The 70,860-nt window shown below is 43.5% G+C and overlaps 4 protein-coding genes across 10 annotated transcripts; 1 reads left to right on the forward strand and 3 right to left on the reverse strand.

The window, feature by feature from the left end:
• Nucleotides 1–8,599: 8,599 nt before the first annotated feature.
• On the forward strand, nt 8,600–24,943 carry LOC311108245 (zinc finger CCCH domain-containing protein 14-like). 5 transcript variants are annotated; one of them, XM_084150865.1, is made up of 18 exons: nt 8,600–8,772; nt 9,516–9,558; nt 9,692–9,806; nt 9,991–10,031; nt 10,390–10,537; nt 10,760–11,114; nt 11,262–11,452; nt 11,846–11,946; nt 12,343–12,498; nt 14,381–14,452; nt 15,909–16,033; nt 16,360–16,544; nt 18,773–18,996; nt 19,781–19,901; nt 21,043–21,188; nt 21,642–21,721; nt 21,920–22,026; nt 24,729–24,943. In XM_084150865.1, the coding sequence occupies exons 1-18, from the start codon at nt 8,737–8,739 to the stop codon at nt 24,730–24,732; spliced, it is 2,250 nt and encodes a 749-aa protein (XP_084006991.1). In that variant the 5' UTR covers nt 8,600–8,736; the 3' UTR covers nt 24,733–24,943. The 5 variants fall into 5 exon arrangements, with proteins under 5 accessions (XP_084006991.1, XP_084006992.1, XP_084006988.1 ...); XM_084150862.1 differs by having other exon boundaries at nt 8,642–8,772; nt 24,733–24,943; XM_084150864.1 differs by having other exon boundaries at nt 8,642–8,772; nt 10,760–11,108; nt 24,733–24,943.
• Nucleotides 24,944–32,761: 7,818 nt separating this feature from the next.
• LOC311108246 (translation initiation factor eIF2B subunit beta) lies at nt 32,762–44,630 on the reverse strand. Of its 2 annotated transcripts, none has more exons than XM_084150867.1 (8): nt 44,231–44,630; nt 43,771–43,891; nt 43,410–43,561; nt 42,829–42,992; nt 37,247–37,342; nt 35,380–35,517; nt 35,136–35,202; nt 32,762–32,948 (listed from the first exon to the last, which is right to left on the reverse strand). In XM_084150867.1, the coding sequence occupies exons 1-8, from the start codon at nt 44,400–44,402 to the stop codon at nt 32,791–32,793; spliced, it is 1,068 nt and encodes a 355-aa protein (XP_084006993.1). In that variant the 5' UTR covers nt 44,403–44,630; the 3' UTR covers nt 32,762–32,790. The 2 variants fall into 2 exon arrangements, with proteins under 2 accessions (XP_084006993.1, XP_084006994.1); XM_084150868.1 differs by lacking the exon at nt 32,762–32,948 and adding an exon at nt 32,980–33,099 and having other exon boundaries at nt 44,231–44,497.
• A 2,035-nt stretch (nt 44,631–46,665) lies between these two features.
• LOC311108274 (transmembrane emp24 domain-containing protein 10) lies at nt 46,666–56,151 on the reverse strand. 2 transcript variants are annotated; one of them, XR_014610499.1, is made up of 6 exons: nt 55,905–56,133; nt 55,013–55,133; nt 52,000–52,073; nt 48,903–49,029; nt 47,731–48,696; nt 46,666–47,602 (listed from the first exon to the last, which is right to left on the reverse strand). XR_014610499.1 is itself a non-coding variant. In XM_084150896.1 (5 exons), the coding sequence occupies exons 1-5, from the start codon at nt 56,079–56,081 to the stop codon at nt 48,575–48,577; spliced, it is 621 nt and encodes a 206-aa protein (XP_084007022.1). In that variant the 5' UTR covers nt 56,082–56,151; the 3' UTR covers nt 46,666–48,574. The 2 variants fall into 2 exon arrangements, 1 of the variants encoding a protein (XP_084007022.1); XM_084150896.1 differs by having other exon boundaries at nt 46,666–48,696; nt 55,905–56,151.
• A 9,348-nt stretch (nt 56,152–65,499) lies between these two features.
• LOC311108700 (protein c-Fos-like) lies at nt 65,500–68,769 on the reverse strand. Its single transcript, XM_084151420.1, has 3 exons — nt 68,192–68,769; nt 67,223–67,438; nt 65,500–67,048 (listed from the first exon to the last, which is right to left on the reverse strand). Exons 1-3 carry the CDS (start codon nt 68,324–68,326, stop codon nt 66,281–66,283), a joined length of 1,119 nt encoding a protein of 372 aa, XP_084007546.1. The 5' UTR covers nt 68,327–68,769; the 3' UTR covers nt 65,500–66,280.
• Nucleotides 68,770–70,860: the final 2,091 nt, after the last annotated feature.

Consider the following 70,860-nt stretch of genomic DNA (forward strand, 5'->3'; position numbering starts at 1 on the left):
ACTCAGCTATTTGTACTGTGAGGAACTCAAACTGAATTCGTGTGTTGATGCTGATATGTAATGAAAATGTAATTTTTTAGGTTTTTTCCTGTTGAAATGTGACTGTCTAGAGAGCAGTCTAGTTACAGGGGTTCACAAGAGACGGACCGACTTTTATTTCCTGTTGAAATGTGGCTTTCTAGTGAGAAGCCTATTACAGTTTTTGGCCCACAAGCGATGGACCATTTTATTTGATCCACAAGAGAAGGATCTGATATGTAATGAAAATGTAATTGTTGAAATGATAACCTGAATGTTGTGTAAGATTGGCCGTTTCATGAGACTAACTAGTTGATAACTTTTAAGAGGACCACGGAGTCCTATTTTGCTTGTTATGTAGCCGCTGAGCTAAAAGCTGACTTGAACTTTTCCCCTCTTGTGGAAGTTGGTATTTCCTTAGCCCCTAAAATTGGATTGGTAATTATTTTAGGAGCGCTCGAGTTTGCTAATATATTCTTCCAAAAGGGCGATTCTGATACCTTTTGGGAAAATATATAATAACTCGAATAACTGAAAAACAATAATAACTTTTGCAAAATAATTCCCAAAATTAAATTGATAATTATTCTAGGAGCGCTCGAGTTTGCTAATATATTCTTCCAAAAGGGCGATTCTGATACCTTTTGGGAAAATATATAATAACTCGAATAACTGAAAAACAATAATAACTTTTGCTAAATAATTCCCAAAATTAAATTGATAATTATTTTAGGAGCGCTTGGGTTTGTTAGTGTATTCTTCCAAAAGGGCGATTCTGATACCTTTTGGGAAAGTATATAATAGCTCGAGTACCTGAAAGACAATAATAACTTTTGCAAAATAATTCCTGGGATTAAATTGATGATTGTTTTGGGAGCGCTCGGGTTTGTTAATGTATTGTTCCAAAAGGGCGGTTCTGATACCCTTTGGGAAAGTATATAATAATTCGAATAATTGAAAAGCAATAATACCTTTTGCAAAATAATTCCTAAGAAAAAAGTATTGAACATTCTTTGTGTACGAGGGTGGGACATCAGAGATAAGTCTGAGTCAGCGCCAAGAATACATTGCTGGTTTCGGCCAGTGACGGGCTAAGTGCACCAAGATAGTCAAAAAAAAAAAAAACAAGTTTAATGAATATCTAGATCAAAAATACAGGATAGAGCGGGAGTGGTGCTGTGTTTTATACTAAGGAATCTCCTATGCTAAATAAAGATAAACGTATCCAGAATGTGTCGAACTACGGATTGACGCATTGGTGGATAAGATTTGACCCACAACTAGATTCCTAAAGGGACCCAGTTTGAACTGAGACCTTTTGCATAAATCCTATTAGGGGAGGTCCTACCCTATAGGTTGCGAGGAGGTAGAAGTTTAACTGTGGCAGAGTTCTAGACATTGGGTGGGGGAGAATCACCGAAAATTGACCAGAGGTATTAAATTCCCGGGGATGCCAGTTATCTCTGTGATTTCACACTTAAAACGTTCCATATAAATGGTTGTGTGAAAGGTACAATTAAGCTGAGATTAAGTCTTTCCTAGTGATTGAGTTGTCTAAAGAAAATCCTTTGATAGGGATCCAGTTGCTTCTGTGACTTCACATAAGTACAAGGTTGTGTGAAGGGTGGCAGTTGAACTGAGACTATGTTTTAGGACGCTCTGGTAACCTAAATTTTTTAAGGTATTGTATTCTAATTGGCAGTGGAAGTTATAGTGAGACTTATGAGACCGAACACCAATCTGTGGAATTGAGTGAATTTGACCTAGGGTTTCAGGAACCGGGGGGGGAACTGTGTGGCTAGGAGAGATAGAAATGTGTATTACTTAATGACAAACGCTCCATGTACCAATAGGGTCGGATGTGCAAATGTCAATTGTTTAATGGATATTGTTTAATGATGAACATTCCTAGTAAAAATAAAATTAAAATTAAATATATAGGATTTCGATAGTCTTAAAGTGTATAAGCCTCATCCAAAAGCTCGAATATTCGTTCGGTGAAGGATGTAGTTAAAGTGAACAGTGGTAAATGAGTGAGACTTATGAAACTGAATAAGGTTTGTGCAGGGACAAAATTGACATGGGTTGAAGCCCTGCCACTGGTTTTGATGGCTATGAGAGCATCACCAGGGGCAGGGACCCATCTCTCTCCTCATGAGATAATGTAAGGGAGAGAAATGCAAGGTCCACCAAGGGAGGGAGGTCTTATGCCCGCCCTTGATGTACAACAGATAGGAATGATTGAATATGTGATGAAATTGACGGAATTTTCTGCAGCACTCTCTTCTCAGGTGTAGAAGGCCCAGGAGGGGGAGCTGACGGGTAACACGCCACCACTGAAGGTAAAAAATGGGAGACTGGGTGAGGGTGAAAGTCCACAAAAGAAAGTGGCTGGAACCCAGGTGGACTGGACCGTACGAAGTGAAGGAGGTTACTTCACACTCAGTCCAGGTCAGAGGTAAATCAGGAGCACCCTGGCACCATCTAACACACTGCACACCAGCCCCCACTCCTTCCAGACCAATGTCTGAAGTAAGAGCTGATTTGAGCAGCGAGAACCAATCCTGACAACACAATGAAGAAACCCTTATGGGAACAACAATCTCACTCAGGGTGAAGAAGAACTTTTTCCCCCTGGGAGAGATTGGGAGTGTCTGAATGTTTGTATGTATGTTTTCTGATAGGAATTGGACTCCTGCTGGGCACTCCTTATGAGGTGTTGTTCTTTTACATTACATTTGAGTCATTTAGCAGACGCTCTTATCCAGAGCGACTTACAGGAACAATTGGGGTTGGGTGCCTTGCTCAAGGGCACATCGGCAGGTTTTTCACCTAGTCGGCTCGGGGATTGGAACCGGCGACCTTTCGGTTGCTGGCACAATGCTCTTAACCACTAGGCTACCTGCCGCCCCGTGTTGTGTGAAGCTATTTAGAATTACTTGTTAAATTGACTTATAATATAGAAGAGGTGGCTAAGGGATTTTTAACAGTACCAACCATGGGGGGGGGGAAATCCTCACAAGAGGTCCCAGAATTTACTGGGGACAAGAAATGCTTGATATAATTAAAATGGAATCCAGGGATAGCTTTAAATCTCCATTATATAACCAGGTGGAGGGAGAGGTATGGTTTTGAGGGACGTCTGGACGGAGATAAACTCGAATCCATGCTTAAACAGATACATACGGTGTGTAAAGGAGAAATAAGCAGTGAGAGAGAGAGAGAGAGAGTTGAGGGGGCCAGTACCCACTGACAGCCTTACCTAATCTATTGGCGGGGAATGAAAGGGGCCCAAGCAACCTTAGATGTATACAGTAATAATAATAATATGCCATTTAGCAGACAGGCCATGAACTCATCAGGACGTGGCCAGAGCGGTAGAAGGAATGACCCACCCCGAAACAGGAATAGTAAGGTTTGGGCTGCCGTTAGAGGGCAGTGGGTTTCAGGGGATGTCCAGAGGACACTTTTGCAATGGGCCGATTACGGAGTCTTGTGTAATAGCCTCAGAGAGACATGCAATCCATCATGAGAGAAAGTCAGACAGGAGAGAGGAGTCCATCCCCCAGCTTTGAGTGTGAGAAAGAGGAAGATAAGGCGTGACTAGTCCTTGAGGGAGAGATAGTGGACTCTGGTGGGGGGAAGACTAAGGAACCCTTTGATCCAAATTGTGACTTAGCACTTCAACAGGAACAGAGAAACCTAATTTGGCATTGACAGTAATGGGTATGAAAATTAATTGGATGATGGGGTTTTGTGTTGAATTAGAGACAGTGAGACTATTAGTCAACACCTGGGAGTGGAAATCAGGAGTCCTCATGACCTGGCTGTTTGGTTGTTGTTTTTTAATTGGGGTTTTCAAGTAGAAAACAACACACCTAGTATGATGTTAATAAAGTCTTGTTGTTTCAATTTTGGAGGGTTTCAGCAGGTCAAGGGTGATAGGTCTTAGAGGAGCACACAGTGAATTTTATGGAGTTTTTTAGCTTTTTGGCTGAGTTTGGGGTTCTTATGAGAATGAATGTCATGAGGACTTAATGAACACTTGGGATAACTAACATTTATGAAATATTTAGAATAATGGTAATTGTTTAGTATACTATGGGATTAAACAGTTCGTTAAATGATTTCAATGGCCTCTGAACTCTGTTTTAACATTCTGGTGTTAATTAATCATCCACACTAGTACATTCTAAAGACATGAGAGGAAGATTTTAGCATAGTTTATTTTACTAAAGTTGAGGGTAATTTATAGTACTGTGAAAATTGTGAAGAAGATTATAATTTGGTAATAATATATTTGATTTGAACCATAAATAACAGAAGAGAGAGTGGAGGAATGGCAATTGGATAATGAAATACCGATATTAACTAAAGTGATTGTTTAGGTAGGTGGTAATATTGACACATGGCCAAATCATGTGTCAAAGAGGGGGATGGGTATTAAATATTAAATATATACGAAGGAGAGGACAAAATACTTTAAAAAAAAAAAAAAAAAAAAAACATGTATGATAGTTTATTAACCACACCTGTATGTCAGAGGTTTTGTGCCCCACAGGTGAACTAAAGGAGAAGGTGACCCACTCTATCTAACCAGGAGACCGAATCAGGCCTGGCGGGAAGGGCCCTACCAAGCACTGCCTTTGCCAGCAGAAAAGCTGAGAGATCCATCTGGGTGCATGTCACACACTGTACAAAACCAGCTACACCTGACGAACAAACACAGAGTTAGGAGAAAGATCCGATAACCACAAGGGTCCGGGGGTTGGCTCCTTAACGAAGATTCCCTTACCCTGTCTGATCATCCCTGTGTGAGTTCGATAGAAGGTAAAGCAATGGGTTGGCCTCTGGCATCTGACATGTTCTCAGGGCAAGGGTGGGGATTCACAGGTCTCCCGACGGTAGGTAGCTGTCTGATTGTGGGGGCCATATTCCTAACATACTCAAGCCCTTCTGATCAGCCGAAAGTAGTAGTTAACCTAAAACAAGTTGATAGAATGATACCTGAGCACAGTCTATGAAGGCATAGGAGACAGCTAGACGTAGGGAAAGGGGAAGATTAGGGACTTTAGGGGAGGACATCACTATATGTATGTCACCATGTACATCCTGGGACTATGTAGCTGCTCATATCGAGAGCGTGGGGGATATGTAAATCTCCATACACAGTTTGGGGACAGGTGTAGTGTTGTGAGGGTAGGGAATTACCAGAAATGGCAGTGCGACCCATAGAAGGGTAGGTACTGTCTGAAAGTCTGAAGTACGCAAAAACAGGTTTATCCCCATGCAAACCACCTGGGAATGTGGTGAAAGAGTCTTGTAGTAACTTGAACTATCAGTATCCCCGATAACAAACTCATTCCGACCTAGGTTGCCTACGTTTGAAGTCTCAGGGGATTCTAATCGTTTTTCTAGGACTAGTAAGATAGGATACAGAGTAGGGCATCTTAGCTCTGCTCCTACACAGAGAATATCACAACTGAAAGAGAACATGACTAATCTCTCCTATTTGTTGCAGACAGAGGATTGCAGGACCCAAAACCAGGCCTGTGCTGACATCTGATGGTTGTGTGGTGATAACTGATTGTGAACTCAACTACATACGTAAACAATCAAACGTGTCAGAGACTGGTGAGTTGTCAAATAGAAAGTAGGACCTCCTCCCGGGATCCTTTGATGAAAGGATCCTGTGATGGGATAGGAGTACCTCGAGAGGTTACAGAACAATTCAAAGCTAGGAATCAGACCACAGTTGAGTTTGAATCAAGTATTTTTTGTTGGTCAACAATTAATAGAAACTTCGATTGGATAAATTATATTTACTATAACCAGCAAAGATTTATAAACCACACTTGTGATGCAATAAAGGGATTAGATGAGCAGACAGCGGCAACTATCTTAATGACAAAGCAGAATAGAATAGCGTTGGATATGCTTTTGGCTGAGCAGGACAGGGTTTGTGTTCTGTTTGGATATATGTGTTGTACTTTCATCTCCAACAATATAGCACCGGACGGGCCTGTGACCAAAGCGCTTGAGTGACCATCACCACGCTGGCGAACGAACTGGTTGAGAACTCTGGTATTGATAGCTCCATAAACGGTTGGTTTGATAACATATTTGGTAAATGGAAAACTATTGTTGTGACTATTCTGGGTGAAGTCATGGCCTCTATGGGTATACTTGTTCTTTGTGGATGTTGCCTTATTTCCTGGCTGAGTGACTGGTTTGGTGAGTACTCTTCTATGGTGGTTACTGGATTTCAGACCCTAGTAATTGTGTTTTTGCTGTTAATGTGTTGTGCTGCTTGCATCGTCCCCCGTCTCAGGAGGTCAGTGGTAGGAGTGGTGCAGGCGTCAGGTATGATGCTGTTGTTACCGGCCCAGGATGATGCAGGTGACTCTGCTACTGACTCTGAGACCAAGCTGGATGATCCATGTTTTGCCTAGTAAAATACATACACGCATTTATTTTCAGTTCTTGCTCATTTATTACCTTGTGTTTTTACTAACCACTGTGATTGTTTATTCCTCCTGAGGTGAAGGTAAAGGATTCCTGGGTGGCTGGTAGCCAACTCAGTACATGTTAGGTGTAGGGGAGGAATAGAGGGTTAAAATCATTATTTTTATTTTCTATTAACATTAAATGTTGTGATTTAATTTCCATATCCTGTTATTCTTAAGGGTGATTATACTCAGTTTAGAGTGACACCATAAAATTGTTGGGTTTTATTTTTTGGATCTGTATGTGATGAATAGCTTGGAAGGAATGCATTAATGAGGAGTACTGTACTGATATGGATTGTTTCACATAACAGGCCGATAAGAACACTCTCTCCTTGTTGTCTGTGAAACTGTCCTTGAACATGGGTACATGGAGTACAGTTTTTGGGGGCTAGTCCTTTTGGGTGCTGACTGTTGTACTATTAGTAAAAACGTTGATAGAATTAACTACATACATTAATGTTAAAAATAAGGCAATTGGACCGAGCAAGGTTTTGAGGCGGTGCATGGGCAATTGGCTGCCACCAGCTTGATGGCCTTCCAAAATCGTATTGCAGTAGATATGCTGCTCTCAGAGAAAGGAGGTGTATGCGCCATGTTTGGCGAACAGTGCTGCACTTTCATACCCAATAACACAGCCCCTGATGGCAGCCTGACTATCGCCTTGGAAGGCTTGAGGTCTCTTAATGGTAAGATGAAATCCCATTCCGGTGTAGACACCTCCATGTGGGATTCCTGGATGGACGCTTTTGGTAGATATAAAGCCCTGGTGTCCTCCATTTTGGTTTCAATCTCGGTGTTTGCGGCCATTTTGGTTTTGTGTGGGTGCTGTTGCATTCCATGCATACGGACGCTGACAACCAGGATTATAACCACCGCTATTGATCCACATCCTGCAGATAACGGTCAGATGTTTCCTTTGCTTGCTATTGACGATGCTGACCAAGGATATCTGGATGATGAATAGCATTTAAGCTTTTTGTCACGTCTCTTGTGAGACGTGAAGAGGGGGAATGTAAAACTTTATCTTCTGATAAAGTTTTCCCTATTTTGCCAAATTGCAGCATTTAAGCTTTATGTCACGTCTCTTGTGAGACGTGAAGAGGGGGAATTAAAACTTTATCTTCTGATAAAGTTTTCCCTATTTTGCCAATTACACTGTTAGCTTGTGTCACGTCTTAAGTTTTCCTTCTCTACTGTTACTTGGTCACGTCTCTGGGGAGACGTGAAGAGAGGGATTTGTCGTGGTAAATATATTATGTTAAAGCTTGGTCTGACTAAAAATCTTGTGCATAACCCATCTTGTGTTGGGGGCCTTGGGACTTAATACAATGCACAAAGACTGTATCCTGTCTGCCTTATCAGCAGGTGGCCATGAGCAAAACCCAGGCCATAAGTCTCTCAAGTCCTCCCAAAACTCACGAGATATCTCCTGAGGACACACACACACATACACACACACACATACACACACACATACACACACACTTACACACATACACACACACGCACACACACACATACACACACATACACACACACATACACACACACTTACACACATACACACACTCACACACATACACACACATACACACACATACACACACATACACACACATCATCATTGTTAAGCACACACACACAAAAAACCCCTTCTCTTAGGCCGGAGACGGAGAACCTGACTCAGAGCCAATGAAATGGAGATGACCTCGACCAACTCATCGGGACCAATGGGGAGATCGGAACTACTAGAATCAACCTACTTTATTTTATTGTATAAAATGTCAGCACACAATGGTTAGGGGCGCGCTCTCAGATATCTCCCTAAGAGGTTGACGAGACGCGTCCGTGCACGCTATTTTCAGATATCTTTACCTCTGAATAAACTGCCTTATATTATACAATCATCCACCTTGTCCGAAAGTCTCTACTTGGTCTCCGTTCTCCAGTAAACTTGTTTTATCAACAGCTACGAAACATGTCACTTCCGGTAGGGACGTCCCAAGGATCCCAGAATAGCACATATTAAGTCAGAACCCTGGCAACCCGAGTCTCCACTATCCCATACTGCATTGCGTCTGTGTTTGCGAGCATTAGCATTTTACATTCAGGGGCGCTAGTGTTTTTGTAGGCAGGGCATTTTCTTTTAGTGAATAACCTGCTTTTTATTAATAACGATTCGTGGTTTTTAAGTACATCACACGCAAACATGGAGATTGGCACAGAAATAAGCAAGAAAATACGGGTGAGGTCATGTCGATACTATTTATCTTGGCAACGTAGTTAGCTAGCTACCGGTACCACCACATGAGAAACACTATTTTCATCCCCACTTCGATACGCAAGTGACTTTTTCGTAGCATGTTAGGAGACTGAGGTTAAGGTTGGGAAAGGAGTTAGGGTTAGCGAAAATGCTCTCCAACCATCGAAGTCGCGTGAAAAGTGTGTTCCGCGTCACTTTGCAACGAAAACTAGCGTTTCTATTTGACAGATTCGGGTAGGTACCGCCCCGTTTGCTGCAAGGTGTCCAATAGAAACGCTCGTTTTCGTTGCAAAACATAACGTATCCAACTGTTTGGAGTAACGGGGTGTAATCAGTAGTCCAAAAAGTTGCAAAACGCAACTAAAACGAGAGTTTATATTGGACAATTTCAGGTAGGTCCATCCCAGTTTGCTTCCGTTTAAGAAACGTTTTGCAACAGAATCGGCAGAATGAATAAACCATAAGTAACGCTAGCTAGATAACCCATGAGACAATTTGTGTAAATGTCGAAAATACAATGACATCAAATTACTTTATGCTTGCATTTTGTCTTGATAATAATTGCGCTGAACGTTATCCAGATAAATATATCTTCGTTGGCTAGCCAGGCAAGGGAATACGAGAGAGCCATTGCAAACTGGTACATGTAACGTTACAGTAGCTAGGTTGTATATTTGACCAAGGCTGGCAATTCAGTGTATATATATATATACTTTTTTTTAAAGGCTGCTATCAAGGGGAAACTTCAAGAACTCGGTGCCTATGTCGGTAAGTATGAATATCATCTGCTTTTGATCTCATGTGCATCTGCTGCAATCTGACTGTTTACCTTCTAAAATGAGTTGAAGAATCCCTTGCTTCAGATGTGATTTGTTTTACTATTGTCACTGTCTCTCTCCAGATGAAGAACTACCAGACTATATCATGGTTATGGTGGCCAACAAGAAGACTTCACAGCAGATGTCTGACGACCTGGCCCTCTTCCTTGGAAACAACACCATCACGTTTACTTTCTGGTATGTAGCTAGGCCCGGTCCCAGATCTGGTTGTACTATCTTGCCAAATTCTAAGGTAATTGAATCGCTGTTTGGCAAGACGGCACGAACAGATCTGGGTCCGGGTTACAGCTAGTTCGGTGTGTATGATCTATTTCCATGGGTGTAAACACTTCTCCTAAACCTGGCGTGTTGTCATTAACAGGTTACATGGAGTCCTGGAGAAACTGAGGTCTGTGGCAGTAGGTAAGTTCACAGGTTACATGGAGGCCTGGAGAAACTGAGGTCTGTGGCAGTAGGTAAATTCCGGTAACACCAAAGGAGTCTGTGCCTTCACTGAAAGTAATACTGTAGCGAATGGTGGGAGAGGGTATCGTCCTTTCAGAGATTAGAAGAACCCGAGTTGGGTTTGTAACAGACTTCAAGGCCAGGGTCGTTACAATACTATAATATTATGTCATATTTTTTTGTGTGTGTGTTGAGTGTCTACTCTCTTCTGTTCTTGAATAGAGAGAGCACTTGTTTTAAAATGCATTGTATCTGTTGAAATGTTTTATCTGTCCTTGTGTAACTAAATTGACAATCTCTCTCTGTGTATATCTAGAACCAGCGTCCCTGAGGTCTCCGCTCTACTCGGACACCTCAGCAGGGAAGAGCGAGAGGAAGGGCGGGGGCTCACAGGGGCTTGCGGTGTCCAGTTTGCTCTCTGATAGGACGGAGGCCCGCGTGTCCAGCTCCGCCCATGAGCACAGGTAAGTGTTGCTGTTGTATTGATTTTGAAACGTGATTAAATGTTGAAAAGAGCACTGTTCTAGTTGGCTTCGATAATGTGGAAGATCCTTAACACTAACTCAAGACCTCTGAAGACATGCATGTTGTTCAATGATATGGCGCTTCAGCATTTTATCAGAAACAAATAGGGTGAAACAGCCCAGCTTTGACTCACACACTGACAGTACTGTCATTCTGTCCAGAAGGGTCTCCTCAGACAAGACCTCCTCGTCCCGCCTCACCTCCACGGTCAAGCCCCTGGTGGACTCCTCCGAGGCCGTCATCGACATCAAGCCTGAGCTGGACGATGACCTCATCGGCGAGGACCCCGTGGACATGGGCGTCCTGCCTGGTCGCCTGCGTGGATCTACCTCCGGAGGAGGAGGGGGGCGGGCGTCGGCCCAGATCTACCGGCCGCCCCAGGGCAGGCTCTCCTCCGGGACAGGCAGGTCGGCAGACGCCTACAGGTCCTCAGAGGGGTCCTCGGAGTCTCACAGCAGGCAGCAGCACGGCAGCCAATACCTGGACAGTAGGAGCAGCAGAGACAGCAGGGTACAGGTAACCTTCAACACACTGTGTGTGGATGTGGCCCATGTTAGTTAGTATGGTGAATAACCGGAGGACAGAAAATGCTCTTACACCTCCATGTCAGTATTGGGTTTCCCTTCTGTCACTAACTGTCTTGTCTGGTGCTGTTGTCTCCAGCAACATGAGGGGGTATCGAGGAAGCGTAGGGCCCCAGTGGTGAGCTCCGTGGTGCGGGTGAACCAGACGGCTGACGAGGGTCCAGACAGTGATGAGCTGGAGGAGGAGGAGGAGGATGACGAGGAGGATGAAGGATACGGAGTCAAGAGCATGTCCAGTAGAGTGTCCCTGCCTTCCAAACCAGAACGCAAGTAAGAGAACTCACACACACACACCATCACTGTCTCTCTTTTACGCTCTCCTGTTCATTAAGGTTCATCTGGTCTGTGTTTCTTTTGCTTCTTGTTTTGCTAAGTAGCAGCTCTTAGTCCTAGTTAGCGTGAAAACCTTAGGACAGTTAGTTAGCGTGAAAACCTTAGGACAGTTAGTTAGCGTGAAAACCTTAGGACAGTTAGTTAGCGTGAAAACCTTAGGAAGGACAGGTATTTAGCGTGGGAACCGTTAGTTAGTTAACTGTCCGTCCTAAACTGTCTGTATCCGGTTTTAAACATCCCTCTCTTGTCTTACACATAAATTGTACACTTCATTGTTGGTGTCCCCAGTGTGTTGTCTGTGTGTTGACCCATGTCTCTGTGGGTTTCTAGACCCTCCCTTCCCCCGGCCAAACAGGCCAACAAGAACCTGCTGATGAGGGCTATTGCTGAGGCCCAGATCTCCATCAACAAGACTACAGCCTACCCAGCTGGTATGTCTCACTCTGCCTTCACTGTCTGTCTATCTGCCTGAATGAAGATGATTACCTTATTATAGTCATCCCTAAAGGTTCAGAAAATATGGTTCCTTTGCCCCTTCCTGTTGCAATGATGCCTTCGCTGTCTCACTGTCAATCTGCCTGAATGAAGAATACATCTAACTATTAGCCACGAAGCCTACCCATAATGCATTGCCCTGTTTATTATCCTGACACCTGGGTCGTATTCACTAGGCACCAAATGGATAAAACGGACTGAAATGTTGAGGGACTAACCACTACCTGAAGGTGTTAAATAAGAAACCCTTGTTTTAGTTTTTCGTTGCGAAATGCTTTACTACGTTGTGTACTAATGAGTACGACCCTGTTGCCTTCATGTCTTCCCCCCAGTACCACAGAGACAGACTGTTCCCGTGGCTCCCAGGACCCGTTCAGCCAGCGATGAGATGAACGCAGCCATCCAGCTGGTTCAGGAGCACCTCCACGGCCTGGCCCCCAGGGGGCAGACTTACCCCCTCTCAGAGTCTCAGCCCCACAGGCAGCTAGGTACAGTGCATTGGGAAAGTCTTCAGACCCCTTGACTTTTTCCGCATTTTGTTACATTACAGCTTTATTCAAAAAATTGATTAAATAGTTTTTTTCCCTCATCAATCTACACACAATACCCCATAATGACAAAGCAAAAACTGGTTTTCAGATGTTTTTATAATGTTTATTTTGCAGATGTATTAAAAATACAAAACAGAAAGAATACATTTACATACGAATTCAGACCCTTTACTCAGTACTTTGTTGAAGCACCTTTGGCAGAGATTACAGCCTCAAGTCTTCTTGGGTATGACGCTACAAGCTTGGCACACATGTATTTGGGGAGTTTCTGCCATTCTTCTCTGCAGATCCTCTCAAGCTCTGTCAGGTTGGATGGGGAGCGTCGCTGCACAGCTATTTTCAGGTCTCTCCAGAGATGTTAGATCGGGTTCAAGTCCAGGCTCTGGCTGGGCCACTCAAGGACATTCAGAGACTTGTCCCGAAGCCACTCCTGCGTTGTCTTGGATGTGTGCTTAGGGCCGTTGTCCTGTTGGAAGGTTAACCTTAGCCCCAGTCTGAGGTCCTGAGCGCTCTGGAGCAGGTTTTCATCAAGGACCTCTCTGTACTTTGCTCCGTTCTTCTTTCCCTCAATCCTGACTCGTCTCCCAGTCTCTGCCGCTGAAAAACATCCCCACAGCATGATGCTGCCACCACCATTTTTCACCGTAGGGATGGTGCCAGGTTTCATCCAGACGTGACGCTTCGCATTCAGGCCAAAGAGTTCAATCTTGGTTTCATGGTCTGAGAGTCCTTTCGGTGCCTTTTGGCAAACTCAAAGCGGGCTGTCATGTGCCGTTTATTGAGGAGTGGCTTCCGTCTGGCCACTCTACCATAAAGGCCTGATTGGTGGAGTGCTGCAGAGATGGTTGTCCTTCTGGAAGGTTCTCCCATCTCCACAGAGGACCTCTGGAGCTCTGTCAGAGTGACCATCGGGTTCTTGGACACCTCCCTGACCAAGGCCCTTCTCCCCCGATTGCTCAGTTTGGCCGGGCGGCCAGCTCTAGGAAGAGTCTTGGTGGTTCCAAACTTCTTCCATTTAAGAATGATGGAGGCCACTGTGTTCTTGGGGACCTTCAATGCTGCAGACATTTTTTAATACCATTCCCCAGATCTGTGCCTCGACACAATCCTGTCTCGGAGCTCTACGGACAATTCCTTCGACCTCATGGCTTGGGTTTTGCTCTGACATGCACTGTCAACTGTGGGACCTTTATATAGACAGGTGTGTGCCTTTCCAAATCATGTCCAATCAATTGAATTTACCACAGGTGGACTCCAATCAAGTTGTAGAAACATCTTAAGGATGATCAATGGAAACAGGATGCACCTGAGCTCAATTTCGAGTCTCATAGTAAAGGGTCAGAATACCTATGTAAATAAGGTATTTCTGTTTTATATTTTAAATACATAATAAAAACCTGTTTTTTGCTTTGTTATTATGGGGTATTGTGTGTAGATTAGCATTTTTTAAAACCATTTTAGAATAAGGCTGTAACGTAACAAAATGTGGAAATCGGGAAGGGGTCTGAATACTTTCCGAATGCACTGTATATCAAGACACCAAGGCCCAATCCCAAACCCAACCCCTAATCCCTCCGCCCTATGCACTTGTGGAGATCTGGGAGGCTTTTATTAGTATAGGCAATCTGGGGAAACCTCCACCTAGCACTACTATTATTATTATCCATATTCATACATATACAATCCACTCAGATCTCCATCAGTGCATCAGGCATAGGGGTCGAATTGTGATTGGGCCCATGACTTACCATCTCATTAGCGGAGCCTGATAGTTGGTGTTTGTCCTGATGTAACTGTTCTGTCTGGTGTCGTCCTCTAGTCCAGTCCCTGGCCTCTCGGCTGCAGTTAGACGTGCCAGAGGACATGAGAGCGCAGCACAGTGGCTATTTATGTGAGTGTCCTATTTTAACCCACATTTATTTTCCAACCATAATTTTTTTTTCATTCCGTTCCACTGTTCCGACCTGCGAAATAAAGTTCTGAACCGGTTCGAAAACCCCAGAAAGTAACTATTTATATCATTCCTTTCTGTTCCGTTTTAAACCTTTTTGAAATTGATTTTTTTTTTTTTCTACATTTATCTCGACATTAAATGACTTCACCAATCAGAGATGCTTGCTGTGGAGCGGGTCAGCTATAGCTCAGTGAGTTGTTTACATGCGTGATGGAGGACAAGTGTAGGGAGCCAGATGCAGAGAGCGTGAGAGAGGGTGGAGGAGGCTTGCCTTGAAGCGCTGGGCATCTTGTGATGACATGCATTATCTGAATTAGGCCCACAGAATTATACCTACGGAGGAACGGCTTCTATGAAGGACCTTTGAATGTCTTTGAACTGCAGAGAGTTGGTTTAACGTTGGATCAGAGCAAACGTTAGCTTGCTAGCAAGCTTCTGTGAGCAGAGCAGCACCAGAATTAAAAACACGTCTTACCTTTTTTGTAGTTAATAAATCCAATGTGAAACGTGATAACTGTAGTTTCCTCAACTAGCATTGAAAAAGTTAATCCATTCTTCTCTAATATAAATGTCTGAATCACTCTTGTAACGTCGGTAGTACAGTAGCCTGTGGGCAGGTAGCCTACACATGCGTACACAGACACTGGCAAAGATTTTCAGATGGCATGCAGACACTGGAATACGTTTCTTTGCATAGGCGCTTTTTGTGGGACTGAAAAAAAATGCCCCGGGAACGTTATTAACCGGTTCCCATGCTTTTTTTAAATAACAGTTCTGTTCCGGAACAGTATAGATCACTTTTAGTTTTCGGTTCTGGTTTCTGTTCCTTGAAAAATGTTTTATTTTCTGGTTTTCTGTTCTGTTCCCTGAACCGGTTCCAATCCCTGGTTTTGACCACAATATCCTAACCTTACCTTGGGATTGTAAGTTAAACATCAGGGTCCATATTAAGAGTAGGACTGGGGTGGCAGGTAGCTTAGTGGTTAAGAGCGTTGTTCCGGTAACCGAAAGGTCGCTGGTTCTAATCCCTGAGCCGACTAGGTGAAAAATCAGTCTGTGCCCTTGAGCAAGGCACTTAACCCTAATTGCTCCTGTAAGTCGCTCTGGATAAGAGCGTCTGCTAAAATGACTAAAATGTAAATGATCTAGGATCAGGTCCATGTAATCGTATTCATTGTGAATAGACAAGAACAGCTCAAGGACAGAACTATTTGTCTAACACACCGGGGAGTAGGACTGCTTTGTTTAACTCTTAACTCAGGACACCCCCTTTGACACCCGCTCCTTTAGACTGACTCCTATATAGTACGCAATGCAGCTTATAGCATCAGGTGGAACGTGTGTAGCTAACTGTAACTGACAACATGACTAACTCTGTCTTTCCTCCCAACAGTGCCGGAGGTGGCAGAAGGGAGCGGTCTGAAGCCTTTTGACACCCGCTCCTTCATCGTGAGGAGGTCTGAGCTGGGGGAGGAGGTGGTTCCTGTCAGGAGCAGACTGGGACAACTGGAGCAGGAGGTGAGGAGGAGGAAGATTATGATGATTATTATTTTGTCATTTTACAGCGTGTCAGCATAAAAATACATGTAGACAGATAATATATGATTAAAGTTAAAAACAATTCAACCACTCATGAAGATGCACTGTTACCCACTATTGTAAACTCAAACACACAATGTTCTTAATGTTACTTGCCTTTTAAGGTAACATCAGTTTACAGCATGTTTTTTTTTAACACAACCAACTAGAACTTTTGTTTACATTATAAGCTCATACAACTGCATTTAAAGTCATCAAGGACGACACTAAAGTTTACCAACGTGTTTCCAATGTGGTCCCGTTAGGTACCTATGAGGACTAGGCTGGGGTTAGAGGAGGTGGCACCTCCTATGAGGGGTGGACTGGAGGAGGTGGCATCTCCTATGAGGAGTAGACGGGAGGAAACTATAGTGCCTATGAGGAGCAGGCTGGGAGCCATGGTCAAGGAGGAGATCCTACCAGCTACTCCACGCATGGTGCAGCAGGCCAGGTATATCATACTGACTACCCTCTTCATGACTCTTACCGACAACCTTCTTCATGACTCTCACCGACTACCCTCTTCATGACTCTCACCGACTACCCTCTTCATGACTCTCACCGACTACCCTCTTCATGACTCTCACCGACTACCCTCTTCATGACTCTCACCGACTACCCTCTCACCGACTACCCTCTCACCGACTACCCTCTTCATGACTCTCACCGACTACCCTCTTCATGACTCTCACCGACTACCCTCTTCATGACTCTCACCGACTACCCTCTTCATGACTCTCACCGACTACCCTCTTCATGACTCTCACCGACTACCCTCTCACCGACTACCCTCTCACCGACTACCCTCTTCATGACTCTCACCGACTACCCTCTTCATGACTCTCACCGACTACCCTCTTCATGACTCTCACCGACTACCCTCTTCATGACTCTCACCGACTACCCTCTTCATGACTCTCACCGACTACCCTCTTCATGACTCTCACCGACTACCCTCTCACCGACTACCCTCTTCATGACTCTCACCGACTACCCTCTTCATGACTCTCACCGACTACCCTCTTCATGACTCTCACCGACTACCCTCTTCATGACTCTCACCGACTACCCTCTCACCGACTACCCTCTTACTGACTACCCTCTTCATGACTCTTACTGCTGGCTTAGATATTTTCGTGACACGTTGTTGCAGCAGCTGGGTTCCAGCATGGCTGACTGAAAACAAGCTGGCCCCATAATATATCTGATGGCCCCATAATATATCTGCTGGCCCCATAATATATCTGATGGCCCCATAATATATCTGATGGCCCCATAATATATCTGCTGGCCCCATAATATATCTGCTGGCCCCATAATATATCTGCTGGCCCCATAATATATCTGATGGCCCCATAATATATCTGATGGCCCCATAATATATCTGCTGGCCCCATAATATATCTGCTGGCCCCATAATATATCTGCTGGCCCCATAATATATCTGCTGGCCCCATAATATATCTGCTGGCCCCATAATATATCTGATGGCCCCATAATATATCTGCTGGCCCCATAATATATCTGCTGGCCCCATAATATATCTGCTGGCCCCATAATATATCTGCTGGCCCCATAATATATCTGCTGGCCCCATAATATATCTGCTGGCCCCATAATATATCTGCTGGCCCCATAATATATCTGCTGGCCCCATAATATATCTGCTGGCCCCATAATATATCTGATGGCCCCATAATATATCTGCTGGCCCCATAATATATCTGCTGGCCCCATAATATATCTGCTGGCCCCATAATATATCTGCTGGCCCCATAATATATCTGCTGGCCCCATAATATATCTGCTGGCCCCATAATATATCTGCTGGCCCCATAATATATCTGCTGGCCCCATAATATATCTGCTGGCCCCATAATATATCTGCTGGCCCCATAATATATCTGCTGGCCCCATAATATATCTGCTGGCCCCATAATATATCTGCTGGCCCCATAATATATCTGCTGGCCCCATAATATATCTGCTGGCCCCATAATATATCTGCTGGCCCCATAATATATCTGCTGGCCCCATAATATATCTGCTGGCCCCATAATATATCTGATGGCCCCATAATATATCTGATGGCCCCATAATATATCTGATGGCCCCATAATATATCTGATGGCCCCATAATATATCTGATGGCCCCATAATATATCTGCTGGCCCCATAATATATCTGCTGGCCCCATAATATATCTGCTGGCCCCATAATATATCTGATGGCCCCATAATATATCTGCTGGCCCCATAATATATCTGCTGGCCCCATAATATATCTGATGGCCCCATAATATATCTGCTGGCCCCATAATATATCTGCTGGCCCCATAATATATCTGCTGGCCCCATAATATATCTGCTGGCCCCATAATATATCTGATGGCCCCATAATATATCTGATGCCAGTCTGATTTAAGAGGGCCGAGGGGCATCGGCTAGTTAGCTAACCATGCACCTAAACTAGGCTGGAAATAAACAAAACCGTCATAATGCTTTTGTGTGTATGTCTCCCTCCCTCCCCCCTCCCTCTCCCTCCCCCCTCCCTCTCCCTCCCTCTCCCCTCTCCCTCCCTCCCCCTCCCTTTCCTCCCTCTCCCCTCTCTCCCTCCCTCTCCCCTCTTTTCCTCCCCCCTCTCCTTTCCTCCCCCCTCTCCCCTCTTCCTCCTCCCTAGCCGTGAGAAGTCTGAAGCCGCGAGGTCAGCCAGTCCTAAGTTCATTGTGACCCTGGATGGGGTTCCTAGCCCCCTGGGTAACCTAGGAGACTGTGACATGGAGGCAGATGACAGTTGTCCTAAACCAGCCAAGACCCCCATGCCTGACCCCTCCATCCACCTCAGAACAAAACCCAAACTCAGCATCTACCACAGACTGCAGGGGGAGCCACAATACTCAGACGGTAATATTTATTATTTTACCAGGTTAGCCTCATTTGAGATGAACTATCTCTTTTTTTACGAGAGACCTGGCCAAAATCGCAGCACAGACACATTTGCAATATCAAATACACAGCACTACAGTTTTAAAAATACATACATTTAGACATTGAACAACCTTTTGTAACTGAGATAGCTGTCAGTTACACCAGAGCTCCCTTAGGGTTGGTTTCCACTGCTTCGTGCCCAGTGTTTCTAGTCTGTTTTCTCCCTGACTGGAGATGTTCACCAGCCACCACTGTCAGTGTCAGCGACCAAACTACCGGAAATCACTATTTTCCGATGGAAAGCGGTTCTGCCAAGGTGAGGAGGCTTTTGGGCATTTTGCAGTAGTAATGCAACCAGAGTTGAGCAAGGTTGACCTTCATGGAAATCATCAGTGAAGTCGCGATCAGGGAGGGAGGATGTTGGAAGACAGATTTGACACAAACAATGACATTCTAGACGATTCTGTGCTTACAACTTTGTGGCAACAGTTTGGGGAAGGCCCTTTCCTGTTTCAGCATGACAATGCCCCTGTGCACAAAGCGAGGTCCATACAGAAATGGTTTGTCGAGATCGGTGTGGAAGAACCAACATCTAGTGGAAAGCCTTCCCAGAAGAGTGGAGGCAGTTATAGCAGCAAAGGGGGGACCAACTCCATATTAATGTCCCATGATTTTCAAATGAGATGTTCGACGAGCAGGTGTCCACATACTTTTGGTCAGGTAATGTATCTCATCCTATCATGTCATCCCTCTGTTTCAGAAGAAGGGATGGAGGAGGCGGGTCCTGTGAAGAGACAGAAGGTTCTGGAGCGGTGCAAGTTCTGGCCTGTCTGTAAGAGTGGAGACAACTGTGTCTTCCATCACCCCACTACACAGTGCAAGTAGGTACCACCACCCCACAGTAGGTTCCACCACCCCACAGTAGGTTCCACCACCCCACAGTAGGTTCCACCACCCCACAGTAGGTTCCACCACCCCACAGTAGGTTCCACCACCCCACAGTAGGTTCCACCACCCCACAGTAGGTACCACCACCCCACAGTAGGTACCACCACCCCACAGTAGGTACCACCACCCCACAGTAGGTTCCACCACCCCACAGTAGGTTCCACCACCCCACAGTAGGTTCCACCACCCCACAGTAGGTTCCACCACCCCACAGTAGGTTCCACCACCCCACAGTAGGTTCCACCACCCCACAGTAGGTTCCACCACCCCACAGTAGGTTCCACCACCCCACAGTAGGTTCCACCACCCCACAGGGTGGTACCCCACAGTAGGTTCCACCACCCCACAGTAGGTTCCACCACCCCACAGTAGGTACCACCACCCCACAGTAGGTTCCACCACCCCACAGTAGGTACCACCACCCCACAGTAGGTACCACCACCCCACAGTAGGTTCCACCACCCCACAGTAGGTTCCACCACCCCACAGTAGGTTCCACCACCCCACAGTAGGTTCCACCACCCCACAGTAGGTTCCACCACCCCACAGGGTGGTACCCCACAGTAGGTTCCACCACCCCACAGTAGGTTCCACCACCCCACAGTAGGTTCCACCACCCCACAGTAGGTTCCACCACCCCACAGTAGGTACCACCACCCCACAGTAGGTTCCACCACCCCACAGTAGGTTCCACCACCCCACAGGGTGGTACCCCACAGTAGGTTCCACCACCCCACAGTAGGTTCCACCACCCCACAGTAGGTTCCACCACCCCACAGTAGGTTCCACCACCCCACAGTAGGTTCCACCACCCCACAGGGTGGTACCCCACAGTAGGTTCCACCACCCCACAGTAGGTTCCACCACCCCACAGTAGGTTCCACCACCCCACAGTAAGTGTTTTTGACTGATGCCCTCAATGGAGTGATACAGGTTATGCAAAATGTAATGTAGGAATATTAACAGCTGTAAAGTATTGTGCTGAAAAGTGGTTTTAGACTCTTTTAGCTGCAGAGTCGCTGATACCTTGTATATTGACTTAACTCATGTTTCCTTCCCCATCTCTGTGGCCAGGGCCTTTCCCAGCTGTAAGTTTGGGGACAAATGCCTGTTCGTCCATCCGAACTGTAAATATGACGGCAAGTGTTCCAAACCAGACTGCCCCTTTACCCACGTCAGCCGCAGAGGCCCCGCCCCCTACACCGCTCCAGCCAGACCTGGTATATGTACACACCTTTTATGGTCTTTTAACAGAAGCTTTTATCCAAAGCAACGTACAGTTCATAGTAAGACATGTTTCTTATAGTATGGCTGTTGAGATACGGCCTTCATTGGGCCAACATTGTCCTTCACTGGGCCAACAGTGTCCTTCACTGGGCCAACAGTGACCTTCACTGGGCCAACAGTGACCTTCACTGGGCCAACAGGGACCTTCACTGGGCCAACAGGGACCATCACTGGGCCAACAGGGACCATCACTGGGCCAACAGGGACCATCACTGGGCCAACAGGGACCATCACTGGGCCAACAGGGACCATCACTGGGCCAACAGGGACCATCACTGGGCCAACAGGGACCATCACTGGGCCAAATTGCATGTGGCTTTTGAAGTTTGTAGGAAGTTTGAATTTTTCTAAAAGCGGTGTTGTTTCTTGGTTTTGTCGTCCTGCAGTGCCTCCACCTCAGTCCAGAAGTGTGTGTCGTTTCTTCCCGGAGTGTAAGAAGACAGACTGCCTCTTCTACCACCCCAAGGTCAGATACCGATACCGATAACGGTTGAGTGGTTGATGGTGTGTCTGTGTCCACCCCGAGGTCAGATCCCGATAACGGTTGAGTGGTTGATGGTGTGTCTGTGAGCCTATTCTGTTAGTCAAAATGTATGTGGTAGCAATGAAGACATTGCTGATCATGATGAAGACTGTGACGTAGTCTGTCTCCTGTCTCTGTCAGCCTTGTCGGTTTGGAGCCCAGTGTAAACGTGCTGGCTGCACCTTCTACCACCCCACTGCCTCGGTCCCTCCCAGACACGCCCTCAAGTGGACTAAGGCCCAGAGCAGGTAACCACACATTATACATACCTAGTATTATCTACCCAGAGCAGGTAACCACACATTATACATACCTAGTATTATCTACCCAGGGCAGGTAACCACACATTATACATACCTAGTATTATCTACCCAGGGCAGGTAACCAGGTAACCACACATTATACATACCTAGTATTATCTACCCAGGGCAGGTAACCACACATTATACATACCTAGTATTATTTACCCAGGGCAGGTAACCAGGTAACCACACATTATACATACCTAGTATTATCTACCCAGGGCAGGTAACCAGGTAACCACACATTATACATACCTAGTATTATCTACCCAGGGCAGGTAACCACACATTATACATACCTAGTATTATTTACCCAGGGCAGGTAACCAGGTAACCACACATTATACATACCTAGTATTATCTACCCAGGGCAGGTAACCACACATTATACATACCTAGTATTATCTACCCAGGGCAGGTAACCATACATTATACATACCTAGTATTATCTACCCAGAGCAGGTAACCACACATTATACATACCTAGTATTATCTACCCAGAGCAGGTAACCACACATTATACATACCTAGTATTATCTACCCAGGGCAGGTAACCAGGTAACCAGGTAACCAGGTGCACAATAAAACACTGCCTGCAGAAAGTATTCAAACCCCTTTCACTTTTTCCACATTTTGTTAAAATACTGTTATTAAGTGGGATTGAAATTGAACTTTTTGGGGGGAGAAACAAATGTAACATTTTGGAAATACAACATATATATATTATTTTTTTTAAATACATTTACATCATTTAGCAGACGCTCTTATCCAGAGCGACTTACAAATTGGTGCATTCAACTTATGATAGCAAGTGGGATTACTTTATACTATTCCAGGTATTCCTTAAAGAGGTGGGGTTTCAAGTGTCTCCGGAAGTAAATAAAACACAAATATATCTTGATTAGATAAGTATTCTACACCCTGAGTCAATACATGTTAGAATCACTTTTGGCAGCCATTACAGCTGTAAGTCTTTCTGGGTAAGTCTCTAAGAGCTTTGCATGCCTGGATTGTACAATATTTATTCTTTTTTAAATTCTTCAAGCTCCGTCAAGTTGGTTGTTGCTCATTTCTAGACAGCCCTTTTCAAGTCTTGCCATAAGATCTTCAAGATGATTTAAGTAAAAATTGTAACTAGGCCACTCAGGGACATTCAATGTTGTCTTGGTAACCAACTCCAGTGTAGATTTGGCCTTGTGTTTTAGGTTATTGTCTTGCTGAAGGTGAATTCCTCTCCCAGTCTGTTGGAAAGCAGACTGAACCAGGTTTTCCTCTAGGATTTTGCCAGTGCTTAGATCTATTGTTTCTTTTTATCATAAAAACCTCCCCAGTCCTTGCTGATGACAAGCATACCCATAACACGATGCAGCCACCAACATGCTTGAAAATATCAAGTGTTACTCAGTGACGTGTTGTGTTGGATTTGCCACAAATATAACGCTTTTTATTCAGGACATAAAGTGAATTTCTTTGCCACATTTTTTTAGTTTTACTTTAGTGCCTTATTGCAAACAGGATGCATGTTTTGGAATATTTTTTATTCTGTACAGGCTTCCTTCTTTTCACTCTGTCATTTAGGTTAGTATTGTGGAGTAACTACAATGTTGTTGATCCATCCTCAGTTTTCTCCTATCACAGCCATTCAACTCTGTAAGTCACCATTGGCCTCATGGTGAAATCACTGAGCGGTTTCCTTCCTCTCTGGCAACTGAGTTAGGAAGGATGCCTGTATCTTTGTAGTGACTGGGTGTATTGATACACCATCTAAAGTGTAATTAATAACTTCACCATGCTCAAAGGGAAATTCAATGTCTGCTTTTTATTTCTACCAATAGGTGCCCTTCTTTGCGAGGCGTTGGAAACCCTCCCTGGTCTTTGTGGTTAAATCAGTGTTTTAAGTCCACTGCTCGACTGAGGGAACTTACAGATAATTGTATGTGTGGGGTACAGAGTTGGGGTATTCAAACAAAAATCATGTTAAACACTTATTGCACACAGTGAGTCCATGAAACGTATTATGATACTTGTTAAGCAAATTTTTCTTCTGAACTGTAGGCTTTCCATAACAACAGGGTTGAATATTTATTGATTCAAAACATTTCAGTTTTAACATTTTTATTAATCTGTAAAAAAAATAAATAGACCAGTGACGTCTCAATTTAATAAATGTTTAAATCAGGTTCTAATACAACATTTAGAAAAAATCAAGGGGTGTGAATACTTTCTGAAAGTCCTGTACCTAGTATTATCTAACTCTAAATAGTTTTTAACACCCATTAAAATTATATTATAATTTCAATGTCCGGGTTTGTCTCACATTTACATTTTAGTCATTTAGCAGACGCTCTTATCCAGAGTGAGTGAGTGCATACATATATTATATATTATTTTTTCATCATGCCCCCCCCCCCCCCCCCCCCCCCCCCCCCCCCGTGGGAATCGAACCCACAACCCTGGCGTTGCAAACGCCATGCTCTACCAACTGAGCTACACGGTGTCTTAAAAGTTAAAGCACTGATTTTGTTATTTTGTCTTTCAAGTCAACATTTCTTACTGACACTTTTGTTCCAAGTCTAAGTGACTTTCATGAGACTGATCACCAAACTGTGTTGTGTTTTAGTCGTAATGCAGTGCTTTGTTTTTCCTAGCTAGACTACAAGAGACGAGCAACCGAGACTGACTGAGTCAATATGATGTGAAGCTATTGAAGATGGGATTTGTTTTTATTCTCTCGCGGTTTAATTCTCGACAATCTGGTCCATCCTTCATATACTTTTATTTCATTTTATTTGTGAAACTTGACAGATTTTTGTTGTTGTTTTTTTGATATTGCTGAAAGTGAATTAAAATACTCTGTCAAGTTGTTGGTCTGTGTATTTTCAATCTAGTCCCAAGGCTCAGTTGAGAGGGAGCCGACTGGGCACAAGATGGGTTTTTTCATTACACTGCTAGACTGACTGAGTGCCACCCCTAAAAAAATCTGTCTGGACCTGCCGTTTCCACACTGAACATCAATCAATCAATTAAATTACTTTTATAAAGACCTTTTTACATCAGCAGTTGTCACAAAAAAAAGTGCTTAACAGATACCCAGCCTAAAACCCCAAAGAGCAAGCAATACAGAGACAGAAGCACAGTGGCCAGAAAAAAACCTCCCTAAAAGGCAGGAACCTAGGAAGAAACCTAGAGAGGAACCAGGCTCCAAGGAGTGGCTAGTCCTCTCCTGGCTGTTCTGGGAAGACCAGAGAAACCAGGCTCTGAGGGGTGGCCAGTCCTCTCCTGGCTGTTCTGGGTAGACCAGAGAAACCAGACTCTGAGGGGTGGCCAGTCCTCTCCTGGCTGTTCTGGGTAGACCAGAGAAACCAGGCTCTGAGGGGTGGCCAGTCCTCTCCTGGCTGTTCTGGGAAGACCAGAGAAACCAGGCTCTGAGGGGTGGCCAGTCCTCTCCTGGCTGTTCTGGGTAGACCAGAGAAACCAGACTCCAAGGAGTGGCCAGTCCTCTCCTGGCTGTTCTGGGAAGACCAGAGAAACCAGGCTCTGAGGAGTGGCCAGTACTCTCCTGGCTGTTCTGGGTAGACCAGAGAAACCAGGCTCTGAGGGGTGGCCAGTCCTCTCCTGGCTGTTCTGGGAAGACCAGAGAAACCAGGCTCTGAGGGGTGGCCAGTCCTCTCCTGGCTGTTCTGGGTAGACCAGAGAAACCAGACTCCAAGGAGTGGCCAGTCCTCTCCTGGCTGTTCTGGGAAGACCAGAGAAACCAGGCTCTGAGGAGTGGCCAGTACTCTCCTGGCTGTTCTGGGTAGACCAGAGAAACCAGGCTCTGAGGGGTGGCCAGTCCTCTCCTGGCTGTTCTGGGAAGACCAGAGAAACCAGGCTCTGAGGGGTGGCCAGTCCTCTCCTGGCTGTTCTGGGAAGACCAGAGTAACCAGACTCTGAGGGGTGGCCAGTCCTCTCCTGTCTGTTCTGGGAAGACCAGAGAAACCAGGCTCTGAGGGGTGGCCAGTCCTCTCCTGGCTGTTCTGGGTAGACCAGAGTAACCAGGCTCTGAGGGGTGGCCAGTCCTCTCCTAGCTGTTCTGGGAAGACCAGAGAAACCAGGCTCTGAGGAGTGGCCAGTCCTCTCCTGGCTGTTCTGGGTAGACCAGAGAAACCAGACTCTGAGGAGTGGCCAGTCCTCTCCTGGCTGTTCTGGTTAGACCAGAGAAACCAGGCTCTGAGGGGTGGCCAGTCCTCTCCTGGCTGTTCTGGTTAGACCAGAGAAACCAGGTTCTGAGGGGTGGCCAGTCCTCTCCTGGCTGTTCTGGGTAGACCAGAGTAACCAGGCTCTGAGGGGTGGCCAGTCCTCTCCTAGCTGTTCTGGGTAGACCAGAGAAACCAGACTCTGAGGGGTGGCCAGTCCTCTCCTAGCTGTTCTGGGAAGACCAGAGTAACCAGGCTCTGAGGGGTGGCCAGTCCTCTCCTAGCTGTTCTGGGTAGACCAGAGAAACCAGACTCTGAGGAGTGGCCAGTCCTCTCCTGGCTGTTCTGGGTAGACCAGAGAAACCAGGCTCTGATGAGTGGCCAGTCCTCTCCTGGCTGTTCTGGGAAGACCAGAGTAACCAGACTCTGAGGGGTGGCCAGTCCTCTCCTAGCTGTTCTGGGAAGACCAGAGAAACCAGGCTCTGAGGGGTGGCCAGTCCTCTCCTGTCTGTTCTGGGAAGACCAGAGAAACCAGGCTCTGAGGGGTGGCCAGTCCTCTCCTGGCTGTTCTGGGTAGACCAGAGAAACCAGGCTCTGAGGGGTGGCCAGTCCTCTCCTAGCTGTTCTGGGTAGACCAGAGAAACCAGGCTCTGAGGGGTGGCCAGTCCTCTCCTGGCTGTTCTGGGAAGACCAGAGAAACCAGGCTCTGAGGGGTGGCCAGTCCTCTCCTGGCTGTTCTGGGTAGACCAGAGAAACCAGGTTCTGAGGGGTGGCCAGTCCTCTCCTGGCTGTTCTGGTTAGACCAGAGAAACCAGACTCTGAGGGGTGGCCAGTCCTCTCCTGGCTGTTCTGGGAAGACCAGAGAAACCAGGTTCTGAGGGGTGGCCAGTCCTCTCCTGGCTGTTCTGGGAAGACCAGAGAAACCAGGCTCTGAGGGGTGGCCAGTCCTCTCCTGGCTGTTCTGGGTAGACCAGAGAAACCAGGCTCTGAGGGGTGGCCAGTCCTCTCCTGGCTGTTCTGGGAAGACCAGAGAAACCAGGCTCTGAGGAGTGGCCAGTCCTCTCCTGGCTGTTCTGGTTAGAGATGTTGAGCTAACAACTGACTACCTCACAGCTATTGTACAACAGTGAATAATATGAGAAACATTACATTTTCACAATCACCTTGTCAGAAACCAGTTCACACAAGTAAAAGGTACATCATTTATCTTTGTTTCACTCAATAAAACTTTGCCAGAAGACGTTTGGTGTCAGAACGTCTCCACCCAGGGCATAGAATAGCTCCATAGTTTACTGAGACGGAAAAGTGTGTGAAGCTTTTTCATTGTCGTACAATACATCACATTTACCTGGCATTTTTGTCATTTAGAAGACGCTCTTATCCAGAATGACTTATTACAGTTAGTGCATTCACTTTAAAGGGTAAGTTTCAAAAATGCATTCAGGTGAGAAGGTGGGGGTGGGGGAATTTATCATAAATATTCATTTTGGGGGTGGGTAGATGTACTCAATGATGTATATAAATACTGGATTGATGATGCTATGTATTGGCCAATGAGAGGCTTTGAAGCCACCGGTAGGCCATATTGGCACTCCCTAGTAAGAGTACCCTATTTGAATAAATGGAATTCTACAGTATTTCAATTAAATGTTTAAAGGACAAAATTACATGTAATTTATTTTTTATTATAGTGGGGAGAGTAACATTAGTAATAAAAAAAAAAGTATACTTTAAGGAATTTTCTTAAATATTTTTATTTATTTGTATGTTTATCTCACATAATTTAAAAGTCTGCAATAATGTGTCTGTAATAGAATAGATGTGCCAAAAATGAATGTAGACATTAATAAATGCATTTCTATAGCTTCCAAAATATTTTGTGTAACGATGGAGGCACAGTGGCTTCAAAACAGCACCAAGATGGAGGCTCAGTGGCTTCAAAACAGCACCAAGATGGAGGCACAGTGGCTTCAAAACAGCACCAAGATGGAGGCACGGTGGCTTCAAAACAGCACCAAGATGGAGGCACAGTGGCTTCAAAACAGCACCAAGATGGAGGCACAGTGGCTTCAAAACAGCACCAAGATGGAGGCACGGTGGCTTCAAAACAGCACCCCGAGTAGTCATCAAGTCTATATACAAATCCTATATAAATCAAAGCATACTTACCAGAAGTCCACTGGCACTCTGATAATAATTGTGCATCTGGAGCCAATATGGCTCTGGACCGGTGGAGGCTCCTCAGTGAATTTCATAAAAATAGTGAAACATTCAAAAAGTTCCATATATGTTATTTCATCGTTTTGATGTCTTCACTATTCTACAATGTAGAAAATAGTAAAAGAAAGAAAGAAAATCCCAGGAATGAGTAGGTGTGTTCAAACTTTTGACTGGTACTGTATATATATATGTGTGTGTGTGGCCTTGACTAGAATACAGTATATACATATGAAGTGTCCTGTGCTCAACCTAAAACACTTTTAGCATTTACACAGAGAAAGTGTCAAAATAAATTCACCAACACCACACGACACCATTCGTGCAGACTAATGAAAATATGTATTTATTTTCATGTACTCAAGTCAGTCAATACAGAACATTTCAACAAAACATTCATAACAAAACATTTTCCAGTTTTCATACAGTATTACTGAACGTACCATTGTACTGTAACATAAATTACATATCCAGTTCAGTACCGAATAAAAAAGAGAAATAACCTAAACATCTCTCCGCCTAGCTGGATCTGGCCACAGGGCCTCGTCAACATCACAGGCTATATTTTCATTTGCAAGGCAACGTGGGAAGAATCTTTTGGAGTGACGAATCCACCCTTGTATGGATGCTGCTTCAATTTGATCACATGCTTCCACCATAGCTTGAATGAGGGCCATCTGGACATAGGGCCCGGAGATCATAAACCTTCCACCGCCATGCTGAGAAGAACTCCTCGATGGGGTTTAGGAAGGGGGAGTATGGTGGAAGGTATTGAACTGTAAATTGTGGGTGTTGATGAAACCAGTTTTGGACCAGAGCAGAACGACGGAAAGCTACATTGTCCCAGACGACAACGTGTTGCATCTGGTCCCTTTGGTTTGCTGCTGTGATAACATTGTGTAATCTGTCTAAAAATGTAAGAATGAGGTCAGTGTTGTAAGGACCCAAGTTGGCATGGCGGTGGAGGACCCCCATTCTGTGTAATGGCAGCACAAAGGGTAATGTTACCCCCACGTTGCCCTGGTACATTGACAATAGCCCTGTGGCCAATGATGTTTCTTCCCCTTCTTCTCACTGTTGTCAGGTTAAATCCAGCCTCATCAATGTATATAAACTCATGTGGGACTTCCTCCGCATCCATTTGCAAAACTCTCTGAAATACAGCAAAAGATCGCATTGTGTAGATCAATGTACTGCAGGTCTGCTATACAGTACACAATACTACAGTCAGTGAACAAAACGTACCACCACATATTCACGCCTCAGGTCTTTCACCCTGTCTGAATTTCTTTCAAATGGCACTTTATACAGTTGTTTCATCAGAACTTGATGTTTTTTAAGGATACGGGCTATTGTTGACAGAGAGACCTGTTGGACATTATTGAACATTCGGTGATCATTGACAATATGGGCTTGAATTTCTCTAAGTCTGATTGCATTATTGGCCAAAACAAGGTTTATGATCTCTCTCTCTCTTGCTCCTGTGTGAATATGGGGCCCATCCCTCCTTGGTGTTCTCGACGTTCAATCATTTGTTGGCCAAACAAAATACATGTAGCTTACTGTAAAATGATACAGGAATAGATACCAAAAACTGTTGATATAGTACATGCAGTAAGCTATGGATTTTCTGTTGACAGAAGATACGTTTCTCACCTGTGCTCTTGACGAAATGTCCGAACTAGTCCAGCCTCCCTCAGTGTTAGTCCGTGGTTTATTACATGGTCCACAATTGTAGCACGAATTTCGTTACACAGATTTGGTTGTCTTCTTCTTTGTGCATGTCCTACCCCTCCTCCAGGTCTTCCTCTCCCTCTTCCTCTTCCTCTGACACCGTCCATTTTTTTTGAAGACAGGTGAACTTACCTGTTGCCTTTTTATAGTGCTTTAAACCTGATTGGTGTGTCTACAATTAAGCACCAGTGTGTGTGCACACCTGGTGGCTGTGTTTAACCAATTGGTTCATGGGTGTGTTCATTTGAAAGCCTTTGCTTTGAAATTGCAAGGAAATGACATCTTGATACATTTCTGTGTCAAATGCATACAAGCGTGTTTAGTGTTTTGCAAATCACTGTGTGTAATGTTTTGCAAAAAGTGTGAAGCTGACAATGTGCTTACAGTTGTGCAAATCTAGGCCGGTGTTTTGCTCCTTGAGTGTAAGGTTTTGCTAATTGTGTGAAAGTTTTAATTTTAGCGTGTAAGTAATTGAAACAAACTGTAAAGTGACCAGTGTTCCATGACTATGTACATAGGGTAGCAGTCTCTAAGGTGCAGGGTGGAGTAACCGGGTGGTAGCCGGCTAGTGACAGTGACTAAGGTTCAGGGCAGGGTACTGGGTGGAGGCTGGCTGGAGGCCGGCTAGTGGTGACTGTTTAACAGTCTGATGGCCTTGCGATAGAAGCTGTTTTTCAGTCTCTGGGTCCCAGCTTTGATGCACCTGTAATGACCTCACCTTCTGGATGGTAGCGGGGTGAACAGGCAGTGGCTCAGGTGGCTGAGATCCTTGATGATTTTCTTGGCCTTCCTGTGATACCGGATGCTGTAGATGTCCTGGAGGGCGGGCAGGTTGCTCCCGGTGATGCTTTGGGCAGACCGCGCAACACTCTGGAGCGCCATACAGCCCAACAGGATGCTTTCGATGGTGCATCTGTAGAAGTTTGTGAGGGTCTTAGGGGCGAGGGCGAATTTCTTCAGCCTCTTGAGGTAGAAGAGGCACTGTTACGCCTTCTTCACCACACTGTCTGTATAGGGTATATGTTGTGAAATTGTTAGATATTACTTGTTAGATATTACTGCACTGTCGGAGCTAGAAGCACAAGCATTTCGCTACACCCGCAATAACATCTGCTAAACACGTGTATGTAGCAAATAGAATTTGATTTGATTTGTATCACAGTCTTATTAAGTGTATGTTCACCAATAAATTAGTTATCTGTGCTATTAGGAAAAGACAAATGCGAGCGTTAGTTTCGTTAACTGGGCACGATTTCAGAAAGGAAGTGCTACCATAGACATAGAAAATGTAAACCAGTGCTAGAGCCAGAGCCAAGCGGAATTTGAACACCACTGCAATTCCATATGGTAACACAAGAGGTCACTATAGACCACAGTAAATGCGGTGTGACGTCACGAATTTAACTTCAAATGCCCTAAAAATCCTCTCATCTCTCGCCGGGTGCAGTGGCGTGCGCCTGTAATCCAAGTTGCTGGGAGGCTTAGGCTGGCGGATCGTTTGAGCTCAGGAGTTCTGAGCTCCAGTGGACTATGCCGATCGGGTGTCCGCACTAAGTTCGGTATCGATATGGTGCTCCTGGGGGAGCCCGGGACCACCAGGTCGTCTAAGGAGGGGTGCACCGGCCCAGGTCGGAAACGGAGCAGGCCAAAGCCCCCGTGCCGCTCAGTAGTGGGATCGCGCCTGTGAATAGACGCTGTAGTGCAGCCTGAGCAATACAGCGGGACCCAGTCTTTTTCAGCAAAACGTTTTTGCTTTAGACATTGTATATCATAAGGAAAGTACTCCAGAAAGATACTCAATTAGTTTGTAACGATAATGTTCGCCCGTTTCTCTCTGATTTAGCCACGATGTTGTGAAAAACAGTTTTGGAGATGGGAGTCCCTCGACCGCCTCCTGTTGGTGCTCCGGCGTAAATACAACTGTTTTTCTGAACACTTCCTCGAGAGCTCCAGTAGTGGACGCTGTTGTAGTAAGCAATATCACGGTAAAGCAATAGCAATGTAAAAATAAAATGGGACTATCGTTTCAATGGCGAAGGTGTATAAAGATGGAGGAATTCAGATATGACGTCATTGTTTTACCACTACCCCACAGAGTTATTAAACTACAGCAGGCCACATGGTTCAATGTGACAATAAATCAGCACAATCTACCTCGTCACAAATCGGCACAATCTACCTCGTTGCCGCCACCTTGAAGCTAGAATTGGGATCGATCATGTGTCCTGTGCTACTGACGATACTAATGGAGAGCACTGAGGCAAGTACCTGGGGGCCGCCATCTTTATGCATGCCCGCTTCCAGCATCTTCTGCACATCTATCAATCCAGTGTTAATCCTAAATTGTAATTATTTTGCACTATGGCCTATTTATTGCCTTACCTCCATAACTTACTACATTTGCACACACTGTATATAGATTTTCTATTGTGTTATTGACTGTACGTTTTGTTTTACCCCATATGTAACTCTGTGTTGTTGTTGTTTTTAATCGCACTGCTTTGCTTTATCTTGGCCAGGTCGCAGTTGTAAATGAGAAACCAAAACACACTACATGCCATAAACCTGTTTTATTAGCATTTCATTACAGGGCGTGGTCCTCAGGATGATAGAGTTCACTTATCAGCCGGTAGATGTAAGAGGGAGCGTTGCCTCCGATGTTAGAGATAAACAGAGTGATGAGTTCAGGAGGCACGTAGTCGAACACTGGGCAGTGCACGTTCACCTTGGACAGAATCTCTCCTATAAACAGATAAGAGTAAAGTCATGTGCAGTTTTTATTTTGAATACATTTTGTATAAAGCAATAAGACATTTTCCCCCTCAGAGACAAAGTGTATCCTATCCAGGGACATTAAACTGTATCCCGTCCAACACCTTGGACAGAATCTCTCCTACGGAGACAAGTAGGGACCTCTCAGATAGAGAAGGAACATCAGATGAGAGGAAGTAATCAGTGCACCTGTACACAGCCATTCTGAAATTAGCCCACCCAACTACCTCATCCCCATATTGTTATTTATTTTGCTAATTTGCACCCCAGTATCTCTATTTGCACATCATCTTTTGCACATCTATCATTCCAGTGTTAATTACGAAATTGTAATTATTTTTCACTATGGCCTATTTATTGCCTTACCTCCATAACTTACTACATTCGCACACACTGTATATAGATTTTCTGTTGCATGTTTGACTATGTTTTGTTTACCCCATATGTAACTCTGTGTTGTTGTTTTTAAATTGCACTGCTTTGCTTTATCTTGGCCAGGTCGCAATGTAAATGAGAACTTGTTCTCAACTGACTTACCTGGTTAAATAAATAAAAAATAGTATTCAGACCCCTTCCCTTTTCCCACATTTTGTTATGTTACAGCCTTATTCTAAAATGGATTAAATTATACATTTTCCTCAGTCTACACACAATACTCAATAATGACAAATCGAAAACAGGTTTATAGATTTTTGCAAATGTATTATAAATAAAAAACAGAAATACCTTACTTACATAAGTATTCAGACTCTTTACTATGAGACTCGAAATTGAGCTCAGGTGCATCCTGTTTCCATTGAGATTGAGATTGAGATATTTCTACAACTTGATTGGAGTCCACCTGTGGTAAATTCCATTGATTGGACATGATTTGGAAAGGCACACACCTGTCTTTATAAGGTTGACAGTGCTTGTCAGAGCAAAAACCAAGCCATGAGGTCGAAGGAATTGTCCGTAGAGCTCCGAGACAGGATTGTGTCGAGACACAGATCTGGGGAAGGGTACCAAAAAATGTCTGCAGCATTGAAGGTCACAGTGGCCTCCATCATTCTTAAATGGAAGAAGTTTGGAACCACCAAGACTCTTCCTAGAGCTGTCCGCCTGGCCAAACTGAGCAATCGGGGGAGAAGGGCCTTGGTCAGGGAAGTGACCAAGAACCCGATGGTCGCTCTGACAGAGCTCCAAAGTTCCTCTGTGGAGATGGGAGAACCTTCCAGAAGGACAACCATCTCTGCAGCACTCCACCAATCAGTCCTTTATGGTAGTGGCCAGACGGAAGCCACTCCTCAGTAAAAGGCACATGACAGCCCGCTTGGAGTTTGCCAAAAGGCACCTAAAGGACTCTCAGACCATGAGAAACAAGATTCTCTGGTCTGATGAAACCAAGATTGAACTCTTTGGCCTGAATGCCAAGCTTCACGTCTGGAGGAAACCTGGCACCATCCCTACGGTGAAGCATGGTGGTGGCAGCATCATGATGTGGGGATGTTTTTCAGCGACAGGGACTGGGAGACTAGTCAGGATCGAGGGAAAGATGAACGGAGCAAAGTACAAAGAGATCCTTGATGAAAACCTACTCCAGAGCGCTCAGGACCTCAGACTGGGGCGAAGGTTCACCTTCCAACAGGACAACGACCCTAATCACACAGCCAAGACAACGCAGGAGTGGCTTCGGGACAAGTCTCTGAATGTCCTTGAGTTGCCCAGCCAGAGCCCGGACTTGAACCAGATCGAACATCTCTGGAGAGACCTGAAAATAGCTGTGCAGCGACGCTCCCCATCCAACCTGACAGAGCTTGAGAGGATCTGCAGAGAAGAATGGGAGAAACTCCCCAAATACAGGTGTGCCAAGCTTGTAGCGTCATACCCAAGAATACTAGAGGCTGTAATCGCTGCCAAAGGTGCTTCAACAAAGTACTGAGTAAAGGGTCTGAATTCTTATGTAAATGTGATATTACCATTAGTATGTTGTTGTTTTTTTACATTTGCAAAAACCTGTTTTTGCTTTGTCATTATGGGGTATTGTGTGTAGATTGATGAGGGGACAAAACTATTGAATCAACTTTAGAATAAGGCTGTAACGTAACAAAATGTGGAAAAGGGGGTCTGAATACATTCCGAATGCACTGTAGGTGAGAAAAATATTTGCATGTTTACCTTCTGTGAACGGAAGCACCTCATGTGGGGAGACAAACTTATGGAACGTGTCTTCTTCATTGGGAAACTGAGAACACAAAATCCAACCAGTCAAGTCACACAATGACGAATATACCAGAAGACAACGTCATAGTCTGCCAGTGTTTGGCCTCGCCTATCACCTATCAGTGAAGCAGGGCTCACTGATACAAACTTCTATCCAGAAAGTCATTATTCTGTTCCTAATGAGTGTTGTCGTGGATACCTGAGGGGAGAGCTTGAACATGGGAGCACAGACGATAAGTGGAGTAGAGTGGTGCTTGGCTGCCAGAGCTACGGTGTGGGTTCCATTGACCGCCCGGAGCCCGCCATTGGCCAGAACGGTCTGTGTTCCGATGATGACCTGGTGAGAGGACAACCAATAGGAGGAGCAGAATCAAACTAGTTTAGTTGCATTGACAATAGACAAGCTTCCTCTAGTGAAGAAAGACTTCTTAAATTCCTTATTGTTAAGTAAAGACTTCTTAAATTCCTTATTGTTAAGTAAAGACTTCTTAAATTCCTTATTGTTAAGTAAAGACTTCTTAAATTCCTTATTGTTAAGTAAAGACTTCTTAAATTCCTTATTGTTAAGTAAAGACTTCTTAAATTCCTTATTGTTAAGTAAAGACTTCTTAAATTCCTTATTGTTAAGTAAAGACTTCTTAAATTCCTTATTGTTAAGTAAAGACTTCTTAAATTCCTTATTGTTAAGACTTCTTAAATTCCTTATTGTTAAGACTTCTTAAATTCCTTATTGTTAAGTAAAGACTTCTTAAATTCCTTATTGTTAAGTAAAGACTTCTTAAATTCCTTATTGTTAAGTAAAGACTTCTTAAATTCCTTATTGTTAAGTAAAGACTTCTTAAATTCCTTATTGTTAAGTAAAGACTTCTTAAATTCCTTATTGTTAAGTAAAGACTTCTTAAATTCCTTATTGTTAAGTACAGACTTCTTAAATTCCTTATTGTTAAGTAAAGACTTCTTAAATTCCTTATTGTTAAGTAAAGACTTCTTAAATTCCTTATTGTTAAGTAAAGACTTCTTAAATTCCTTATTGTTAAGTAAAGACTTCTTAAATTCCTTATTGTTAAGTAAAGACTTCTTAAATTCCTTATTGTTAAGTAAAGACTTCTTAAATTCCTTATTGTTAAGTACAGACTTCTTAAATTCCTTATTGTTAAGTAAAGACTTCTTAAATTCCTTATTGTTAAGTAAAGACTTCTTAAATTCCTTATTGTTAAGTAAAGACTTCTTAAATTCCTTATTGTTAAGTAAAGACTTCTTAAATTCCTTATTGTTAAGTAAAGACTTCTTAAATTCCTTATTGTTAAGTAAAGACTTCTTAAATTCCTTATTGTTAAGTAAAGACTTCTTAAATTCCTTATTGTTAAGACTTCTTAAATTCCTTATTGTTAAGACTTCTTAAATTCCTTATTGTTAAGTAAAGACTTCTTAAATTCCTTATTGTTAAGTAAAGACTTCTTAAATTCCTTATTGTTAAGTAAAGACTTCTTAAATTCCTTATTGTTAAGTAAAGACTTCTTAAATTCCTTATTGTTAAGTAAAGACTTCTTAAATTCCTTATTGTTAAGTACAGACTTCTTAAATTCCTTATTGTTAAGTAAAGACTTCTTAAATTCCTTATTGTTAAGTAAAGACTTCTTAAATTCCTTATTGTTAAGTAAAGACTTCTTAAATTCCTTATTGTTAAGTAAAGACTTCTTAAATTCCTTATTGTTAAGTAAAGACTTCTTAAATTCCTTATTGTTAAGTAAAGACTTCTTAAATTCCTTATTGTTAAGTACAGACTTCTTAAATTCCTTATTGTTAAGTAAAGACTTCTTAAATTCCTTATTGTTAAGTAAAGACTTCTTAAATTCCTTATTGTTAAGTAAAGACTTCTTAAATTCCTTATTGTTAAGTAAATCAGAGAGCGGTTCTGATTAAACAAGACCGGAAATAAGCATTTGACGTTGTGCTTTTAAACGCTTGAATTAAAAACATCTCTATATTACTACCTCTTTTTATGTTCTGTCTGTTAAAGGAAATCACAAAATAAAGCACCATAACAGTAAATGTGTAAAACTCACCTTATTGACCCTGGACATCACTGCAAATATGGCGGCGTCGGCTATTACAGTGGTCTCGATGCCGGTTTTGGAGAGATTAGTAGCCATTTCATGACCCTTGGGAATGAGGCAAACAAAGGATCATTACTACAGTGTGTTGCCTAAATGTAATGTTCATTATTCAATAACACATGTACAAACATTTTAAGAGACAGTCGATTCATTAAATATGATTTATCTATTTCAGCATCTTCAGAGAATTAATGCAAGGTTAGGGACCGTCTGTAAAGGTGCCATCTTTATCAGCATCATAAACGCTGATACCATTTCAACCATATCAAATATGCATCCAAGCCGAACTGAAATCATATCAGAAACATGTTGGGTCATTTTCAGCTATTAATTCCCTTAAAACCACTCAAACTGATGTCATTTGGAAATTTTGCACGAAAATTCTTTCCTGGTTTTTTTATTCACATATTGCATTTTCTCCCGGTCCCTAAACGTATTTGCCGTGAGAGAGAAGCAGAGCTGAAAAAGAAAACTTTACCCTTTGCCACTAGATTGAAGCATTCATTCTATTGATGTAGGACATATTACTTGTTGCACTAGAAGACAAAAAAAATGACAGGAGAGAATCTGCATGTATCTAATTATAAACAAGTCGGGCAGGTGCGGATGATCAAACAGCTTACCCGCGCATCACTACCACGAGACCCAACCTGTTGCTGGCAGCAGTGCGATAAGGGGACGGAGTGAGAAAACCACAGTGCTTATTACAGAAATTATTGCAGTTGATATGCAGCCATTGTCAATGGTAGAAGATGTCTGCTTCAATGCCCTGATGGCATATCTAGAAGCAGACTACTAGATGCCATGTCAAAAAACCGTGAGGCCTTAGATGGAAGAATTGTACACCGATTGCTCTGCAAGTACAAAGTTCAAGCTCTCAAACACCAAACGTGGCGTTAACAACAGGTTGTTGGACGTTCATGAACACGCTGTCGTAAATCACTGCAATGAGCCATCACATGGATGAGGAGTGGGACAGGAAGTCCCATGTACTGAGAACATGGAGGACAGGAAGTCCCCTTTACTGAGCACTGAGAACATGGAGGAGAGGAAGTCCCCTTTACTGAGAACATGGAGGAGAGGAAGTCCCCTTTACTGAGAACATGGAGGAGAGGAAGTCCCATGTACTGAGCACTGAGAACATGGAGGAGAGGAAGTCCCATGTACTGAGCACTGAGAACATGGAGGAGAGGAAGTCCCATGTACTGAGCACTGAGAACATGGAGGAGAGGAAGTCCCCTTTACTGAGAACATGGAGGAGAGGAAGTCCCCGTTACTGACAACATGGAGGAGAGGAAGTCCCCGTTACTGAGAACATGGAGGAGAGGAAGTCCCCTTTACTGAGAACATGGAGGAGAGGAAGTCCCCTTTACTGAGAACATGGAGGAGAGGAAGTCCCCTTTACTGAGAACATGGAGGAGAGGAAGTCCCCTTTACTGAGAACATGGAGGAGAGGAAGTCCCCTTTACTGAGAACATGGAGGAGAGGAAGTCCCCTTTACTGAGAACATGGAGGAGAGGAAGTCCCCTTTACTGAGAACATGGAGGAGAGGAAGTCCCCTTTACTGAGAACATGGAGGAGAGGAAGTCCCCTTTACTGAGAACATGGAGGAGAGGAAGTCCCCTTTACTGAGCACATGGAGGAGAGGCACAACAGAGAACCTAAAACGGCATTAACTACCATCGTTGCTGAGTGGGTGGGGGACGTCTGGTAGGTAGCCAGGACAGCAGTTAGGTGAGCTCTGTCTGGTAGGTAGCCAGGACAGCAGTAAGGTGAGCTCTGTCTGGTAGGTAGCCATGACAGCAGTAAGGTGAGCTCTGTCTGGTAGGTAGCCAGGACAGCAGTAAGGTGAGCTCTGTCTGGTAGGTAGCCAGGACAGCAGTAAGGTGAGCTCTGTCTGGTAGGTAGCCAGGACAGCAGTAAGGTGAGCGCCGTCTGGTAGGTAGCCAGGACAGCAGTAAGGTGAGCGCCGTCTGGTAGGTAGCCAGGACAGCAGTAAGGTGAGCGCCGTCTGGTAGGTAGCCAGGACAGCAGTAAGGTGAGCGCCGTCTGGTAGGTAGCCAGGACAGCAGTAAGGTGAGCGCCGTCTGGTAGGTAGCCAGGACAGCAGTAAGGTGAGCTCTGTCTGGTAGGTAGCCAGGACAGCAGTAAGGTGAGCGCCGTCTGGTAGGTAGCCAGGACAGCAGTAAGGTGAGCTCTGTCTGGTAGGTAGCCAGGACAGCAGTAAGGTGAGCGCCGTCTGGTAGGTAGCCAGGACAGCAGTAAGGTGAGCTCTGTCTGGTAGGTAGCCAGGACAGCAGTAAGGTGAGCTCTGTCTGGTAGGTAGCCAGGACAGCAGTAAGGTGAGCTCTGTCTGGTAGGTAGCCAGGACAGCAGTAAGGTGAGCTATGTCTGGTAGGTAGCCAGGACAGCAGTTAGGTGAGCTCTGTCTGGTAGGTAGCCAGGACAGCAGTAAGGTGAGCGCCGTCTGGTAGGTAGCCAGGACAGAGGTAGATTGAACAGCATTGCCCCCTAGCGGTCATACGCAGGACCATATCTGTATTGTGAATTCATGTCATTTTATGTTTTTTTTTTCTTCTTATCATTTAACACTAGAACCACTAAAGCAGTCATTTTGACTGTTCATGAATTTTATTTTTTGTATTACTCTTGACATGTAAAAAAAAAAGGTCATACCTCCCTCCGTCCTTGACTTCTCCTAAATAAATATATTTAACACACTGACGTTAGAATCTTAATATCACAAACAGAACTGGAGTTAGAACCAGTTTCATGAGGGCATGTCATTTTTCTGAATGGGTTTTCCCCAGTTGCCCCTCCTTCTCCCAACAGTAGGGCCTGCTACACTCCTTCTCCCAACAGTAGGGCCTGCTACACTCCTTCTCCCAACAGTAGGGCCTGCTACACTCCTACTCCCAACAGTAGGGCCTGCTACACTCCTACTCCCAACAGTAGGGCCTGCTACACTCCTTCTCCCAACAGTAGGGCCTGCTACACTCCTACTCCCAACAGTAGGGCCTGCTCCCCTCCTTCTCCCAACAGTAGGGCCTGCTCCCCTCCTTCTCCCAACAGTAGGGCCTGCTCCCCTCCTTCTCCCAACAGTAGGGCCTGCTCCCCTCCTTCTCCCAACAGTAGGGCCTGCTACACTCCTACTCCCAACAGAAGGGCCTGCTACACTCCTACTCCCGATAGTTGAAGAGGGCGGCAGGTAGCTTAGTGGTTAAGAGTGTTGTGCCAGTAACCGAAAGGTCGCTGGTTCTAATCCCCGAGCCAACTAGGTGAAAAAATATGTTGATGTGCCCTTGAGCAAGGCACTTAACCCTAATTGCTCCTGTAAGTCGCTCTGGATAAGAGCGTCGTGTAAATGTAAAGGTGCCCCGATAATTACCTTCGAAACTGAACCTAAACCACACCCAAATAAAATGTCACAGATATAACAACAGACGGTAGAAATGAAGTAAAGCATGATGGGTAGAAATGAAGTAAAGCATGATGGGACGATGGGTGAGTTGATGAGCGACGGGGAAGCAAATGATGCATAATTATGTAAATCACCCCTTGTGAATGAAGAACAGGGGCGGGCCATTGTATTGGTATATTATAAATCTTACAGTGTGCATGTACCCTGTATCGGAGTACACAGTGAAAGAACGCGTAATTTACAAATGGCAAGAAGACCAAGAACGAATGGCGATCCTACAAGATCTGAATGAAAAACGACTCCGATGGTGGGGAAGAAATGAGTCATGACATCTCCGATGATTCTGATTCTCAGCCTCAGCCTGAACCTACACCGTCGAGGCCTACGCGCAAAAAAAAAGCCAGAACGGTGTGCACTGAGCAGGTGCCCGCGCCGCCACCAAATGAAAGCCGATGACAATACTACGGGCCGATCATCAGCACAAAATGTCATCACTGAGAGAGCAGGCCCTACATCTCAAGCAACAGCAGCAACGCACTCACCAGCTTTGGTTGCTTTATGTGACATGGACATGCTACAGCACATCAGGGACTGGACTGGGGCTGGGGGGTACAGGGAGCAAGGAGACACTGCCTGGGGTCAGGGACTGCACTGGGGCTGGGGGGTACAGGGAGCAAGGAGACACTGCCTGGGGTCTGTCTGTTGATGAGCTGGAAGGAAACACTGCCTGGGGTCCGTCTGTTGATGAGCTGGAAGGAAACACTGCCTGGGGTCCGTCTGTTGATGAAGGAAACACTGCCTGGGGTCCGTCTGTTGATGAAGGAAACACTGCCTGGGGTCCGTCTGTTGACGAGCTGGAAGCGTTCATTTCAATCCTGCATGTCCGTGGAGCATTCGGTGGATAGAGCGTGTGTATGGAGACCTTCTGGTCACACATGTATGGGATACCTTTCTTTGGAGAAACCATGTCACGGGATCGCTTCAGAGAGATCATGTGTTACCTCCGCTTTGATGACAAAGAAATATGGAAACAGACACATTCACCATGGTGTCCAACGCTTGGAACAAGTATAGACAATAATTGACTGCTGTCATTATCAACACTTAAATATATTAATTATGCCATTATTGCTTTTGTGCTGATTTTCACTATTTATCAAGCACACTTGGCGCTTATAATGACCTTTAGGCTACTGATGTTTTCCTTTGTGGTATTTTATCGTTATAAAAAGAAGCTGTTCCAACACATACAGTTTGCTTTCTGTTTCATAGTTACATTTTTAAATTTTAGTCATTTTAGCAGACGCTCTTATCCAGAGCGACTTACAGGAGCAATTAGGGTTAAGTGCCTTGCTCAAGGGCACATCGACAGATTTTTCACCTAGTCGGCTCTGGGGATTTGAACCAGCGACCTTTCGGTTACTGGCACAACGCCCTTAACCACTAAGCTACCTGCCGCTTATAATGACGTTTAGGCTACTGATGTTTTCCTTTGTGGTTGGGGGTATTTTGACGTTATAAAAAGAAGCCGTCACCGTGTTCCAACTCATACAGTTTGCTTTCTGTTTCATAGTTGTGACAAAAGGCACTCCACTAATAACGTTGAGTGAACACTTGAATTGTTTTGTTTTTCCATATAGCCCACATTAACATAAACTAATGAAATTGCTACTGTATTATAAAAAATAAATAAATAAATAAATAAATAAATGTATTCCAATGTTACCTAACACCTTCATAAACACAACCAAATGATTATTTTTTGCAATTGTATATATGAAATGTATTAATACACTGTTAGAATGTTGCAGTCAGAATGACTTCTCGTTAGCGTGAAGAGGGATCCCTCGAGGCCCAGCGGTTCTAGTGTTCAACATTTAAACCATTTTTAAAAATGGCAGTTTAAACTTTAAGAACCTTTTACATTTGTCACATCCCTAGCTCCCATGTGTGTTCCTTCTATGAATATGCAGTAGTGGGATGATGGAGGGATGGAGGGATGGTGGGATGGAGGGATGGAGGGATGGTGGGATGAAGGGATGGAGGGATGGTGGGATGAAGGGATGGAGGGAGCGAATGAGGGATGAAAGGATGGAGGAACGGTGGATACCTGGCAGAAGGGAGCACACTCGGCCACGATGACGTGGAACTTGCGTTTCCTCGCTGCGTCTTTGAGGAAGGCCTCGACGGTGCGTGAGCGGCCGACAGTCATGATGACCTCGTTGGAGTGGATGTGCTCCAGGGCCTGCATGGCGATGTTGTCTGTGGTGCCCTCTGGGAGAAAGAAGAAGAAGACAGTTAGCTCAGTGCTGCTTGACCATGGTTATACCCATGGGGATGTGTATAGTGTAAAAACCAACAGAGAAGATTGGTTTAAACTAAAGGAGACTTAGTTTGAATCATTTTAAATTTCAGCCACAACCAACTATTGAACTATGGCCTCAATAGGTCTATGAAGGAGATGGGGAAAGAGAGAGACTGTTGGTGGAGTATCTGTGTGCTCTAAGACAGTGTTTCCCAACAATACACAAGTTTGTTGTAGCCCGGACAAACATAACCGATTCAACTCATTGAGGGCTTGATGATTAGTGTGTGCTTGTCCGGGGCTACATACAAAAAAAATAAGTGTACTTTGGGGGGTACTGGAGGACCAGAGTTGGGGAAACACTGCTATAAGTGAATGTGTCTTACCTAGCTCTGTGAGGAGTTCATTGATAGCCTCTATGACGTTAGCTTTGAGAGGAGCAAAATGTTGTCTGAAGTTCTCCTCGCTCAGCCCCCCTGAGGTCAGCAACTTGTGAAGGGACTCCTGCTGGTCTGCCTCCTCACTGCTACCACGAGACCTGGGGACACAAACACACTTACCATGACAGGAGAGAAAACAACTGGGGGAAAAAGCTCCTGACATTTCCAACTGTTGCATCATTTGGCACCTTGCCCTTGGCAACTAGTCTTGCGAGGTCCACAGAACACAACAAGCAAGGTTAGCAACAAGTAGCAGACGCTCAAACAACTTTAGTAATTTGTGGATGTTGCTTGTTCATAAACTCACCTGGCATACTCCTCCCTGATGATCTTGAGTACGCGCAGTACCATGTTGCCCACGGTGGTCTCGGACGGCTGTGCGGCCGTCATTCTCCTCCCCTCCTTGCGAATGATTTCCATTAGGTCGCCTATCATCAAATACAGGAGGATATCTTTGTCATACATCATTCCTAGTAGTGAATTATATTCAGACATCGCTTAGTCACACCAATTGATCCGTTTCAAAATTACAGATGAGACGACATCAGCCTATCGTGGCAGTTCACATTTTGACAGCTAGCTACTCTAACAGGTGTCAATAGAAAACTACAGTAGACGTTAAATCGATTTGAAAAAAACCGTGGCAGAGACTACCTAACGTTAGCTAGGAGGCAAACTAGCTAACTAACTAACTAACTACCCGGTAGCTGAGCTTTCGAATAAGCTAGACTTCTGCTATTAACTATAAACGTTAGCTAGCTAGCTACCTGCGTTGCTCCATCGTGCCTGGGATGTTATTTTCCGGAGAAGAGCTGTGGTTTCTCTAGCGGTTTCTCCCGACCCTCGGATCGGTCCTGTCCCACAACCTCCCCGCTTCAAATCAGCCAGAAAAGCCTCAATTCGCTCTGTCAAATCTGCTTCCTTGTCAGCCCCGGGCATACTTGTTTTCTGAATTCACCAGCTAGCTAGGCGCTGTATCAAAACAATTTGGTGTTTTCACCATAGAAAATGATAAAGGCCTCTAGTGGCCAAAAGGCAACTTTAGCATGGGCAGCGCCATTAAGGGTTTCCGCCATTTTAAAGTAGTCAACTGTGTGGGGATTCCGATGGGTTGTAGCCTCAATGGCGCTGACAATGCTGTTACAGACGCTATAATGACACGTATGTAAAGAGGAGTCCTCTATCTATCTCTATGGTTGTAACATATTTGCATAGGGAAGTGACGTAAACCAGAACTAGATTGCGCGTGGAGGAGGGTGCTTCCGGGATATTATACTAATCCGACGCTGATTGGACCAAGTGATTAGAACCACATCTTGCAATATTTTCAGATTTCATAAAAATAGATTTCCCCATCAGCTGTTGCATAAAATAGACATTGTGCCATTACAAGCGTTTCGCTACACCCGCTATAACATCTGCTAAACACGTGTATGTGACAAATAAACATTTGATTTGATTTTGATTTAATTTCTAAAAGATGTCATGACCTACAGTAAATCAAAACAACTGTTCCCAAGGATATTATTCACATATGATAGACAGTAGGTGCCAGTATGTCCCTTAGTGATCATACACATCTACAAGCAACACGTTTGTAAATCCATCCAATATTTTATTGAATAAAAGCCCAACACAAACTTTTACAAATTGATATCAACATAGAAATCATTGATTGAAAACATTGCAAATGTTCACTGTTAAAAAATGTATGTATCCCACATAGTTTTCGTAAAAAATCGCTTTGGTGCTATTTTCACAAGTATGTGGTGAATTTTCTAATCTCTTAATACAAACTCAAACTGGTAACGCTTGTAATGCAGCCAGTCTTACATTCAAACCCTTTCAATGTGAATTGATTTGGTTTGTAGACATCGTTCACCACACAACCATTAATCCAAAATATAAATTTACTGTGAAATATGAGAATATTGGTTTAATCACCAAAACACAACATAATGACATCTTCTCAATTTAATGATTTTAACCAGTTAATCCAAACGCATAAAAACGTAAAGATACGTTTCAGTTTGCTCTTTGAATGTAGTATGCTACAGTACTGTAAATTACAGTACATTACACTGTTTCACATTCGGCAATACACTTGCACTACCCCATTAAAATGTACTGAACATAAAATGTCCATAACTTCTATCCCATTTGTGATCGTTGAAGACATGTAATCAAACGAAGGAAATGAAAGAAACATAATGTTTAAGACACTAGTTTGCATCAAACCTGTCTGGACCATTCGGCCATAGGTTCTCATTGACATCACAGTAAATATCCTAATTGTTCATGCACGTGGCCTGATATGGGTCTGGATTGAAATCATTGCATGCCTCATCCATGGCCTGACGGAGGGTGGTACGCTCATGGGGGATGGCGATCATACATCTTCCACCTGTATCGTAATGGTGTATTGTGTTTTACAGTATTGTATTTATGTGTTGTAGTGGTCCTGTACGTGTCTCAGTTCAGAAGAGCATGGCACTAGCTACACCAGTGTTGTGGGTTCGATTCCCACTGGGGTCACATACCAAAAAAATGTGGACTGTTGTCACTTTGGATAAAAATGTCTGCTACGTAAATGGCATTTGTTACAGAACTGTATTACCCAATGCAATTTTAGTGAAGCATTTATTTATTGTTTTGGACTTTCTGGATTATTTGCGTATTGGTATTGTATTACTGCACTGTAGGAGCTAGAAACTCAAGCATTTTGCTGCATAGTCATTGTAGTACATTTGAATATATATAGAGAGAGCATACTTTTTATGTTTCTACTTTACAGACATCCATTTTCATTATTTAGTTCTCAAAATCTGTAGTAGACAAACCAGTTGACATGTAAAATCTATCCGTTTACCAAACGTTCTATAGGTTTACCAAACGTTTAAGTGATCAGTGATTAAGAGCAGTTGGATTAAGTAATAGTAAAATGTATTTTAACAAAAGTAATGTGAGCATTGCATTGTGAAAGGCAATTACTTTATATTAACATGTATTGCAATGTGAAACGTATTTCTAAATGAAACACTGATTAAGTTTGGTGATAGAGTGACTATGAATTTGTGTAGTACTTAGTCAATTGAAAATGTGTTTAGAGTTTTGAAACAACTGGCTTTTTGATGATCTGTTTTGTACTAAGAGTTTTGGAAATGTACCACATACTTGTGAAAACTGCACCAAAGTATTTAAAAAAAACTGTAATTAGATTATGCAGTGGTGTAACAGTGACAAAAACTAGCTGGACTATCTTTCAACCAACCCCAAATCCTCATGTAACCCAAACCCCAGAACTATCTTTTAACCAACCCCAAATCCTCATGTAACCCAAACCCCAGAACTATCTTTTAACCAACCCCAAATCCTCATGTAACCCAAACCCCAGAACTATCTTTCAACCAACCCCAAATTCTCATGTAACCCAAACCCCAGAATTATCTTTCAACCAACCTCAAATCCTCATGTAACCCAAACCCCAGAACTATCTTTCAACCAACCCCAAATTCTCATGTAACCCAAACCCCAGAATTATCTTTCAACCAACCTCAAAGCCTCATGTAACCCAAACCCCAGAATTATCTCCAAAAGAAAGCTGGATGGATCTTGGATGGTAGGTGTGGATTCAATGGGTCTCAAAAGAGGAAGAGAAGTCATTTTCAAAAGGCCCTGCAGCCCTACTTGGCTTATAACATATTCAGATCTTTTATACATCTTTTAAAAACAACTTAAAAGCGTGCAATGGTTCTGCTAGAAATGACCTAGTTTTCAAGATTATATTTCTTGCATCTCAAATAGCACCCGATTCCCTATATAATAGTGCAGTACAAAAGTAATGCACTAGGCCTATATAGGGAATAGGGTGCTATTTGAGACAACCACTCTTTCCCTGAACTTATGAAACCCCCCTCCCCCAAAATACCTGCCCTGCATTTACAATATCAAAACAAACTGAAATAAACTATCAAATTTAGCTAGCAAACATGTATGCAAATTAATTAACTGACAAAACACAAAAGTTCAGTGGTTGCCATAGTTTCTCTTTCGAGTTATAACACATTCCACCTGCTGTTCATAGAAGCCTTCACTTAAAAAAGGGCACCAAGAATATAGTCTATAGCCCAAATGGCACCCTATTCTCTAAACTTGTGCACTACTTTTGATCATGGCCCATAAGGCTCTGGTCAAAAGTAGTGCACTCTATAGGGAATAGGGTGCTATTTGGGCCAAACACTACATCCAATAGCTCACTTGGCATGGCAAAGATTTTGTACAACAATAAAGGGCAATAGACGAGGGTGCATCCATTCATCCCAACAAAATTAAACTCCAAATCAAACTATACACAAAATGACAACCGATCATCAAAGCATCAGGTGCTTATTCAGCAGGATGCAAAAGTTGAAAACAAATTGCAGATAGAAATAGAACACAGAACAGACATGCATGTCTCACTCATGGATGTATATTCTACATTTTGTATATTTCTACCTGTATTTTTTTTGTGTATTTTTTTTTAAAATGTTTCACTCCGCTGAATGTGTCCCAGGTGTCCATGGCTTTCAGAGAATAGGCAACCCTTTGGTGCCCTCTCACACCACCACGCCCCTGAAACCTCGCGCTGCTCAAACCCTTTGTCGTCATTACTGGGTACGTCCAAAAACGCCACCTTATTCGATATATACAGTGCACTACTTTTGACCAGAGCCTATGGGGGCTCAGAGCCTATGGGGGCTCTGGTAAATAGTAGTGCACTATACAAGGAATATGGTGGCATTTAGGACACATAAATATGAATTATACGAGGCCTTCTGCGCTCTTTTAAGGTCCTTACTACTGAATAGTGCTGGTTCCAGGTGAGTAAGGGTCAACATAAGAATACTGGAAGAGATGGAGACCGGCACACTGTCCAATAAAAGGACTACAATTATTCCTGTTTTGCCTCAGATTTGGATTTATTCATTTTTTTTGACAGCGTGCGGATCTCTAGCTCTTCCAGCTATTTCGGACACAGCTATACATTTGCTGAAGTTAGTCCGAGGAGGGTGGAGGTTGGTCGGGTAGCATTGGCTGCTCCCCCCCCTGGGCGGAGAGGTGATGCCTCTCTACTCGATGAGCTTCTTTGCCTTGAAGAAGCGTCGTAGGTAGAAGACCTGCCAGGTGGCCAGGCCAATCAGACAGCACATAGAGAAGATGCTGAAGTACAGGACGCGTGTGTTGGTGGACTCTGGAAGAACATAGTTAGAAATATTATAGAAGTGACTTGTTCTGTCTTGCTTGCTTTTTTTCTTTGAATTAATTTTGTATTTCTTTGTAAAGTTCCACAAGAATCATGCATGTATTGACAACAACGGGAGGTTTGTGTTTAAATTGGAGTTGCACAGTCCTTTCTCACGTTAGAATAAATGATGGCACTACTTTATCAGTTTTTACCATTGGTGTCCCTCATCTCCTCCTCTCTCTTCTTCATGTAGGCAAAGTCGTTGACGATGGACTCTGATAGGTCTTCCAGCCGCCTTAGCTCCACCTCCAGGGGCTTCAGCTTCTCCACCTTGGCGATCTGAGTGGACAAAAGAGACAATCAAATCAACAATGCAACACCACAATCCATCCCATGTCCGTAAGTGTTTATTGGATTTTGATCTCAAGATGTTTGATGGACAATCGTGCAGGAGCAAATTGATTCAATTGTGTTAAAAGTTGGGGACTATTTGCACTGACCCCCCGACCCCCCCCCCCCCCTTTTACGCTGCTGCTACTCTGTTTATTATTTATGCATAGTCACTTTAACTCTACCCACATGTACATATTACCTCAATTACCTCGACTAGCCGGTGCCCCCGCACATTGACTCTGTACCGGTACCCCCTCTATATAGCCTCCCTACTGTTGTTTTATTTTACTGCTGCTCTTTAATTATTAGCTTTTATTTTTTTACTTAACACTTATTTAACTTTTTAACAAATTTTTAAACTGCATTGTTGGTTAAGGGCTTGTAAGTAAGAATTTCACTGTAAGGTCCACACCTGTTGTATTCGGCGCATGTGGCAAATACAATTTGATTTGAAATGTGAGTGGTCCTCTTTAGTTCAGTTGGTAGAGCAAGGCACTTACAATGCCAGGATAGTAGGTTCGATTCCTGGGACCACCCATATGTAAAATGTATGCATCCACGACTGTAAATCACTTTGGATTAAAGTGTCTGCTAAATGGAATATATTATTATTATTAGAACCTTGGACTGTGCTGTGCTATGACCCCGTTTGTCCAGTAGGGGTCACTCTCGAGCTGTGCAGCAGTGACAGACTGCAGCAGAGGACAGTTTTTAATTAGTTCCAACATGAACAGGAACACATAGCGCAATCTGTCTGGTATGCAGAACGCTCTACCCCTCCTCCTGCTTTAGTTTGGCAAACGTTCTGATTCCCAAGCAGAGAATCTGGTCCCACAAACTACAACTTTAAAAGGGATGTGATATGATCAGCAGCGGTTGGAACACAAATTATTTTCCACTCGTTTCGTTCTGAACAAACAGAACCATTATTATTTTTGTTCCGTTCCAGTTCCGACCAGCAAAATAAAAAGTTCTGAACCGGTTCGAACCAACAACAAAAAAAGTACTTGGTCTATATCGTTCCTTTCTGTTCCTTTTTAAACCTCTGAAACATTAATCTTTTTTTTACATTTACCTCGACATTAAATTAGTTCACCAATCAGTGAGCAGCTTGCTGTGGAGCAGGTAAACGACTTAATCTGTATAGGAAAGTCGTTAAGAGCAAATAGTATTTTGCCGTAACAGCATGGTTTAATCATAATGGAAGACAAACACACACTGTGCTGGCAGTCACAGTGTAGGGCGTGTGGTGCAACTGCCATTCTTAGGGTAGGGAGAGAGGGTGGAGGAGGCTTGCCTTGAAGCGCTGGGCATCTTGTGATGACATGCATTATCTGAATTAGGCCCACAGAATTATACCTACGGAGGAACGGCTTCTATGAAGGACCTTTGAATGTCTTTGAACTGCAGAGAGTTGCCTTAACGTTGGATCAGAGCAAACGTTAGCTTGCTAGCAAGCTTCTGTGAGCAGAGCAGCACTAGAATTAATAAAAACACGTCTTACCTTTTTGTAGTTAATAAATCCAATGTGAAACGTGATAACTATAGTATCCTTAACTAGCACTGACAAAAAGTTAATCCACATCTCTCCCTAATTCCTGAATCACTCTTGTAACGTCAGTAGTCTACAGTAGTGCTTCACACTCACACAGGTGAGGATTTCCAGCTGGCAGGCAGACACTGGAGGAAGTTTTAGTGGCAGAGTGAGGGCTTTGCATAGGCACTTTGTTTGCGAGAAAAAATTCCCACACTTAAAATAACGTTATTAAAATGTTTCCCATGCTTTTAAAATAATGGTTCTGTTCCGGAACAGTATAGATCACATTCGTTTTCGGGGCTCTGTTCCTCAAATGATTTCTTTATTTTCCGGTTTTCGGTTCTGTTCCCTGAACCGGTTCCAACCCTTTGCTTATCAGGACAGCATAGAAAATCTGCAAAACAGGATTTGGGCTAGGGGATAAGTCAGTTTCAGAGGCCAATGTCAGGAAAACAGGAATCCCTGATTCATCAGAAAAGTGACTTCTCATCTACCAACTCAATTAAATCGAGGGGGAGGGGGAGGTATTTGATCAAAAGAGAACAAGTGAAAATCTGAAGTTTGAGAGAAGGATATACTGATAGTTCTCACAGTAGCAAGACACTGCGTTGGCTTTAGACTAGACAGAGATTCTAGCCAACTTTCATTTCCTACTTTCATTGCCAACTACCTTATATTCGAATACCACACACTGATGTTACGTACTTACACTACCGTTCAAAAGTTTGGTCTCACTTAGAATTTTCTTTAGTCCATTAAAATAACATCAAATTTATCAGAAGTACAGTGTAGACATTGTTAATGTTGTAAATGGCTATTGTAGCTGGAAACGGCTGATGTTTTAATGGAATATCTACATAGGCGTACAGAGGCCTATTATCAGCAACCATCGGTGCTGTGTTCCAATGGCACGTTGTGTTTGCTAATCCAAAATGTATCATTTTAAAAAGGCTAATTGATCATTAGAAAAACCCTTTTGCAATTATGTTAGCACAGCTGAAAACCGTTGTGCTGATTAAAGAACAATACATGCTTCAGATACTCAACTAGTCTCAAGAAGGCCAGTTTTATTGCTTCTTTAATCAGCACAACACACACGTCGACGTATGTAAATACGCACACACAGCACAAGGGTTACCAGTAGCTAGTCCACACATTGTGCGTTTCCCCAAATTACACCCTATTCCCTATATATAGTGAACTACTTTTGACCAGGGGCCCATAAAGGCTCTTGTCTAAAGTAGTGCAGGGAACAGGGTGCCATTTGGGACACAGATAGAGCTGGAGTTCACTCAGTAGTCAGCAGAACAGTTTGCTACTGTTCACGAGACACCTTACAAGAAGCATTTTGTCAGATGAAAGGCTTCTACTCTACTCACCTCTTCATAGTTCTTGGCCTCCACGCCGTGCTTCATGTCCAGATTAACCAGCTGGTCTGGGACTCTCCCAGTTCCTGGGTGACAGAACAAACACCTTATTTAGTACATTTCCATGGATGGCTTTCCCTCAGCTCATTCAATAACAGCAAGCAATAAGAAGTTGTTAGGACTCGTTCCAGTCACACGGAGCGTGTTCAGCGGGACAAAATGTTTTGTTTTACGCTCAGACATGCTATGTAGAAATGTCTTATTTCTATCTGCAGCGTTCAGCTACTGAAGGTTGGGCCCTGCTGTAAACACTTTCCCCAATCCTCCGGTTTCTTGCACTTCACATTTCCAAAAATAAATAAATAAATAAAAAATTTAAAAGTGTGAACGTTTTTATGATCACTGTGTTTGATGTACTGTTCCAATATGACGTGGCGTCACACCCTGGGTTGGTCTGAACAGAACGAGCCTGTGTTTGTTGTATTGTGAAGAACATTTGACCCGCGACATACGCCACCGGAATTAACTCGTGATTCCTTTCGATGTGCACCAAAATGATGATCTGTTTCCCTGAATTACATGTGTAACACTGTAATATCGTATTTTATAACTTAGCTAGTCATGTTGGCAATAGAACAGGCTTTCAAATGATGCCCACCTGACCCCGATTGCCATTTTTGGATTGCGTAAACAACAACCGTAATTGTGTGATAGCGGTGATGCAGGGCTGTGTTCCAAAGAAACCAACTACGAGAGTTCTTGCTCTAGTTCCTCAATGGAACAGCTAGGAGAGCTCAATAAAGCAACTTATAGTTGAAGACTCTTCTTTGAGTCATAAAAGTGCATTGAAATAAAATCAACAGTGTCATGTAATTCAGTCTTGTCAGGTGAACTGACACAAGACCTTTGGTTTAATAATTTTCCCATGATCTCCAAACGGTTCCCTTTCAAATTGCTAACATGGTTATGCATATGCTTTTCATATTTATTCTGTAAGAAACATCTCAATTTAGCCCTGGCTTTTTTTCGTTGCGTAACATTTAGAAGTTGTCCCCTTTTTTAGGTTTAAAAGAAGTGATTCGTATAAGCTGGTTAGCATAGCTAGCACACAGAATACGGTGGTGGTAGTCAGTCGTGTTTAACTGCAATGCAGTTGATTGGTGACGATGACATGAACATGTATTGGGGGTTGACATCCATACAAGCATTATACTCCGAATTCTACCTCAACATAGTGTGAAATACACATATAAACAAGCCTAAATGTAGGGTAATTTTGCCGGGGGGCAATGAGGAGATTCGGGATCTTTCCCCATGCACTGTACATGGAGTGGAATGTTAGCAAAACAGGTTCTAGATTTCTGGCCATAGATGCGGTAAAGAGGTCTATGGAACGAGTTCTTTACCGCATCTATGGCCAGAAATCTAGAACCTGTTTTGCTAACATTCCACTACATGTACAGTGCATTCAGAAAGTATTGAGACCCTTTGACTTTTTCCACATTTTGTTACTTTACAGACTTATTCTGGCTGGGCCACTCAAGGACTTTCAGAGACTTGTCCTGAAGCCACTCCTATGTTGTCTTGGCTGTGTGCTTAGGGTTGTTGTCCTGTTGGAAGGTGAACCTTCGCCCCAGTCTGAGGTCCTGAGCACTCTGGAGCAGGTTTTCATCAAGGATCTCTTTCCCGCGATCCTGACTAGTCTCCCAGTCCCTGCCGCTGAAAAACATCCCCACAACATGACGCTGCCACCACCATACTTCACCGTAGGGATGGTATTGGCCAGGTGATGAACAGTGCCTGGTTTCCTCCAGACGTGACGCTTGGCATTCAGGCCAAAGAGTTCAATCTTGGTTTCATCAGACCAGAGAATCTTGTTTCTCATGGTCTGATAGTCCTTTAGGTGCCTTTTGGCAAACTCCAAGTGGGCTGTCATGTGCCTTTTACTGAGGAGTGACTTCCGTCTGGCCACTCTACCATAAAGGCCTAATTGGTGGAGTGCTGCAGAGATGGTTGTCCTTCTGGAAGGTTCTCCCATCTCCACAGAGGAACTCTGGAGCTCTGTCAGAGCGACCATCGGGTTCTTGGTCACCTCCTTGACCAAGGCCCTTCTCCCCACGATTGCTCAGTTTGGCCGGGCGGCCAGCTCTAGGAAGAGTCTTGGTGGTTCCAAACTTCTTCCATTTAAGAATGATGGAGGCCACTGTGTTCTTGTGGACCTTCAATGTTGCAGACATTTTTTGGTACCCTTCCCCAGATCTGTGCCTCGACACAATCCTGTCTCGGAGCTCTACGGCCAATTCCTTCGACCTCATGGCTTGGTTTTTGCTCTGTAATGCACTGTCAACTGTGGGACCTTATATAGACAGGTGTGTGCCTTTCCAAATCATGTCCAATCAATTGAATTTACCACAGGTGGACTCCAATCAAGTTGTAGAAACATCTCAAGGATGATCAATGGAAACAGGATGCAGTTGAGCTCAATTTCGAGTCTCATAGCAAAGGGTCTGAATACTTATGTAAATGTGCAAAAATTTCAAAAACACTTCTCGCTTTGTCATTCTGGGGTATTGTGTGTAGATTGATGAGAGAAAAAAATATTTCATTGATTTTACAACAAGGCTGTAACGTAACAATTTGAAAGAGTCAAGGGGTCTGAATACTTTCCGAATGCACTGTACTTCATGTAATGCTTAGCACGGAGTGGAATGATAACTCAAACAGACTAGTATCCAGGCTAAGTCAGCTACTAATTTGTTAACAATCTATCACAAGAGACTACTTGTGGAAGGAGTAATGCAGTTAGACTATCAATTACATTGAGTAGTGCCTGCTCCTTGCAAACATCTAGGTTAAGGAGTACCATCAATTTCCGTACCACAAAATAACAACTGTACACATTGAGCACGTCCCAAATGGCACCCTATTCACCATTTAGTGCACCACTTTTGACCAGGGCTCATAGGGCTCTGGTCAAAAGTAGTGCACTTAAATAGGGAGTCATTTGGGACGCACTCTGACTTACCCATTGGGGACTTGCTCTCAAAGCACACTTCAAACATGTCATAATCCTCTGTCGTGAAGGCAAACTTCCCTTTCGTTGCATCTTCCTTTGAGTAGAGGGTGTGTCCTGACGAGTCTGTGATCTAAACAGGTGATAATAACAAAATGACATAATGGTAGAGATACATCAAGTGTTATGACAGCTGCTGCATCATGACAGTTGCTATGGGAAATGTTATGTTTACCCAATTGCGTGTAATGTAAACTCACACACAAAATAATCTAACTTGGTCAATAGGCAAATGATAGACATATTCTAACCCTGCATTCCCTTTGTTGACATCCACATGATAAATATTCTACAGCATGCTAACATCGCTAGCCTAACTAGTACACGTATCACAGGGTGGATGGGGGAGCTAAGACTGACGTGTAACATCCTGAATGAATGCAACTCAACTGAAACTAAACATTAAAATGAGTTAGCAACACACTAACAGTTAGCTCTGATTTGCAACTTTCAATGCCTTTACACATGTAATACTATATGAACTTGGTTTGAGAAATGTACAATTCTGCTATTTCTATCAAAACCATTTCACAGGGCATGAACCAGGAAGGATCTGTCACAGGCCCAACCAGGCTAACGTTAGCTAGCTACGAACTAACAGCAGCTGTGAACAAGACGTTGAGCTAGTTAGCGAGCTAACTAGCTGTTATTGAAAGCAATTGTATATGGATAACTCGCTGCGTTATCATATCCACGTATTGTATTTCGTTGTGATAACGTTACTTCACATCGGGAAATGATATGACCAAACTACGTTTGGGCCTTCACTGCTAACAGTTAGCAGCTAACTAGCTTAGTTAGCTTAGCCCGGCAACCTCGGTATTGCCAGCATCATCAAACTCACCTTCAGGTTGGTTTTGGTGTTGGATTGTTCGCTGATTTCATACTCCCCCGTGACGAGCACGTCTTTGTGGATCTCTTCCCGTAGACATTTCCTTGAATTTACCGGTAGAAAGAAAGAAATCGAAAATACCGATTCAATGAGAACAGGTAAAAGCAGTAAGGCAGCGAACCGAGCCATGGCTACAAGCCGAATCAAACACGAGCAACAGCTAGGTCGCTACAGCTCCGCTAAAGAGCTCGTCTACACCTCGGAATTCTCCATAGCGCCGCAGCTGTCAAGGAGGGCTGCTGACATTTTGGTCTGTGGGATGGATGCAATGGATGGATAGATAGATAGATAGATAGATAGATAGATAGATAGATAGATAGATAGATAGATAGATAGATAGATAGATAGATAGATAGATAGATAGATAGATAGATAGATAGATAGATAGATAGATAGATAGATAGATAGATAGATAGATAAGCCCATAATAAAGCGCCTATAAAATCAAATATATTCTAAAAACATTTGGGGGGTGCTTATATTTGTCAAGTGTGTAATGGAAATGTTTTTTTTTTGGCATATCCAAACTCCCCTTTAAACACCCACAGGGAGTGGGATCACAGCTCAAGTCACCATTGTACAGCACCAATTAGGTTTAGTGCCTTGCTCTAGGTCACAGCAACAGATTTTTCACTTGTCAACTCCAGTATTCAAACCAGCAACCTTTCGGTTATTGGCCGAACGCTCTAACCTCGAGGCTACCTGCCACCCTTTATCTGGCTAGGCCTGTATTGGCCTTATTTGAACATGTATTTCATCACTCTTCTGACAGTAGCTTTGTGGCCTACCAATTAACTGAATAATTAATTAACCAAGTTTGGTGAAAAGTTGCATTTCATTTGATTACACAATGACCTAACTAACCAGACAGTACAGTAGCATCACACAACAGTCCGTATCACAGTTAATGGGGATTCTGAAGATCCCCAAAGCTATTATTTTGTTGTCAGCAGCAGCTCAGGGATTACCCAATTAGGATTGATGGAGCTGTCCGGTTTCCAGGGAAACCTCCCCTTCCGGATCCCCTGGAGACGACACAGCACTCCAGTCGGCCCGCTAAGAGCAGAGTCTGTCACTGAGTGAACACTAATCATTGGACAGCTAGAGCTGTTTCTCCTCCTGGTTTTACTGCTGTACGTCAATGCACCCCTCTGAATATGTCACTCTCACTGCCACTATTCTGAAGTGCCATTACTCCTATATTTGATGGTATTCAACCTCTATTTATCCAGGTTAGTCTCACTGATTAAGATCAGATATATTTTACCACAAGAGGCCTGATATTCTGCTGCCAAAATTCCCTACATGAAATTGCAGTGACCTTCCATTTCCACCAGAGCCATAGATAAAGCTACTGACCTGCTTCTATAGAGCCATAGATAAAGCTACTGACCTGACTCTATAGAGCCATAGATAAAGCTACTGACCTGCCTCTATAGAGCCATAGATAAAGCTACTGACTTGCCTCTATAGAGCCATAGATAAAGCTACTGACCTGCCTATATAGAGCCATAGATAAAGCTACTGAACTGCCTCTATAGAGACATAGATAAAGCTACTGACATGCCTCTATAGAGCCATAGATACAGCTACTGACCTGCCTCCATAGAGCCATAGATAAAGCCACTGATCTGCTTCTATAGAGCCATAGATAAAGCTACTGACCTGCCTCTATAGAGACATAGATAAAGCTACTGACATGCCTCTATAGAGCCATAGATAAAGCTACTGACCTGCCTCTATAGAGACATAGATAAAGCTACTGACATACCTCTATAGAGCCATAGATAAAGCTACTGACCTGCCTCTATAGATCCATAGATAAAGCTACTGACCTGCCTCTATAGAGCCATAGATAAAGCTACTGACCTGCCTCTATAGAGCCATAGATAAAGCTACTGACCTGCCTCCATAGAGACATAGATAAAGCTACTGACCTGCCTCTATAGAGCCATAGATAAAGCTACTGACCTGCCTCTATAGAGCCATAGATAAAGCTACTGACCTGCCTCTATAGAGCCATAGATAAAGCTACTGACCTGCCTCTATAGAGCCATAGATAAAGCTACTGAACTGCCTCTATAGAGCCATAGATAAAGCTACTGACATGTCTCTATAGAGCCATAGATCAAGCTACTGACCTGCCTCTATAGAGCCATAGATAAAGCTACTGACCTGCTTCTATAGACCCATAGATAAAGCTACTGACCTGTCTCTATAGAGCCATAGATAAAGCTACTGACCTGCCTCTATAGAGCCATAGATAAAGCTACTGACCTGCCTCCATAGAGCCATAGATAAAGCTACTGACCTGCCTCTATAGAGACATAGATAAAGCTACTGACCTGCCTCTATAGAGACATAGATAAAGCTACTGACCTGCCTCTATAGAGCCATAGATAAAACTACTGACCTGCCTCTATAGAGCCATAGATAAAGCTACTGACCTGCCTCTCTGGTTTTCACCCGGGAGTGATAAGGGTAATAGAACGCTTATGACCTGTTACAACCTGTTGTGACCTGTTACGACCTGTTATGACCTGTTATGACCTGTTACGACCTGTTATGACTGGTTACGACCTGTTATGACCTGTTACGACCTGTTATGACCGGTTACGACCTGTTATGATCGGTTACAACCTGTTATGACCTGTTACGACCTGTTATGACCGGTTACGACCTGTTATGATCGGTTACGACCTGTTACGACCTGCTATGACCGGTTACGACCTGCTATGACCTCTCTAATCTCTGGTTCTATGGCAAATGTCATTATCCAAGCCAGAGGTTGAAGGATTATGACACCTCTCACAGGGAGTAGATGGTGGGATGACGTAATCCTGTTTCCACACCCTCCAGATAATTGCCCTCGCTATCTGAGACTGTGTCAGTGACCTTTGCCCTCCCTATCTGAGACTGTGTCAGTGACCTTTGCCCTCCCTATCTGAGACTGTGTCAGTGACCTTTAATGCTGGAGCTCCTGTACAAACAAACTACCACGGAGAGACTCTAGACATTGATACTGCATGTCACGCAGGATGAAGCAATGGTGCTGTGGATACTGTATATAATACATTTCAACAGCAGAAACCCATAGCAACTGTCATGATGCAGCAGCTGTCGTAACACGTGATGTATCTCTACCATTATGTCATTTTGACATTATACATTTATATATGAGACATTACCAACTGTGGCCTGTGGTGTTTTTTTCTTAGTGCGTGACTCTATTTAATATAATCATCAAACAGAAATACAGTCACATGAGGAGTGGCTGAGGTTACTACTATTGGATTTCTAAAGAATTCCATCTTTGTCCTTTGTGCCAAAGGATGAGGATGGAGCTACCGTGAAAATGGAACGGATCCAAATGGAGATGCTTGTTGTCGTGGCACAAAGACCAACTCAGCTCTCCCTCTATTCATCATCACTGCACTCAGAATTACATCCAGACACGCTTCTCTCTCTCTCTATCTCTCTCTCTCTCTCCCTCTCTCCCTCTCTCTTTCTCTCTCTCTCTCTCTATCTCTCTCTCTCTCTCCCTCTCTCCCTCTCTCCCTCTCCCTCTCTCTCTCTCTCTCCCTCTCTCTTTCTCTCTCTCTCTCTCTCTCTCTCTCTCTCTCTCTCTCTCTCTCTCTCTCTCTCTCTCTCTCTCTCTCTCTCTCTCTCACCTCTCTCTTTCTCTCTCTCACTCTCTTCTTCTCTCCCCTTCTCTCTTCTTCTCTACCCCTCTTTCTATCTCACTACCTCTCTCCCCCCCTCTCTCGTCTCAGTCAGACGCTACTGCCTGCTTCCTCCCCTGGGTTGCAGCATCGACGCAGGTTGGCGTCAGAGAGTTCTAATTTTACTGCTGTTGATGCTGATGTTAAAAGAAGCGCCGAGCACCTGCTATTCCTGCCTCCGCTTCTTCTCCCCAGGGCTGGCAAGGCATATTAATAGAGTCAAGAATAACACACTGATGGAGCTGAGGGAAATACGTATTAATAGAGTTATTAATAACACACTGATGGAGCTGAGGGAAATACGTATTCATAGAGTTATTAATAACACACTGATGGAGCTGAGGGAAATACGTATTCATAGAGTTATTAATAACACACTGATGGAGCTGAGGGAAATACGTATTCATAGAGTTATTAATAACACACTGATGGAGCTGAGGGAAAGACGTATTCATAGAGTTATTAATAACACACTGATGGAGCTGAGGGAAAGACGTATTCATAGAGTTATTAATAACACACTGATGGAGCTGAGGGAAATACGTATTCATAGAGTTATTAATAACACACTGATGGAGCTGAGGGAAATACGTATTCATAGAGTTATTAATAACACACTGATGGAGCTGAGGGAAAGACGTATTCATAGAGTTATTAATAACACACTGATGGAGCTGAGGGAAATACGTATTAATAGAGTTATTAATAACACACTGATGGAGCTGAGGGAAAGACGTATTCATAGAGTTATTAATAACACACTGATGGAGCTGAGGGAAAGACGTATTCATAGAGTTATTAATAACACACTGATGGAGCTGAGGGAAATACGTATTCATAGAGTTATTAATAACACACTGATGGAGCTGAGGGAAATACGTATTCATAGAGTTATTAATAACACACTGATGGAACACTGAGTGCTTATAGCCTATACCATCAATACTGGTGCAGGGTTACATTTACATTTACATTTTAATCATTTAGCAGACGCTCTTATCTAGAGCGACTTACAGTTAGTGAGTGGGTTACAGGGTAACCTACAGTATACCATCAATACTGGTGCAGGGTTACAGGGTAGCCTACAGTCAGGGAAAAAAGTATTTGATCCCCTGCTGATTTTGTACGTTTGCCCACTGACAAAGACATGATCAGTCTATAATTTTAATGGTAGGTTTATTTGAACAGTGAGAGACAGAATAACAACAACAAAATCCAGAAAAACGCATGTCAAAAATGTTATAAATTGATTTGCATTTTAATGAGGGAAATAAGTATTTGACCCCTCTGCAAAACTTGACTTAGTACTTGGTGGCAAAACCCTTGTTGGCAATCACAGAGGTCAGACCTTTCTTGTAGTTGGCCACCAGGTTTGCACACATCTGAGGAGGGATTTTGTCCCACTCTTTGCAGATCTTCTCCAAGTCATTAAGGTTTCGAGGCTGACGTTTGGCAACTCGAACCTTCAGCTCCCTCCACAGATTTTCTATGGGATTAAGGTCTGGAGACTGGCTAGGCCACTCCAGGACCTTAATGTGCTTCTTCTTGAGCCACTCCTTTGTTGCCTTGGCCGTGTGTTTTGGGTCATTGTCATGCTGGAATACCCATCCACGACCCATTTTCAATGCCCTGGCTGAGGGAAGGAAGTTCTCACCCAAGATTTGACGGTACATGGCCCCGTCCATCGTCCCTTTGATGCGGTGAAGCTCTCCTGTACCCTTAGCAGAAAAACACCCCCAAAGCATAATGTTTCCACCTCCATGTTTGACGGTGGGGATGGTGTTCTTCGGGTCATAGGCAGCATTCCTCCTCCTCCAAACACGGCGAGTTGAGTTGATGCCAAAGAGCTCCATTTTGGTCTCATCTGACCACAACACTTTCACCCAGTTCTCCTCTGAATCATTTAGATGTTTATTGGCAAACTTCAGACGGGCATGTATATGTGCTTTCTTGAGCAGGGGGACCTTGCGGGCACTGCAGGATTTCAGTCCTTCACGGCGTAGTGTGTTACCAATTGTTTCTTGGTGACTATGGTCTCAGCTGCCTTGAGATCATTGACAAGATCCTCCCGTGTAGTTCTGGGCTGATTCCTCACCGTTCTCATGATCATTGCAACTCCACGAGGTGAGATCTTGCATGGAGCCCCAGGCCGAAGGAGATTGACAGTTATTTTGTGTTTCTTCCATTTGCGAATAATCGCACCAACTGTTGTCACCTTCTCACCAAGCTGCTTGGCGATGGTCTTGTAGCCCATTCCAGCCTTGTGTAGGTCTACAATCTTGTCCCTGACATCCTTGGAGAGCTCTTTGGTCTTGGCCATGGTGGAGAGTTTGGAATCTGATTGATTAATTGCTTCTGTGGACAGGTGTCTTTTATACAGGTAACAAGATGAGATTAGGAGCACTCCCTTTAAGAGTGTGCTCCTAATCTCAGCTCGTTACCTGTATAAAAGACACCTGGGAGCCAGAAATCTTTCTGATTGAGAGGGGGTCAAATATTTATTTCCCTCATTAAAATGCAAATCAATTTATAACATTTTTGACATGTGTTTTTCTGGATTTTTGTTGTTGTTATTCTGTCTCTCACTGTTCAAATAAACCTACCATTAAAATTATAGACTGATCATTTCTTTGTCAGTGGGCAAACGTACAAAATCAGCAGGGGATCAAATACTTTTTTCCCTCACTGTATACCATCAATACTGGTGCAGGGTTACAGGGTATCCTATAGCATCAATACTGGTGCAGGGTTACAGGGTATCCTATACCATCAATACTGGTGCAGGGTTACAGGGTATCCTATAGCATCAATACTGGTGCAGGGTTACAGGGTAGCCTATAGCATCAATACTGGTGCAGTTTAACCTTAACAGTTGATCAATCATTATCTGGGGTTTTTGGAGTGCATTCTTTGGAAGAAAACACATTAAGGGATTGGAGATAAGGTGAAGCAATAAAGAACCACTGTGTAACAGATGTCTTTGTAACTATTACACAAAAGGGTGTGTCTATGACAGAACAGCCGGAGGGAGAGCGGTACATTGCGTCTTTCAGTGTGTGATCGCTGACTTCCTATTACTGACCCGCCCTCCTCTCGTTCACTAGAGCACGCACAAAGCATTTCCTGAGCACAAAGTAATTGAGCAAACATCCTCCATTAAGTCTATACAAGGGAAATATGGGGACATAGGAAATGAGCGAATGGGTTTGAATAAATTACTGGTACTGGGGTAGGAGGCGAGTGGATGAGCGTACATGAGTTCAAGAGAGTAAATATGATACGCTGTAGTGACAGTGACGTGTGATGTATAGGCCTAGGGATTACATGTCTAACATAGTTGTCATTGATGCACCTACACAATTCCCAATCTGGCCCTCATACCATCACGGCCACCTAATCATGCCCAGCTTCCAATTGTCTCATTCATCCCCTCTCTTTCCCCTGTAACTCTTTCCCAGGTTGTTACTGTAAAAGAGAATATGTTCTCAGTCATCTTACCTGGTAAAATAAGGGTAAATAATGCATAAATCCCACCCTACCCTTGTGATCATGATATGTCATCCACATTTACATCATTCTTATAAGTGCCTTGCTCAAGGGCAGATTTGTTACATCTGGTCGGCTCATGGGATTCAAACCAAAGCGACCTTTCTGTTACTTGCCCAATACTGTTCATCGCTAGGCTACCTGCCACCTGTAATGACAGGGACTGTCGCCACGGAACTGACTCCAAAGTCAAGCATAGCATAATCAACAACCTCCTCATCATGGTACAGACCAGGGTTGGGGTCAATTCCATTTCAATTCCAGTTAAATCGGGAAGTACACTGAAATTCCAATTGCAATTATCTTCAATGCTTTTAAATTGGGAAAACTGGAATTTGGTTTACTTTCTGAATTGACTGACTGGAATTTAAATGGATTTGACCCCCAACCCCGGTACAGACTTCTAGAGCCAATCTGAGCTTGCAACCCTGCTGTTTTATTTGATTTGGTTTTATAAATGCTTGAGTAACTCTCTGCTGTTACTATTTTTGCCATATGAATGTAGAGACATTATCTACAGTGTGACTAGACTATGTGGCCTGGCCTGCATAGCTTTAAAAGACCAGCATCAGAGGAGACTAGAGTAGGCTTGGGGGGTGTATGAATATTTAAATAAAACATCGCTTTGCTCTTAAAACGGAAGTCTTCTCACCCAGACCATCACTCTAGCTCACTGTTATATCTGCCCTACTTTGTCCATTATGCCCAGAATAGTAGGCATAGTGTAGAGGTTTCTGCTTTCAAATGCAGCATTTCAAATATAGACCAACAGCAGCCCCATTTTCTTGAGCACCTTTCTTCTTTAGTTCAGATGTTAGACCAGGGCTCTCCAACCCTGTTCCTGGAGAGCTACCGCTAGCTACCAAGAAGCCAACCTCATTGCTAGCTACCAAGAAGCCATTTCAGGCTATCAATCAAGTTAGAGTAGCTAGCTTGTCTATCTATCTTAGCTGGCATGCCTGCTGGAAAGGTTGGTAGACTTTTGAAAAGCAAGCAATAACTTAATGTAGTGAATAAGACTCACATTCCTTTCAAGCTTTTACCCAGATTTTAGCAGAGAAGCATATTTAGTTAAAAATTAATAAAGAACCACCAGTCAGGATACAGATAGCTCAAAAGGTATGCTTAGATAATTTTACATAAAATTAAGCATAATGATTATGGCTCTAGATTGCAGGAAAAAGCTGTTTCAGGTGTTTGAAAAATGGCAAATTCTAAAATTTACAAAAGTGGGCATACCCCCCCCCCCCCCCCTCCCTCCCAGCCACTCACATACTTTGTGCCCCCTCTGATTTTGGGGGTGCATGGTAATGATGGTTGGTAATGATGTTGACTATAGAATAGAATGGAAGTAATGGGTAATCTACGTAACGCATTACATAAATCCCTTTTTGAGGGTCAGAAAAAGACCTAAACATTCTGCAGGTGGACCAAAAATCCATCCTCATTCATGCCAGTTGTTTGATCATGCGAAAGCTGTAACCTTTACTGCGCTATTATCCCACATGGCATGTTGAGTTCCTGACAGGGACCTATAGATCCGTTACAGCATTAGTCTAGGCTGTAGCTATATCAACCAGACGTGCATTTAGTCCATCTATTGACTGTAGCCTAAAAAGCGTGAGCTTCATAAATGAGTGAAGAAATATTACAAAATAGACCATCTACATGGTCCGACATTATTGAGCTAGATTCCTAATATATTACCTCCAAATGCCGTTTGCATGCATCTCTTGCCCAGAGAGAGAGAGAGAGAGATCCCTAATAGACTAATGCATGAGGGAAGATGTCAATCTTCACCATCTTACTGACATAAAGTTGCTCGAGCAAATAGATTGTAAAGTGCAAAGCAATTGATTGTCAATGCGATTGAACTTCATGCGCAAAGTATGTTCCAGAAATAATATCTGCCGGTTGGTTGAGGCAGCAATATTTATATTTGGCCACGGAAAAGTACGTCACAGCGCCAGCGTTCGTTGCCAAGTGAGAAAAAAAGAAGAAAAAAACAGGTAAGCACGCACCGACGTCAGCGCGCTCTGACGTATAGTCAACCTTGCCAACAGAGCGATGGAACAATAAACACAGCGCTTGGAGAGAAGTAGACCAATATGTGTTTGTTTAATGGCCTAATTTTAGACAATTGTGTAATTTCCCCCTATAGAAAGCCACTCACTTTCTTAGTCTATCTATATAAAAAGTGTAGTTCGTTATATATTTCAGTGCAGAATGGAGGATTGTGTGCATGTATGCATTTTTTGACTAAAAAAGGTAGGAGTGAATCAATAATTTAATATACATTTTATTTGTTACAAGTTTTTCAAAAATGTTAAACAGTTTGCTTTGTATTTCTTTTTTTTTTGTTTAAATTCTATGAGTATAAAAAAATAAATTAGAAATTTCATAAATTAAAAACACTAACGTTTTCATAGAAAACTGTCACACTAGAATATAGACCACCCAGACATGGTGAGACAAGCACATCATCATTATTAAATAAATCACAAAACGTACAAGAAGCTCACATTCCATCAACCAGAAAACAAAAAAAACGGGTCAAGACATCTTTATCGCTCTGATCACACAAGTCAGAAACACTACAACAACTTTATGTTATCTAGCGCCATAAAAATAAAAAATAAATTAACATAACTATTTTGTAAACCCAAACTATTGTGTTATTAGTTAAAACATGCTTTAACCTGCTAAATAGTTGAAAAAAAACAAAAACAAAAAAAAGGCAAGTAATAGCCTATTATATTCGAGACAAACAAATATATTTTGCTTCCTGGTTGTGTGAAGTGCAAGTCCAAGTCTATGACATAGCCCTGCAGTCATTCTGCACGTCTACCACATACTGGAGCTGTACATGGAGGAAGTGCTAAATGTGCTGTACAGGAAGTGGTATTGTGTGGAAGAGGGGTACGTCCCAAATGTCACCCAAGTGCACTACTTCAGACCAGAGCTCTACGGGACACCCTATGGGACACTGATCAAAAGCAAAAAATGCACTATGTATTAGGTAACGGGGTGTCATTCGGGAGATAACTACGGTCGTCTGGCTCACAGGGCTAGGAGTGTAGGGGAGCTGAGGGAGTCAGAGGACTGGTCGTTGCCGCCGCTGCTGCCTCTCCGGTGGGCCACGCCACAGGTAGGGAACGCCTCTGCCTCTGGATAGGTGAAGGAAGACGTGTGCGTGGTGCAGGTGACCACGGGGGTGCACAGGGACTCAAAGTCATTATTGGCTGTGCTGTAGAGGGGCTCCCAGTCCTGGGCGTACAGGGAGCTGGTCAGATCGACCTCGGGCACCGACCGGGCCGTCTCCATCTCAGTCTTGGCGAGGAGAGAAACAGACTCCTCCAGGCAGGCTGTGTCCAGGTCGGCCATCTTGACGTCGGAGACTGAGGCGGTGGACAGGAGGGGGCTGCAGGAGAAGATTGAGACTGAGGTGGAGAGGATGGAGCTGGCGGTCGACGGGATGGAGGTGAGGGGAGTTGCAGAGCAGACGGAGCTGGAGACCATGCTCTGAGGCTGGGGCGGGGACAACTGGATGGAGACCCCGTGGGAGGGGGAGATGGAGGGGAAAGCATTGTCCATGTCAGAGGGGATCTTGCAGATGGGCTGGTGGGCTGCAAGGATAAACTCTAACTTCTCCTTCTCTTTGAGCAGGTTGGCGATGTCGTTCTGGAGAGCAGACTTCTCATCCTCCAGCTCGTCAGTTTCACCCTGCAGAGTGTCAGTGAGCTCCCTCCTCCTGTTACGGCATTTAGCTGCTGCTTGCTTGTTCCTCTCTCTACGGACTCTCTTCTTCTCCTCCTCCTCAGGAGAAAGCTATAGAAGAAACAAAAAACAGAAGAAAAATGAAGTCCCCCGTACTCTTTGATTGAATGCAATGTCATCATTAAATCCAACATGCACTGTACTCCATATTCAAAACCAAAGTGTCGTAAATTAATCATTATACAGTGGTTCTAGACCAGCGCTAAGATCAGTAAAGATATTTACCCGTTCCATTTTGCCTCTGCGCACAGAACGGTGGCCCTTGTTCCTCATGGCGCTAGTGTAGGTTGGGGGGCAGGCGCTGTAGGGATGGACTCCGTGAGAAGGGGCCACGGAGGATACGAGCGGCTGGTCCATCCACTGAAGGTCTGGGCTGGCAGAGATGGCTGTGACAGTAGGGATGAAGGAGCCACTGGACAGTGAAGTCAGGTCTGTGAAGTCCTGTTAGAGAATGAGGAGAGAACTCGGTCAGTACAGGAGCATTTATATCCAGAAAGGGTAGGGTACTAGGGAGGGAGGGTGGGTGGGTGATGCTGCTGAAGCAATGCATCATTTCCTTAATTACATTTACATTTTAGCAGACGCTCTTATCCAGAGCGACTTAAAGTTAGTGAGTACATACATTTTTCATACTTCATGCATATGAATGAAGCCAGTTGGTCGGTCTATTGAAAGACACAAGGTTTGGAAATATCCTTCCTGATGTAAGCTATGACGCAGAACTTCTCTGGAGTTTCCTCGCTGCTTGCTAAATGAATGAACTACAGGAGCGTGTAGTCAGTGTTGCAGAGCAGAACCGAGTCTGACGCTTTACAGCTTTAACATCTAGGCCACTATAAGGAGACTCCATTCACTGTTATAGCCTATAACATGTTATAGTTTAGCAAATAAAACTACAGTACTATTACTGCAATGTTACTACACTATAGTATCGGTGCTGGACTTGCACTGAAATAGGTGTTGGTACTCATTTGGGTGCCAGTACTGTTTATAATTTAACTGCAGGAGCGCCACAATATTGTTGAGCTAATATTCTATAAAGAAGTACAGGAGCTAGCGTTGAGCTCAAACATTAGAGGTGCCAGTACTCGGCTCTGGTGAGCTCCTGCACTAGTCAAGTACTGACTAATATTACAGTTATCAATGACATTGTAACTAAGGCGGCAATATGCCATAATTGATCGTTCAACGTACGTGAGATTGGGGAGAGCCTATAGTGGAGTAAGATCCCGCAGGAGAGTTGTAGTAAGCCAGGTTGTCGCAAGCTGGAGAAGCGGTACTGCACCGGGAAGAGGAGTCACAATCCGTGTTGAAAGCGGAGTACATCATCGTTTCAGGAGATCACGAAGAAACTCGGCAAAAATCCAAATGAAGTGAAAAGAAAGCAGGTCGTCGGCTAAAGTTGTCAAAGTCACGTGATCCTTTGGCAGGTTAGCTGTTGTTTATTGTGATCCTGTGTTGCAGTCTATTTCGTGTCTTGCGTTCTCTCTTCAGCTGCTGAAAGTTTGACTGCCAAATCTGACAGTTCGCAGGGCTTTTAAAGGTTTCCACCCTACTGGCGAGGAAATACTCTCCCGGAAGGGTGATCACGCGACAAAACAACAATTTTTAAACATACTAAATACTAATTTTGACACTCGTAACACATTGCATAGTGTAGAATAGTTCAAATATGTGGTTTAACGTACATGTATTGTGTGTTTATTGTATAAGATAAAAAAAAGTTAGAACTTCGATGTGACCATTCGCAAGAAATGGAACGTTCCAAGCGGAGATCCCGTCGACGTAATTTACCTTATATGGTGCATCCTGTTAAATGGGCGAACCCTGCTTGGAAACGAGATGAGCTACAATTGGCTGACATGAGCATAACGTTACGTAACGACAACCAGTGTTGGGGAAGCTACTATGGAAATATACACCGAGGACACCAAACAATAGGAACACCTTCCTAATATTGAGTAGTTCACTAAATCCAAACTACTTTGTGAAGAATTATCATATCTAAATCTGAAACGTCATAGACTACCAATTGCAAGAAGAGATCACTCTGGAGTCAGATGTTAACAGAATGTGTAATTTAGCCTATTAAACACAAAAACTAAAATTAAATTTCAAGTTTTAATGTCACGTGCACAAGTACAGTGAAATGCCTTTCTTGCCAGCTCTAAACCCAACAATGCAGTAATCAATATCAATGTAGCACAAAAAATAAACAAGGTAGAACAAAAACACACAAGATATAAAAATAAGAAATAAGAAATAAGAAGAACATGAGACAGTAAGAAGCTAAATACACAGTCAGTTCAATACCGTATTATATACAGGGTCAGCTCAATACCGTATTATATACAGGGTCAGTTCAATACCATACTATATACAGGGTCAGTTCAATACCATACTATATACAGGGTCAGTTCAATACCATACTATATACACGGTCAGTTCAATACCGTACTATATACAGGGTCAGTTCAATACCATACATTACATTTTACATTTTAGTCATTTAGCAGACGCTCTTATCCAGAGCGACTTACAGTTAGTGAGTACATACATTATTTTTTATTTTTTATTTTTTTATTTCATACTGGCCCCCCGTGGGAATCGAACCCACAACTGAGCTACATACTATATACATGGTTAGTTCAATACCATATTTACAATGTGCAGGGATACTGGAGTAATGAAGGTAGATATGTATAGGGCTAAGGTGACAGGGATACTGGAGTGATAGAGGTAGATATGTATAGGGGTAAGGGGACAGGGATAGTGGAGTGATAGAGGTAGATATGTATAGGGGTAAGGTGACTAGGCAACAGGATATATGATTGAATGTGAGTGTGCATGTGTTTAGTGTCAATATAAATGTGTGTGCATGTTATGTATGTGTGCGCAAATTACGTGAGTGAGTGTGTGCGTGTGTGTGTGTGTTTCGAGGTTGCTTCAAACATCATATTTCGAAGAGTTTTTGACACCCTGGGTTGTTCCTGGTGCTCTGTATCGCTCCATTTCTCCAAACATCACATTTCCAAAGTTAAGGGTTAAATCTAGAACCTCATTCCGAATGGTTAAGGTAAGGGTTAAGGTTTGGGATAGGGTTAAAACATTAGGTTAAGGCACTCATTCTGAATGGTTAAGGTAAGGGTTAAGGTTTGGGATAGGGTTAAAACATTAGGTTAAGGCACTCATTCTGAATGGTTAAGGTAAGGTTTAAGGTTTGGGACAGGGTTAAAACATTAGGTTAAGGCACTCATTCTGAATGGTTAAGGTAAGGGTTAAGGTTTGGGATAGGGTAAAAACATAAAGTAAAACCACTGTCCACCGCTGGGATCGAACACATAGCCTTCTGATCCAGAGTCATGGAATTACTTGATTATTGATTATATGGGACATACTCGCAGAATATTGATTATATGGGACATACTCAACTGTCCTATTTGTGGAATAAAATATTGAACAACTTGACTTTGAAATCTCAATGGGTAGGCCTCATGATGTATAAATATGTTATGTCCTCAGTTTAGGAGGGTCCCAATAACTATGTAGCCTTTAACATTACATATGATTTCAGTTAAGTTATTAAGAAGATACTAAAGCTCCTCATCAGTGTAAACTGATTCAACACAAATGTGCTATTTACAACTGAAAAACTGACCAATAACCTATATGCATATAGAATATAACAATATAGAAATGAGGACATTATAGAACTATTGTGCAAATCATAAACAGAGATGTGTAATACTAAACAGCTGCTGATACTGCAGTCAACAACATCCCCTTAGCTACCGTGTTCTTTGGCACAAGGCAACTAAAGTCAACAACATTTCCCTTCACTGCACATGTACTTTGGCCCAAGG

Source organism: Coregonus lavaretus, assembly GCF_964263955.1.
Source record: "Coregonus lavaretus genome assembly, chromosome: 33".
NCBI classification, from domain to species: Eukaryota; Metazoa; Chordata; class Actinopteri; order Salmoniformes; family Salmonidae; genus Coregonus; species Coregonus lavaretus.

Coding starts and splice junctions, on each gene's coding strand:
- LOC311108245 (XM_084150862.1), top strand. CDS start 8,737: ATGGAGATTGGCACAGAAATAAGCAAGAAAATACGG. Junction 9,807..9,990: donor ACCATCACGTTTACTTTCTG/GTATGTAGCTAG, acceptor TGTCATTAACAG/GTTACATGGAGTCCTGGAGA. Junction 14,453..15,908: donor GCAGCACAGTGGCTATTTAT/GTGAGTGTCCTA, acceptor TCCTCCCAACAG/TGCCGGAGGTGGCAGAAGGG.
- LOC311108246 (XM_084150867.1), bottom strand. CDS start 44,402: ATGCCCGGGGCTGACAAGGAAGCAGATTTGACAGAGCGAATTGAGGCT. Junction 43,562..43,770: donor ATCAGGGAGGAGTATGCCAG/GTGAGTTTATGA, acceptor TTGTGTCCCCAG/GTCTCGTGGTAGCAGTGAGG. Junction 37,343..42,828: donor AGTGTGCTCCCTTCTGCCAG/GTATCCACCGTT, acceptor CTCATTCCCAAG/GGTCATGAAATGGCTACTAA.
- LOC311108274 (XM_084150896.1), bottom strand. CDS start 56,081: ATGGCTCGGTTCGCTGCCTTACTGCTTTTACCTGTTCTCATTGAATCG. Junction 55,134..55,904: donor ACACCAAAACCAACCTGAAG/GTGAGTTTGATG, acceptor TCACCTGTTTAG/ATCACAGACTCGTCAGGACA. Junction 48,697..48,902: donor GGAGATGAGGGACACCAATG/GTAAAAACTGAT, acceptor ATGTTCTTCCAG/AGTCCACCAACACACGCGTC.
- LOC311108700 (XM_084151420.1), bottom strand. CDS start 68,326: ATGATGTACTCCGCTTTCAACACGGATTGTGACTCCTCTTCCCGGTGC. Junction 67,439..68,191: donor TAGGCTCTCCCCAATCTCAC/GTACGTTGAACG, acceptor ATTCTCTAACAG/GACTTCACAGACCTGACTTC. Junction 67,049..67,222: donor GCAGAGGCAAAATGGAACGG/GTAAATATCTTT, acceptor TTTCTTCTATAG/CTTTCTCCTGAGGAGGAGGA.